We start from the raw sequence: 72,089 nt of genomic DNA, 5'->3' as shown, positions 1-72,089 counted from the left end.
TCACTGTTTCAGAGGTGCTCCAGCACTGTGCTTGTGTTTTGGCAGCTTAATTAGACAGATAATTATGTACTTGTTGCTCTCGCTTTCAAGCAAATACCATCAAACATTCAAAAAGATTAAATTGGCTCACATTGCTCTGAGCCTGTGTTGGTTTTCTATTTCCTGTTCTGTTGTAAATAGCCACGTTACACCAATGCTGTGAATTGTTAGCACCCCATTAAGCCTCTAATGTAAAGCAATGTTCTTTAATCAGCCTTATTTGAGGAAATAGGTGAAGATGCATTCAGTCAGTGGAGAAATAACCCACTTTTATAAACATTTTTAATGATTTGTAGTTATTTTTCATTCAACTCTTCAACCACAAATGTCTTTGCAGTTTGCTGTTGGCAGTTGACAGACCATCAAAAGACACCCAAATCTCTAATCCCTAACACTTCTTTATTGTTTCATTTTGGTTATCCAGCGATCATCTATAATTCTTTGTGTTGTTGCAGTTAAAAGAAAGAGTCCACTCTTAAGTTCTGCCTCAGCACTTTAGAAAGAATCTTAAAGTAAAGACCAAACACTATCTGATAACTGGGCTGAGCTTGTCTCCAGAGACTTCCTCCCCTGACTCTGTGTTGTGTCACCATGTAGAACATGTTGTAGGCATCGGTTGCAGGAGGGATAAAGGCAAAACAACACATTTTTATCCTGTTTAAAGTTGTGTTTTCTCTAAACATAAAGCAGCCTTTTGTAGATAATTACTACAGTTTGCAACTTTCCTTACATAAGGCCCAATTTGGAGCAGCTCAGTCTTTGCAGAATTCGCTCTGTGGTTTTGTTTTTCTATCTGATCTGTGCCGAATAAAAAAGTCAGTGGTAGTCTGTGGTGGTGAATCCTCTGGGAAAGCTGGCTATGAATATTTGATGTAAATCCTCCTTTTTATCACTGACACGGCTCAGAGCGGGAATCCTTATTGATCTGGTGTTATAATCAGAGATTAAAAAGAACTCTCCCCAAACAATTCAATGATTAAAGCCGTGTTTAGCTGCTCCGCTCGTGACCAAGTGAGATTCAGACAGGCATGGAGGAAAGCCCCCTGTAGGATACACGCGCTCTCTTTAATGTGGCTCCCAATGGTTATTGTGAACACCAAGACTCTGGATCTGTTTCAACTCATTAGCTGCGACACTTAGCCTGAATCTAACATGTCATGCTCAGGAATCTGATCCGCAGAAAGATGAAGGGGTACAAAAAAAGAAAAAGAAAAAGAAGGATTACTCAGGATCTCCTTCTCATTCAACGGATGCAACTAAACCTAAAGTTTTAGAATAGTGTGTATTACACCGTCTCTTTCACGTGTTAACTTTAGAAAAACAAAATCTTTCTTATGTCTGTTCTAACTGGGTTAATTTGTGATATCTTTCCTGCATCTAATTTAAAATTCAATTATAATGCACATGGTTTCTGCTTCCTCTGATATATTACCGTCTGGCCTTTTACTCAAAGGTTTGCCGGAATCCAAATCCTGAATGCTGATTGAAGGAACTTAAATACCGCCTCCTCCATTCTGCAGAGACAGATAAATACCTAAACTGCAAGCCAATGGTATTTCAATGGGCTCTTGGCCTCCTGTCAAACCTCCATTTGTGAGTTTAAACGATTGCTGAATTTCATCTTAATTACAACAAAGACGAGCCAAGCCCAGAGTTCATTCTCATCTTTGCCAATTATGGATGTGGCTGGCAACTCCGCAGCTTCCACCTCTCATTTCTCAAAGCCATTTTCGTCCCCCAGAGCCGGAGAAGATTGGTACGTGACCGGCGTCCCTCTGCTGTGCTAAAAATGAAGCAGATGAGATTACTCTGTGTGCATGAAGATGGTTTCACCTAATATCAACTTAGGGATGGCTCTGTGCATACTAATCATGCGGGTATGTTCTGTTATACCAACCAGCGCTCGCCTTCATTAGCGTTTAAAATGAAAAATTGTTTTTTTTAACTTGATTGATATTCAAGGGAAGTTTAGTTCAGACTTCTGAGACTGATAACTGTGACGAACTAGACTCACTGGCTTCCCCATCACTGTTCAATGAGAAAAGTGCTACTATTAAATGCATTAATGAAGGAACTCGGGGGAAAAAATAGGTGTATTTTCTTGCATTAAACCCCTCTAACAGCAACTGTTGATTCATGTTAGCCATATCAGATTAAATTTGCTTTCTTCATGCATGTGTTAAAGATAATCTGTTCCAGCGCTCAGAGTTGTGATTATCCTGATGGCAAGGACAGAAAGATAGAGAGGCTATAGCAGCCCCAAGTAATTAAATTAGCCCTGAATGGCTAATTGGATCAATTTGGGAGGCAGACACTGTCAAGGATAAGAGTAATCATCTATGCAGCAGCAATCTTTTATTGCTAAGACACGTCTTGTAGAAAGACAAGGTGTGATCCCGAAGGTTAATGTAATTACTGTCCAATTCTCTCACTCACTGTGCACAATAATGCTAATTAATCTAAGATTGCTGGACTATAATGAAGCGAGACAAGCCCAGGTAATGCTGATTATAGTATTTAGGACATGGCTGAGGATTCTGGGTTATTTCCTCATCTCAGGCTGAGGCGATGATGCTTCACTTAGCCCAATCTTTTCCTCACACTTTTACAAGCCTATTGGCTTCAAAGCATTTGATCCAAAGCAAAGTAAGTATATTTTGTTCCCGTCTGCCTGCGGTTTTAGAATTATTGTGGTGCATTTTAGTCCAATAAAGCAGTGATTTACATTTGATCCAAGGCGAGCTCTCTGAGCTCAGCGAGGTGTAAAGCAATGTAATGAGAGAGAGACTTGGCTTATGAGCAGAGCATTCATATTCATTAGCAGCAGGCATTAACATATGATGCCCATGACGGATCTCTGATGCATGTTTTATGAATGCAGTTAATGGCACGCTGACAGCACAGCGGGCCATAAAGGACCAGAGCAATCCGCAGAATGAAAGCCACAGAGTAGTGGGACGATTATTGATTCTCCCCTGTGTCCTATTGATCTCTGACGTTTTCATCTGGCACAGAGCTGCTAATCTGCTGTGTATCAGAGAGACACCCACAGTGCAGCCCATTGACTCTGCTATCAATAGCCACAAAGCTGGATATCATTAAATCCTCATCACTTTGTTTCCCCCAGCCAGCCGCCACAGACGACTGAGCACTCTGCGTGACCTCTGAATAACCACTGTCCACCGGCTTGTTTATGGCCCTGGCTCCTGGCGTGTGACATTTACTGCCTCTTTTTTAATAGGCCAGTGTAACAGCTCTGCTGTACACACAGCTGATATTGACCACTGCCTCAGAGTGTGTGGCTGGACACGGTTTTATCCCATCGAGTGAGCAGATATAGTAGGTCAACGGAAAGTACACTCAAGCTTTGTCAGCAAACACGGGCTGAATCTTTCGATTTGTCATCAGGGCAAATGTTAGAAACAGATTACAAGCTTTGAAAACCAGGGTACACCCACACCAGACAGAGGGGGGTGCATTTAAGGGTGTAGAGGATGGAAACTCTCAGTCAGTATAAAAATAGAAAATAATGTATATAATAATGTCCTCTGTGGATTTGGATGAGGCTCTACAGCATGCAAAGATAAAGATGACACCACAGTGATGTCATCAGTAACCCCACCCTGTGCTTGAAGACAGTCAAATGCAAAGTTAAGCTGCAATAACCATATTTTATTTTTTTACCTGAACAAAAACCAGTATTATCATATTACCAAGTATTTTTTTTATTTAAATGAAAATGTATCCTCAAAATGTAAACTCCTTTTATTGAAATACTAATTAATTGGGTAAAAAAATGCCAAAAATGGGCAGAAAAGTTGGTGAAATATGATTAAAAATGGGCAAATATGGGATTACAATGGAAAAAAGAGGGAAAAAGGGTAGTATAATGTGATCAAAGTGGCGAAAATGGGTAAACAGGGGCAAAAATGTATTTAAAGAGGCAAAAAGTAGCAAACAAAGACATAAAAGGTGGTGATATAGGATTTTGAAGTGGCATAAATGGATCAAAAGTGGCAAAAAAGGGCGGAAAAGGTGGTGAAATAACATTAAACAAAGGCAAAAGTTGGCAGTAAGAGACAAAAATGGGCAGAAAAGTTTGGAAAATAGTATTAAAAGGTGGCAAAATTGGGTCAAAAAAGGCAAAATGGGTTCAAAGAAATAAAACATTAGGCCAAACTGGCAAATATGGGCAGAAAAGGGGGTGAAATAGGATTTAAAAGTGTCAAAAATAGATCAAAAGAAGCAACAAAAATAGACAGAGAGTGTAACAAATTGGTTTACAGTGGTTTAAAAGCAGCAAAATGCTGTAAAAATTGGCAAAAATGTGCATAAAAAATGATGAGGGGTTAATAGTAGCAAAAACAGGTTAACAGGGGCACCAATCAGCAGATAGTGGCAAAGACGTGGTGAAAGAGAATTAAAAGTGGCAAAAATTGGTTGAAATTGGCAACAATAAACATAAAAATGTGCAAAATTGATGACAAGTGGCACCAATACTATCACCACTGCTTCTGATTCAACACATACACTTAATATTAATACTATCAATAAATCACAACTGGGGAGGGCCCATTCTCTGGGTTTGTCAGGGGCCCATTAAAATCTGTGGGCTGGCCTGAACGTAATCACCAGAGTGGTACACCTCAGCATTTAGAAAACCATTTAATATAATAAGTGAAAAATATGAGTCCTTCTTGCAGGATTACCTGCATCTCATAAGCTAAAATATTCAAGAGGTCAGTGCCTGATAATTTCTTGTCTCTGACTTGGAAATCAATGCTGCTTAAGGTGTAGGGGTGACAAGGACAGGTGCAGGGGAGCGCTGCGTGATGGTCCATTAGAGACGGAGGCTCCCTACTGAGAACAGACAGCATGATAAACAGCTTCAGCTCTGATAATAGTCCAGCTGATCAATAGCCTGTCCGCCCTCTGTGCCCAAGGGACGAGCAGGAGCAGCAGCCACGACAGCTGACCCCCAGGTCATGTGTCTGTGCGAGAGAGAGAAAGAGCGCGGGGGAGGGAGGTTCAGGAGAAAACTATCAGTGAATCAGATGGAACATCACATTGACCTGCTGACCTTTTTGCCTCAGCTTATCTTCATGCTGTAATAGAATCAACCAAGCATATCCAATTAGTATCTGCATGTCCTTCACTTAAGCTCTAATGGTTTATTCATAGTAAAACATTGAAGACATTTTCACATCCTTCCCTGTCATCCACACAGAGAAAACTTTCCTCCTGCTGCTTCTGCCCTGAACTCTTTCTCCCAGAGAAGTTTTTATCCCACAGAGCACAGACGGTGTACAGATGGGTGGTTAGCACTCTTACCTATTGATGAAACTGTAATCGACTGTAATCGACTTTAACTAGAAAATGTTAGTGGGCTCCCTTTTTTCCATTAGCAAGACTAGGCTAAGACTGGCTAAAAATAGGTCTTTGGTGATAAAAACTGCTGGACATCAATTAAATCAATCAAAATGTTGATAGTGCATTATTATAAGGGGTTTAAATTTATATAGACAACAGCCCTATGCACAGTTCTGTTCTTAATACCGCTCCTGCAGGATTTCTGACTATTACCGCCTACTCCAGCAGTGCATACCCTCTGCTCCTGCCAGCACCAACAACAGGTGTATCCAATCCCACCCACATCCCGCACAATCCGTGTTGAATATTCAGAATAACAGACAGCGCATTTCATTAAAGGAACAGCAATATTAGTGTGCTCACTTAAGCACCAACTTGACAAAGTTTAATTCCTGAATGAAGGAAAAGTTTAAGAAAGCAACCACAACAGTCACATCCTTGTCATGCGTAAAGGTAATATTAAAGTCAAAGTAATATTTACAGACCTGATTTATATATCATTTATTTCTAAGTCATACAGAGGTGGAATTGTTTCCCAATCTCTGGAAAGGTTGTGCGCCATAAAGACTGCATTGCACTTCCATCAGCTCTCACAGACAGTAGACTAATCTTTAGTCTATCAACTCCGTGCTGTTACTGACCACATCAGCATTACAGAAAGGACTGCTTTTTCCCAAGTAATGGCTCGGCGTCTCTGCACACTGGTGCGTTTTTGCTGTGATTGGCCTACAACATAATAAGGGGAGCATTAAAGCAGTGCCTTATTGCCACACTTTATTGTGGAGCCTTAACAAAACTGCACATAGACAGGCACATATTCAAACATGTTAACGCAGCACCGCCATATAACAACAACATGATTTCTAACACAAACATGTGACACATCTCCTATCTTCTCTTGTTTAAAATGAGCATGGAGAAGTGCTTTAAAGAGAGCTTACTCTAATCGGGAATTGTGGAGCAGGTGTATTATTACATCCAGGTGTGCCACACACGTTTCCTTGTGGGCATGTCTCAGCAAAGTCCAGTTGTTTTTCAGCTCAGTCCTGTTCTCTCTCAGTTATAATGAAAAAACAGAGTCATTAGCATGGTGTAGTTGCTTTCTGTTAGAGTGCTGAAGAGAAAAGGCCATCTCCTCTTTGGCATCAGGCTGCATATGGTCTTAGTGCAACCTGCATAGGGGAAGTGATGTAATGGCATGTAATAAGTGGAGGGAGGCGCAACAGTTTGGGATTTTATAGAAAGTCTGTATATATCTATGATTTTATTGGCACCAGTTTCAAACCAGTTCATCCAAGAAGTCTTCTGAGGGGTATCAAGGACAACTGGAGCAACGGTGTGGTGTGTAAATCAAGACAGACACACAGACACACCACCAATTATAGTCATAAAATTTTACAATTTGGCTGATTAAATTGGTGAAAAAAAGTAAACATTGTCACTGAAAGTCAAGACTTAAATGTAAGTCCTTCTTATCGAAAACTATAGATCTTATATGTGACTAAAATATGACTAAAACTAATAAACAGTTTAAAAAATAAGACTTAATTTAAAAAAAACTGGCCAAATTAATACTGTGGGAATTGGGGGGTGGTATTGGCTGGACTGTTGGATACAAAAGCCTTATTCGTTACTGGAAACAGTAAAAAGCAAACTGAAAATAAACAGATAATGACAAATTAATGTCAGCAGCAGAGGTCATTTGTTTGTTTACAGATTATTTCTGAGAGTTGTCTGTGACTGTGAGAGGATCAGAGATTATGTCTCACAGTAAACCAACAAAGGATTACAATAAAACCATCAGAGATGAGACACAGAGTGTCTGACAACCTTTGACTCATAATGGCTGAAATAATCACTGAATCACTGACAACATGTTCAATCATTATTGAATCTCAGAAATCAAAGCAGCTCTGAGGCTTAAAGGCCTTTAAGTGAATGTGAAATTGTCCCCATCTGTTGCACAAAGAAAGATGTGCATATTCATGTTTTATTCTTATTTATTGCATTTGTCTCAGGACTGATGTTGTTAGTTTTTCAGAGCTGCCAGAAAAATATAAAAGCCAGAGTACGAAATCTTATTTTGGAAGGAGAAATGGATGTGTTTGGATAGAAGTAAGTATTCGAAAGTAGAGAGAAGAGGAAGTAATAGTGTTTCAGCAAGTGGTTTGAGCATGCATCAGTAAGTCGATGTGGAAAAAAACATAAACTGACGCACACACACTTACTCATGTGTTGTCACTCACTGAGTTGAAACCACATGTCTGCTCTGAAGTCCTTTCTTCTCGACGTGCCTGCGTTATCTCACAGCTCCAGTTGTGGCTTCAATGGCGGTGAGACATCCTGACTTGGAAAGTGAGACTCCGTATCTCAAGCAACCCCACAAGCCATAAACCGCAGGCAGCAGCTTCAGCAGCCCAACTCTCTGCGACTTCAAACACTAACAAGCTGGAATAACATTTTGCTTGGGGTGGCTTCCCTTGACAGCTCCCAGCTGTTGGCAGGCTGATGGAAGGAAGACAAGATTTATTACAGGCCTTGTCGCATTTGGATAAAACCTAACCACATGGTATAGAAACTGTGGGATCACAAATGTGTCATTACTGCGTCTCTCTCTGCAAAGATCAGTGCAAGATCCTGGCTGGAATCAATCCTTTGGAAAATCAATTTCCATGTCTGAGAATGCATCCTGCTGTCAGTGGCTCTTGAAAGCTTTGTGTGGAATTAAATTGACATTTGAGGTTGAAAGTGAATTGCTTTAAAACCTGCTTCAATTCAAATGATACCGTAAAGCTGGAATAAAACACTGCTGCGTCAGGATATAAAACAGGGGGAAAAAAAGGACAATCTAATCTTCACTGTAGGATAAACATCCATCCTACATAGTTTCAGCTTCCATGGTTTGTTAAGAGGTGTTTTACAACATGTTAGGTGTCATCCTATTTCAAAACCGGAGTTGTGAGGTGATGATGAAGCAGCGATCTGACCCACAAACACCCTCTCTGAGGGACTACAGGAGTGCTGATGGGATGACAGAGAGCAGATATGTGGGAGTCTGGATTTGAAAGATTTATACATGTTGGCCCGAGGACAGCGCTGAATTGTCTCTGCTGAATCACCCTCTTAGGAATGAGCGTTAAGTACACAAAAAGGATACTTACCTTAACAAGTCTGAGCAGAGTGCTGTCACAGTTCATGGGGTTACTTCATACCTGTGAGACGAGGAAGTGAGAACTCAAGTGGAGGGAAAAAAAACAAGAAGTGGGTGGAGAGTATCTGAGGAGATTTTCAGTTGCAAGAGCAGATTTTGAGCTGTCATCACTTCTGTTGAAAGGTCGAGTAGTTTGTGTGCGTGTGAATGTTGCTGGAAAAAAACTCAGACAGAACAACTCTCACTGACACACCAAAGAGGTGACATGAGGCTGTAACGGTACAGCCCCACCAAAGGCCCCCCACTGAAGCTGTCCTAAATGCCAGAAGGTGTATAAATCTTAAAGATGTTCATTATGTTTTTATTTCCAGGGGATTGTTCGTCTTCAGAGAGTTTAATTTTTAAACTCAACTTTTTTATGTTTTGGTAAATTATAGAAAAAAAGGAATTTGTTTACAAAAAATTGTGAATGACGATGCGTTAGTTGTACATTCACATGTTTTTACATGTTGATATGTAAGGTAAGAGGTGGGGGGGGGGTTGAAAATATTTTCACCTGCCAAAGGGGGGCCTGATAGAAAAAAAGTTAGGGAACCACTGAGTTAAGCAGCTATGTGCTATGTAAGCTATATAGATACATTATCTAAATAGCTACATTAGCTTTAACTATGTTTACTAGAGCCTATGTTGCTAAAGCAAATGAAGCTATAGATAATGTAGCTACTTAACTTAACACAGCTATGGTGGTAACATAGCTAAAGCTAAGCTCACAAAGCAGCTATGTACGCCTTAAATATATGTTATCTGCATTGGAACAATAGCTTTAGCTACATTTGCTAAAGCTCACATTTCCAAAGCAGTAGATAACATAGCTACATAGCTAACATAGCTAAAGCTACTCTCACAAAGCAGCCATGTGCTATGTAAGCTATATAGATACATTATCTAAATAGCTACATTAGCTTTAGCTATGTTTACTAAAGCTTATGTTGCTAAAGCAAATGAAGCTATAGATAATGTAGCTATGAAACAAAAGCTAATTCCACAAAACAGCTATGTAAGCTATAAAGATACAGTATCTACAAGGCTAAGTTAGCTTTAACTTTGTTTGCTTCACATTGCACAGCTGGGGACAGTTTCTGCAGAGTTTGGACGGATTCAATTTAGCCGTACCATAACCTCACCTCCACATTGCCGTATCGTTCTCTGCACACAATCGTCTTTCACCCAGCTTTAACTGTGTAATGCAACACAGCAGTGGGTCGAATTTCATCACGTCTGCTTGAAACATCCCTTTCAATTTTAATCCAGTTATCATTTCCCGATTTGTTTAAAACACAACAACAGGAGTTGATTGCAGCAGGAAATGTCTGTGGATGTTTATCCTCCTGAGAAATAGAGATGAGAAGCTATGAGACCACCCAACTTGACTTACAGACTGCGGCTGCAAAGCCACAAGCCCCCCTCTCCAACCAGATAAATCTCTGCTTTCATGAACCACATGAGAGGAGCGTACATCTGCAGAACATTTCAGGCTGCGTATGGTCTTAGTGCAACTTACAATTTAAACATCAGAGAGCTGTGAAGTGGTGGAAATTAGGGATTTGGGATGTGGATGATGGAAAGTTTGTGTGGTTAGAGAAACAGGATGAGTGAAGGATGGTTATTCATCTGAGCGGGGTGGATTACACAGAACACCTGTCTGCTTCTGCATCCTGTCTGTGTCGCTAAAACAATCTTAACAAGTTTCAGTGCGTGGTTTCAGACAGAGCTTGTCTTTTTCCATCAATAACACACACCTGTTTAGGGTGTGTTCAGGTTGATTCATCATGCGTTCATCTCTCAGTCAGGCTAAATGAAGTTAAGAAGCAGAAGTTGATGTTTCGACTTTTTTTCTTTTCACATTAGTTTGATTTATAACTGCGAGTCAGGCTGCTCGCACTAAAAATAACAAAGCAGCCGAAGCAGCACTCTGTGATTGTATTGATTTTGATAGCCGGCCCCGGTGTTTGTGTGGCTCGGGGCGTATTTTATCGAGAGCAGTAAAATAACAAAGGAGATGGGCTGGAAGTTCTCTATGTATACCAATCAGAATTTATAAATTGCTCCATTACCTTTATTTCCCTTGGTTACTCTGGGAACATTAGCAATTATTCTCTCATGGGCTTGGCTCATAAAACTAATAATCTGGTGATTTAGTGCCTTGTGGCATGCTGCACCCAGCCTAGCCCACTCTAATCCATTCATCTTGCCACCTATTAGTTTTATTTTGGAGGGACAAATTGCTTTCCAAGAGAAAATGGGTCAATAGGTGTCCTCTATTAGAAATTGCTAACAATGTAACTGTGTTTTTCTTCTGTGTGTTTGGCAGAGTGGTGCAGGCTGATTATCATTCTATTTGCATACTGGGAGGTTGCTTCAATTATCTTTCTTGGGCTGCATGACAAATTGCAAATAGTCAAGGTTATATATGCAAACCTTAATTTATTCTGTGATTTCTTCTGTGCAAGTGCGTGTACTTGCTGTATGAGTCTCTGTGCGCGCTGATGTACACCTACGTGCTCTGCGAAATGAAGTCAACACTGTTCTGTGTCTTTTCCTTCTTTTTGTGCGTGATCATAGAGATGGATGTCAGGCCTGGTGAGCTGAGAGGACCTCCTCTGCTGCATGGTGGCTATGTCCTGCTGTACCATTAGCAGCAGCCCCCCCTCTGGGGATAGAAAGACCTGGAATCTGGAGAGACAGACTCAGATTAGATCATAAATCACCACCCTGGGGACCCAGGCAAAACAGTGACATCATCACTCTGAGACTCTGTGTCCCGCAATCCAGCTGATGGTGCAGTCCAGCAGCAGTCGCTTTCAGCTGATATGAGCTGGCAGCAGACTGTGGAGCAACACATTCCTCTAAAAATGCCAGGCTTATTCAACATCTGTATCGCTGTGACTGTTTATTTTGTCTAAGACGAAACAAACTTAGAGAAAAGAATTAAAACATTCTTGTTTTTGAAAACCCATACACCCATGCTGTCACAGCACACGTCTGGCAGTGTTTCTGCTGCTGGCTGTGAAGCAGTAATGTGTCAGGCCCACTGTGTAGTCAGGTCTGTAATAAGGCCTGTAGATCCCTCCCTCCCTCCCACATATACACACTCAGAGGTCTGTGGTAACACAGCTGGCCCTGTCTGGCCAACCACTCCAACCTCACCACTTCCCCTCTCTGGGTGGGATGACAGGCTCAGGGCAGGGAGGGAAGAAGGAAGGGGGCTGGCCTTCCATTGGTCGCATTCCAGATGTGGCCTGTCCTTCTGTGTGTCTGTCTGGAATGTGCTGTACGTACAGTAGACGGATCATGAGACGTTTCGACAAACAGGGAGGCTGTGTTTATGTATCCTAAAATGAACCTCTCACGGTCACATGGCATCTTCGTGGCCCCTGGACCACAGAGTCTGCATCCCTCATCAGCTGGTCAGTTCTTCTGCTGTCAGCACACACAACATCACACAGCTGTAACAGTTATCCAAAGTGAGGCATGATGTCTACTAATATCACTCTCATGGCGCACACAGTGTGCAGCTGACACTGGAAACAAATGCTATAGGGCTGAACAATCCGAATAAATAGAAGTTGACAGTTTTAATTCGGGTCCCTTTGGGGACTCACTTTAACTGGCTGAGAGGAGCCATCTCCCACAGTCCACTGCAGTCCTGCTTTGTTAGTCCATGAAGGATGGAGGGGATGCATTTGTCGCATGAGGGGAGTCATCACGGTCCCCCAGCGGGCGGCCTCTGTCCCCAACAGGCTCTGCTGATGTAATCTGCCAGACTTAAACTTACATTTACACAGGATCCACAGATGAGATAAGAGGCCCCAAGGCCGGCTTATCTGCAGCTATCAGAGGAGAGGAGCCGAGCCAACTTTCCCTCTCCTTCTCCCCCTGTGTCCTGCAGCCCTGCTGCTCTGTCAGACTGTTGCAGATTTGTGTAATGACATCAGAGGGAGACTGAGGCCTGGCGACAGTGGCCCAAAGGCGCCCGAATCGTAAACCTAATTGGTGGCTGTCGCAAGTTAACTACATAGCAAATTTCCACATTCTCCCTGTGCTGCTGTAGAATTTGAGTGGCTGTGGGAATAGCTATTTTAAACAGCTTGTATCATTTGTAAGCAGCTTCTGTATATGGCAGGGTTGCATGTTGCAGGGAGATATTCACGAACAAGCATGCTGCTTTATACCTGAATCTCTTCATCAGCACAGTCTCTAACCTTTGGTTATCTTATTGCATGTTAACTCTGCCTTGTACTGAGGTTCAGGGAATATGAGGAAAGGTAACAAGGACATAATGAGAGAAATGATGTGCACATTTATGAGGGATCTTTGGCTCCTCTGCCCGAGGAGCCATTATAATGATGTGTAGACTGCATTGGTTACACAGCTATAGTCACTGCACGCAACCACAGTACCTCTGCCGGAGGCTCCCACTACGCCACCACATTCAAAAATACTGCGCTTGGCTCGGCCAATCGGCCGGCTCCACAGCCCAGGGTTAAGCGGCTTCCCGACCTCAAAGCGAGGGGTCAGTGTGGAGGAAAAACATCACACAAGAGCCACAATTGCAGCCCTCAAACATGAAAAGTCTCTTTTTTATTTTTGACAGGCTTCCCACTTTTAATGGCTGGGTCTGTGTGCTGCATAAACAAACAGTGAGGCTCGGTCTGCGCAGGCAGCCAGCAGCGGTGGCTTTGGTGGTGAGCTGGATTACAGGCTGCTATGGAGCTGTGGTTAAGATGGCACACACTGAGCTCCACTCAGCCTCTGTGACAGTCAATCGAGCTCTTTCCCACTTTCTAACAGCTTGGTGGTGGCTGCAACATTTCCAGATGTCAGAGCCGTGGCTTCTACAGGAGCAGATCTCTGCTGTAGGCTCAGATATGACTAAAAGATTTCCTGCATCTGCTGTAAAATAAAGACTCTGTTGAATTTATTTCTATAGGCAGTTTATAGACATATAGACCTGTTTAAATCCTGCACCTCAGCAGAAAATACAGAGCTAATCTTTCCCTTCAGAAGAAAGCAGCCTTTGATTTTGAGTTAGTCATCTTTAAAAGATTTGTATCAGTGTACTAAGCTGAATGCACAGTCAGGAGTTTCCTGTATAGCCTACATTAAAGTCATATATTCTCCTCCTGTGTGTTTGTGTTAGCTGCTCTGTTGGATCAGCCTGTGTTTTCTCCTCCCACTCCTGCCTCAGCACCTCCTTTTTCCAACACTGCTTGTGACAGTCAGTTTAATTAGTGCCAGCAGGTCCTCCTACTAACTGTAACTTCATTAGCTGCTGTCAACAGGCCAAGCAAGGCTACACATAAACACAGCTCATTATGACTCTGCCCTATCTTTTGTCTCCTTCTTGCTCCAGTATCCAACACTATTTATCTTTTCTCCCTCCTTTCTCTCTCTGTATATGCATATATAAATCTCACACCATAATGAGGGTCCTCCAGTTGGGATGGATGAGAAGCTGTGCGGTCATTTTTCTCTAGCAGTAAGCAGCATGAAAAAGCCAGGCTTTGTTTTCTATTAAAGGTGGGAACATCTGCTGTAAACATGTGATGGTTCACATCACAGAAGTTTTAATCAGAAGACGGCAAATTGGGGTCAATTAGGTGAAAGGATACAGAGAGCAACCTATGCAAAATCCTATCTATTCTATCGATTTACTCCCTGACCCATAAATCTTAAGCACATCTCGTAGTAACTTTACAGTTAAGATCAAAATGTATTGATTAACCCCTGCACAATCTTTAGCATTAGGATCGATGTTCTCCAGTAAGGATCTGTGATGTTCAGAGGAGACTCATGCATCTCTAGGAGAGGATCTGGCAACATGTTAGCAACGCTGAGCCAGTAAATCCAATCTCAGCCCACAGAGAAGTGATTTATGACTGCAGAGGAAAAGCTTTCATGACTTCACTTTGAGAGCTGTGTAAACGACATGTAAATGCAATCATTTGCCTGGTCACTTATCCTCCATTGTTGCTCTATTTTGGCTGGCATTCTGCAGTTTTTCAGCACTGTTTGGCTGCTGATAGAGAGATAACCCCGAGCCTTGTTAGATTCCTGACAGGCGCGGCGTGTCAGCCTGTGGTTCTGAAACATCCCTAATCAAAAAATCTCTTGGAGCGAGCCGCTAGATTCTGCAGGGCTGAGCGTCATCAAAGCCTTTCATGTTCTTTGGCTGAAAGAGGAGATAGAGGGGAGGAGAGGGCTCTAGCACCGTGGTTTTTAGCTGGTGGGTCGTGACCCAAAGTCAGTCATGGTGCTGTTTTAAGTGATCGCAAAAGCGTGCCAAAAAATAAAAGAAAATATAAATATAAATATAAATATAAAAGAAATATATATGTATAAATATAATGATGTCTGTGATGTGCAGAGCCAAAATAAGATCTTTATTACTGGTTTTTAAGCATTGTTCCATAGTGCTTGTCTGAGTTGCTGCACCAGCACTGCAGTCAACACATCATACTCTCTCAGATGTTTCAAGGGGCGGGCTTTAAACCCAAGTTGTCAGAGTGTTTGCGGTGGCTGCTCAAAGACTGTGGAACAGTTTATCTGAATAAATTAGAAATGCTCTTGCTTGAGACTCATCTGTCTGTACTGGATTTTAATACAAGTTGAGCAATGACAACTTGACATTTTCTGCTCTTATTACCTCCGCCAAGGAGGTTATGTGATTGGGTGGGTTTGTTAGTTTGTTTGTTAGCAACATAACTCAAAAATCATGGACGGATTTTCATGAAATTTTGTGTCAGAAAAAAATGTCAGAAATGGCATAAGGATGAACTGATTCGATTTTGGAACTGATCCGGATCACCATCTGAATCCAGGAATTTTTGAAAGGATTCTTTACTATTGGGAGATAGGGCTAAGGGCGGAGGTCTGCGCTGTTACCACTTTACACCAGGAGATAGCAGACATGAGTAACTTCAATCCCAGCAGCATGTTTTGGGTGTGTTTCTATTCAAAGTTTTGGAGTTTATAGAGCTTGAAAGACACACGCCAGGTCGAGGAGAATAGAATAGCGAGAATACTCACAATGCTGGGAGGAATAGAGGAATATTCACCCTCTGCCATGACTTCCAGTCATCCAGTGAGACCATGGGTGCTTCAGCCATGACAGTCCACACATAGCGAAGCCAATGCTTTGCCTCACCGTGTCTCCACCCCACCGGGGAGGGAGTAATTGGTGAATTAGATTTTGGGAGTGATCCGGATAACCGTTTGGATCCAGGAATGTTTTTAAATGATTCTTCACTATTGGGAGATAGGGCTAATGGCGGAGGTCTGTGCTCTCTGAGTGCTTTTCTAGTTTATATTGTTTAATGTTGCTTTTTAATTTTTTTGTATTGTGTTTTATTGCCTTCTTAATCATTTTGGTATCAATATTGTCTCAAGCCTGTCCAGCCTGTGGTTGTTTTAAACGGATATGTACTAAATTTTGAAGTTAGCCTTGATTGAAAACAGGGTAAAAAAAATATATGCACATTTCCTTCCAGAGCTTCTGTAGTGGTGTTCTTTTTACACGTCTGTTTCATCCTGTCTCTTTGTTCAGTCGTTTTCCATCTAAAGTCTAAACTGTAACATTTTTAATAAATAATTCTGAGTGTCTGAACATTTCCAGAAATTTGGGTCACAATTTCTAATTAAGGGCATGGTGGTTGGTCCTGAAGCTACCATTTGAGAACCACTGCTTTAGCAGGTACACTGTGCTCTTTGTTTACCCTTTCTCTTAGCAATCTGGTGCACAGATGGCCAACAATTATTTCTCTGTGTGTGCATCGCTGCTGGCCAGCCACCAGCTTTTTCAGAGATTGGTGTAATCCTTTATTATTTATGATTGTCTGGGATTTTTGGATCAAGATTGAACACAATCTGTTGAATAACTGAGAGGAGTGGGAGGCAGCACAGTGAAATGAAATGCAAACAAAGAGAGTGGAAATGGAGAAGTCAGGGCATCCATAATGAAGATGTGATGCTCACTGTTAGGAGAGCTGCTCCTGAATCCAGCACACTTTAATCCCATTAACACTGACTAAATATACCATTTGTTTTAAGCTTGCCAGTGGTGGTGTTTATGCTAATAGCCTGGTCGCTGCAGGCGATTTTCTGAAGACTTTTGGAGGGCACCGGCTAATAATTAGATTTAATAAGGAAGTCAATTTCTATCCTCATTTGAAATAAAAATAAGAGGCTTATCCTCTCATAGGACAGGCATTAATTTGTTGATTTGGTCTCGCTTTCTCTCCCAGGGCTTCTGGCTCATAATTCTTTAACCCTTTTCTGTCCTTGTTTAGGGAAATACACTGATAGTAATAATCTATGGACAACTAACACACAAACCTATAAGATTATATGTGACTAGGCTTCCCATACAAAAGCTACATACTTAGATAAAGGCTTGTGCATACATTTGTGGTACTTTTACATTATCTAAGCTCCATTTTAGCTACTTTATACCTTTTATTCATCAAGATTTGTGCCAGCTGAAAAAAATTGACATGTATGTCACATGATCAGTGTACAAAATGTTATTCATTGGTCAAGATCAAACTACTCACCTTTATTTAAAATTGACACACTGTTAAAATGTCTTCAATGCAAAACAGTCATCAATGATTATACAATACAGTGACATGTTATAATACTTAAATGACTTTTTTTGTGCTTGTACATTTTCAAAGTGTGAGCATTGCTTCTTAGTAATGTGCATTGTAGATGCCATGCATACAGCTGTCTAGCCATGGCTATTTGAAGATATATAGAAACTGTAAAACAGTCATGCCAGTATTAAAATACTGCACTGCAACCAATACTCTCTTGTTATCATATTCTTTTAGCTTCTTAATCATCTGATTCTTTCCTATTTACTCCTTTGTTTTAGCTAAATTTTATGTATATTTTGATTTTTATTGACATTTGAAGTAACTTAATCATCTCACTGCTAAGATGTACCACATGAAACTTGCTTTGCCTTGTCAAATATGACTCAAAACTACCCTTCGTTTTGCATTAAGTATTTTTTTCCAGGGATGCATCGGTTTAACATCAGTATTGGCCAATATTAGCTCTCTGAACAAACATTTCTGTAACACATCCGCAAACGATGTGGGCATGAACAGATGTCAGTGGCAGACGCTTATCTGTTGTATTGTATCAATCTAACGCTGACTTTTAGCACTTCCAGCAGCAAATTCAGACAAGAGATTTATTATCAGGCAGATGATGAGACCTGTTGGGCAAACTCTGATCTGACATGACAGATGAATTAAAAAAAACATTACTATCAGCCATTGGCTGAAGTGTTATTTTTATCATTGATATTGGCATCAGCCATGATTTTCACAAACATGCTGATACCTTTGGTGAAACAAGTTCTTAATATCTTCATACTTTTGGCTCTTTTCAGTGTAAAAGTGCAGCCATAACTGAACATTTTCTGTGTAATATTAATACCTTTATTTTAATTCAGTCATAAAGGCTGAATGGTAATCTGGCATACACAGGATTTTTCTGCTGGGTCAGTGCACTTATATATATTTCGGTATATATATTTCTTTCAGACTATTTTTGAGGTGTTTTTGCCTGTATTATGACAGAACAGCTAAAGAGAGACAAGAAATATGGGGAGAGATAGTGACGGAAGGCATGCACCAGACAGATCCGAGACAGGGAACCAATCCTGTAACCAGTGCGTTGAGGACTACAGCCTCTGTATATGGATGCCTGTTTTACCAACTCAGCAAAAGCGCCACCCTAAATTTATTCTTCTAATTGCTTACTTTTTATATAATTCTACTTGAGTAAGGATATTGTGTCCACCAGTGTTAATTTCACTGACTAAAACTATGACTAAAAATTCTAGTCCTTTTTTTCATCAGGAAGATTAAACTTAGACTAACTAAAATAGATCTTTGGTGATTAAACTGATGAAAAGTAAGTTTAGTTATGATCAAGGAGACTAAAACAAGACTGAAATGTTAGTGGTGGATTTCTGGCCATTCAAAAACCATGACATTTCTCCAACGTGCGTATAATGTAAGTCAATATTTTATCAGTGCATTTTTAATCAGTATAACCAGCCTTTCCTAAACTCTAGTACACTGCAACCCAATTTGAGCCCTGAAAATCTTCACAACAACTACAACAGTAATTGTACTGTTATTATAGTACAACTATAACATGAAACTCAATTATTTACCTTTTATTTATCAGATTTTTTTCATTTATGGGGAATTTTAACACAAATGAATTGTTTTCAGATACATCAACATCACTCAGAAAGTGTTTGTGTGTTTTCACAAGTACAATTAATGAGCCACTGCCATTTCTTTTGTTTAAATCATGCATCTAGAAAGACACTTAAATTTTCTTTTCTTATAATTATCTCTGTTAGTATACTTATAGCCCAGCAAACCCTTTCAAAGTAGCATTAATGTCTCAGAAGATGCAGATAAATTCTTAAAATCACAAGAGGCTGAATGTTTAACAGAGTGTCATCACTTAATCCAACACCAGTTGTGACACTGGTTCCATACATCAGACATAATAATAGAAAAAGGTGACATGAGTTAAAATTTCTGGCAGTCCTGAGACTTAAAATGATAATATGTAATCACATATTTTATGGTCATTTAAGAGGTGTGGTTTATGTGATTTGTCTTAACATTCTAGAAATGTTGGAATATGGTTGCTGTAAACATGTGAAATCTCTGAGATCTACATGAGACTGAATTCTGGATTTAGGCCATTTCATCTCTTTCCTGGCTTGGTTTCATGTGGGTGGGGCCAAATGTGGGCTCACGATGTCATGAGCCCAAAGTAGAGAATGACCCCGCCCCTCTAACACTACAATATTGTGGAAGGAAGCAGTCACCTGGAGCAGGGACGTCTGGTTCATTTTGTGCAAAGGAATTCAGTCTTGTACTCTTGTACCGTTCTATAATGTTCATGTTTCATTGCAAAGTTATAGTTATGCGTGTTTTGTTTATTGGTTCATGTTTTTAGGAGAAAATATTTTTCCAAGTATGACTCCATGAGTGAGGGGGTTAATGCTGCAGACTACCCGTGTCCTGAGTGGGCGTGGTTTCAGCTCATTCAACAGACACGCCAAAACCATCCTAGAGCAGATTTCACTACCTCATTTTTCATGATTTGAAGCTTCAATTTATAAACTTGGAGATGCTTTATGTCACTGAAATTTGACCTGGGGGTTCATAACACAGTGATCTATCATACGACAAACCTAAATACAGACTTATTTTTACTTTACAGGGTCTTTAAAGTACTGATACATCATTAATGATTTTGTTTTACATTTAAATTATTTTTTTCAATTACAATTAAAGGATTTTAAAATTAGTTCAAAGAGAAACAAGCATTGTGACAAAAAGTAAAGACTCCAATGTAAGGAATTTTTTTTCTTGACTAAAACTATGGAGGTTAAAAATGACTAAATGTGACAAAAACTGGAGAACATTTTAATCTAAAAACAAAGAATAAGAATAAATTTAATATAACTGCCAAAAATAACACTGGTGTCCATCATGTACATCTCTGGTAACAAGAGAGTCAGTGAAAACAGAGTGAATACACATTATTTTATTTGTCTGTGGCACCTATTTCTCAGCTTTGTGATATTTTTTGTGGAAATAATTTGGTAGATCTATTAAAAGGGATGAAGGAACAGTGTAGTTATGTCTTGTTTAACTCGGGGTAAAGGGCCAGTTCGAACAAAAAAATGCAGGACAAAATTTTCTTCCCAGTCGAGTGCTGACAGAAGCTGAATGAGTAGAAGGAAAATTCAGAGCCTTTTAAACCTAACAGTAGCAGACCAAAGGAATAAAAATCTTCCATTACGAGAAAAATCCCTGTGATCAGTTCAATGCACACTTAAGTAGGAAATATACACATATATATGCCTGATAAACACATTATATGTTTTACATTATTGTCAGTGACAGAGTTGTATTTAGCTATTGTATCTCAACTGTTTTAAATAGTTTATGTTTAATAGTTCAATCTGGTGGTTTCTGACCAAAAGCATCAGTGATGGGTTATATGATAATTCTGAGGGGTCATAAGTTGATAAAAAGGAGAGATATAAAAAAGAAAAATGTTATGTTGCACATACAGTATGTTTGCAAATGATTGTACTGGATCGTTGTTTCGTGTAATATTATGATTGTATTTGTTGTATTAAATATTGTGTAATATTAAGATTGCACAACAAATACTTATTTATATGAAAGTATGAGGAGTTACAGGGTAAATGTGAAACTTGCAGACATCTGGAAACAGGAAACAGGCCAAAGAATTTGAAAAGGTTTTATCTCAACAGTGTATTGTGTTTATGATCACTCCCAAATGCTTCAAGTGCTTACCCTTTCCCTGAAATGTGGCTCCAGCTCACAGCTGATAGAACTCTGATATAACATATAGTGGATGCAGGCAGGTACTTTCAGCACTGCTTCGGTAAGGGATCTGAATACTTCTGTAGTGTGTTGTGATGTTACAGACATGTAGCTGATATATGCTGCAGCATATGGAGCTGCTGCTCCTCGCCCTGCTGGCCAGCCGGGCTCTGCTCTACCGGGCTCGTGAGCCAGAGTTCCAGCTGGAGGAGCTCTCTGATCTGCTGTCAGACAGCAGCAGGCTCACTCTCCCTTGGCCTGATAACTTCCTTAGCTCTCCATTCTTCTTCTCTTCCCAGTCAAGCCTCTTTTTTATACTCTCTCTCTCTCTCTCTCTTTTTCCCCTTGCTCTGTCTCTCTTTTCAACTTCATAATGGAATCGAGTGCCCCTCCAGAGCAAGCAGCAATGCTGGCTGCTGCTGGAGGAATCATTTTCAGCGAGCATGTGTCAGTCAGCAGGTATAGGAGCACTTGTGGAGTCAATTTGGCATGGAGGAGTGGAGCTATATTACTGTGTGCCAGGGAATATGAAATGTTCCTCAGTGGGGCAGGAGTGCTGATATACGGCATATGAGGACAGAAGATTGGAGATTTCTGATACTGCAGTGCTCATATCATCATTGTAGAGCTAGTTAAAGGGCTCTGCTTGCCATTCATTACTCTCCATTCATCTCAACACTGACTTCAACGCTCTTATTTCATCCCATTTCTCACTGTTAAGGTTTCACTCTCCTTTGCGTTTCTGTTTTATGTGGCTGAATATAATGTGAACCCTTGTAAAGCACTTAGCTAACAACCCACAGACTCTGACCTCGCTAACAGTTGCACTTTTCCTGGATATGGCTGTTACCTTGACAACATATTTTCTTTGGAGACAGTCATGTGAAGTCATTCCCCTGCCATGTGAATGTAATCAGCAACCATAACTGAATTACAGCCTAAAGAATCCTTTTAATCACATTAGCCATTTAGCAAAACTGGATTAGAGGAACAAAATCTTTGTTGAGCAGCTCAAGGTCTTCTCAATCAACTGGTACCGCTTGATCCTCTGATCAGTTTAATGTTGGATCGTTTCAGAGTATTTGTGTTCTGATTCATGGAGCACTTCCAAATGTGGGCGGGGGAGGTATTCAAAAATGGTCTCTTGCTGGTCTCTAGGTGGCTGGCTGCAACCTGCACTTTGTTGTCAAAATATGCGGTTATTTGTTTTTCTGAGCCGAGGGTCTGTGGAGAGAGCTGGGTATTTCTTACTCTTGATTATTCAGAGTGAAGAGTGTGACTGAAAATGAAGTTTAGAGGGGCTACTGCGCACCGCCGTCACCTCTCTGATAGGCTGCTGATTTTAAGAGGAGAAGAATATGACCGCCACACGATTCAGCGCTGAGTGTAGCATACAGGCCGATAACAACAACAGTACAACAAGTGTGCATATGAGATTGAGACAATGTGAGCAAGTGCTCTCAGAGTATCACGTGTATAAACGCCCAGAAACTGAAATTATGAATACTGGAAAGGATGGCCAAAAGGAGGAACAAAGCCATCTAGGGCCTAGCTCTACAAGAGGGGCCCATGAAGGTCAGCAAAAACATGCATCTCACTTTAAAGCAATAGCATAATCTATTTTCAAACTAAATGCCAAGCAATTATGAGAGCAGCAAAATGTTAGCTTAAAAGCTAAAAAACTATGATTATTTTTAATTGTGATTAAAATCCTAAACTAAGGGTAGTATGCTTCCTATTGGATACAGACCTGCTTTTATTCTGAAAGGAAATATGGAACTTTGGGTAGAACAAGGATTAAGAAATGAACTTAACCATGTAAAATGGAGCTTGTAATGGATTGAAAAGACATTAAGGGTACACTAAAAAGTGAAATGTTTGATAACATAAGGTGCAAAATCATGATCCATTGTTAACTTAAGTTGTGATTACCATATTTTCATTTTAAGCCTAAGTTATAATCACTCTTCTCAAAGCAGCAATAATGCTTTTTATTTATCAATAAAGCCTTTTTTGAAGATGTAGACCCCTTTCTTGAAACATTATTACCTTTAATAAGTAATGTTAAGGATATAAATGGGCACACTGAACTAAAGCATTTGGAAAGTAGGCTTATGTGAGAATGCCAGAAAAAATGGGAAGGAAATGAGAACAACTTCAGTGGAAAAATAATTAAGTGATGGCAAAAAGGGGCAGAAATGGGTTAAAGGTACTAAAAAGTGGCAAAAGAAGTTCAAAGTAGCAAAAAGTGTCAGAATTAGGCTAATAGTGACACAAAGGTGGCTAAAATGTGTTAAAAGTGGGGAAAAGTTGTTAAAGTGGCAAAAAAATGGTGAAAACCTGTTAAAAGTGGTGGTTAAAAAAAAAAGTGTTGAAATGGTTTTAAGCAGCAGAAATAGATGAAAATGGTTCAAATTGGCCAAAAATTGGTTAGAAGTAACAAAAATATGTCAGAAGTGGCAACAAAACATAGTGAAAATGGGTTTGAGTGGCAAAATGGGTGGAAAAAGTGGTGAAAAGTTGTTAAAAAGTGGCACGATTAAACAGTGTCCACAACAGACCCAATAACAGCTTCACACACTTTAAAGATCCAAAATGAAGTAACTGTTAGCCAGGACAGCCAGCTCCAATGTTATTGATCCAACACATATGTAACCTGACACGCCAGATGGGTGCATTTCACACATCCATCTGGAAAACCTTTGATATACAGCGTTTGGGAAAGGGCAGAGCCTTTGAAAAAAAACGCGGAGGGTGATTGGATGAAAGTTCTGTCTGTCACATCTTTATGGGCCAATCAGACAAAACATGTGACGTAGCCGCGACCAACGTGCGCATGCGCAGCTACCAAGGAATAACGCAAACCATGGTGGTGATAGACATGTCAGTACACTACTTTTGTCGTTTTTGAAAAAAAAAACATCTCAATGCTGTTCTTTGTTCTTATTTTAACAAAGAAATGTCGTCAAGTTCTGATAAAACTGGCGCTTTAGCAGCATCCACGCTAAGCTCTTCCGCCATAACGGCACCGGCCTCTGCCCTGGCCTGCTGTAGCTGCAGGGAGACATTGCAGTTGGGCATGTTAAAAAGCTTACTAACAGTGTAATATTTCTTCATTAACATTTAAAAGAGCTACACCATATTTTTATTTGTGTGCATTTATTTCATGCATAAATAAACTATTTTACTTACAGGTGCAGTGTGAAATATTTAGCCTAATAGCATTTAGCAGAACAAATGTTGTCAAATGAAACATAATACTTATAAGAAGTAGTACTATCTAAATTAGTATTAAATAATCTGATTATAGATTAAATTGTTTTATTTTTATGAACCTTGAAAAAGACTTGTATTCAGACATAGGGAGGGTCTTAGCCACAAACTCCTCCATATTGGATTTTAGCATCTTGCATGATTCTAAAGTACCTAAGAAGGGAGCAAATAACAGATACAAAAGTGCACAGAAATACAAAAACTCCCATGGTCCCATTTCTTAATAATACCAAAGTACGGATTATTTTAACCGTACAAAGAGACTTGGGGACTCTTCCAGTGAATGTCAGTGTGACAGAAGTCAAACAAGAAGCTAGCATCATATAGTGTCAGAAAAGAGAGTAATCCTTGAGGACACTCACATTAGAAACATTCCAGCTAATTTATAATACACAATGCATAATGTTATTATATTATACACTATGATCTAACTTTAAGAATGGCATAACCCTTTACGCTGTTATAGTAAAAGATGGATGATGTTGTGGATTTAAGCCTCTAATTGGAAACATTTTTGAGACATGAAACTTAAGCATATTAAATCTGATCCCTGTGAAAACAGTGGAATTGTAAGAGGTAATATTACCTGTATTAGCCACTGGAGAAGCAGGTCTGTTCCAACCCTTTATGGAGGAACTAGCTGGAGTGCCACTTCAGAAGCTTGGCTATACATAGCAGCAGCAGATAAATCCATTTTCATCATGTAATATTCCTACCTAGAAAAAAGACTGAATAAACATTGAAGGGATTGATGGACATTGTATATAGAAAATCCTCCATGCTCTATTTTCTTATCAGTAGATCCACTTTTGGTATCATTTTTCCTCAAGTGCAACACATACATGTTCCCTCACCTCAGTATATTGATCAGCTGCTTTAGTCTGTTGTCCTTGATAGAAATATATTCAACCTGGGGAAAAAAAAGTTGAGCTTTATAGTAAATATGAAATGACAAACCTGTATTTCAAATTGAAATTTCTTAAGAAAAACTGGGCAAAGGAGATCATTCAAATAGTATATGTACAAGTTACAGTTATTATTATGTTAGAAAGACTTTCTCGAAAATACTTTTGACTCTTTTATCCTAAGGGGCACAATAGAGTGAAATTCAAAATAAATCAGATCTCCTTCAGTTATGTGTAACCTCTACTTGAGGGTCAAATAGACTCACATAAAGTAAACTTTACCATTCACGTTAAATGGAAATGTTATTAATGTCTGCACTTGTATTTATCAGTGAGAGGCTGTTGAAAGCAGAGTATATTAGTTTCAGCAAAGCTATTGGCTCCATGTCCTCCTTAGCCAAGGGTTAAGTACAGCTGCAGATTCCTGCCAGCGACCTCCTCTTTTTTTATTTTGAGATACTTTTCATGTCTGCATTTTTCTCCTTTGATAAGGACTTTCATCCTGTTTTCATTGATTACCATCTGATGACTCGTCTTGATTATACTGTGCAGCCAATTCATCTCTCCACCACACACTGTGGGCCCTTTGTTGCCTGGAATGTGTGTGTGTGTTTGTGAGTTTCTGCCTCCTGCCTGTGAATGACGTTTTACCAGCGATACACAGTGCATGTGTGTGTTTGTTTGTGAATGTGCAGAATGTCGGCGTGCATCTCCATATAAACAGCACTCCACAGTACCCTGTAGTGTACGTTGCTGCAATACAAAGCCCGACCTCTGCAGTAACAGGGCCCTCATTTTCTGCCTCATGAACAGGAAAGTAAGCCTGCATGAGAGAGAAAAATGGTCGAGTCATTTATTAACTGTGAGTCATATTAATGAGCCAATACTGTATAATCTCCAAATACGTTCATGATAAATAGCTCCACCATGTCGTTGATCTTTGCCTTGTTCTGTGCCTGCAAAACCCTGATTTCAAAAAGTGCCTTAGTGCATTTTTTTCCTTGGAAGTACAGTGACAGTTACAGCCACCTCTGGACATAAAGTGAAACAGAAAATGTGATGTGAGGAAGAAATCCTAAAGCTTTATCTGATTAGGAGAGAGAGTTTCAGTTCAAAGTAGCAGGAGTGAGGACAATCCCTGCTCTGTCAAGAATTAGAGCTACCTCTGCAAATAGGCCAGTGTGTAGTGCCTGAGGGTGGGAGTTTCACCACGGCTGGGGTTTCCGTGTAAATAAACAGTGTGGGGGTCTCAGTAGGCGGAGGGCCCCCTCTCTCTCCCTGGGGTTTGGCCCGGCCTTTTGTTGCCTTTAATCCAAGCACTCTCTATTGAAAAGCATGGGGGGGGGGGGGGGGGGGTGGCTGAGATTAGCCCGCCGGCTCTAGTGTGTGCTTGATTTTTTTCTCACAGACTGCCTCCATACTTTTGGAAATAACAAAGTTAACCCACATCCTCAAGGTGGCTGACAAGATTGACAAGTAAGACGACTGCTGGGCAATCTCAGGCTTTAACATGACAATATAAGCTCAGCATTCCTGAAAAGCATGTGAAACATAGCTGATGGTTTACATTTAAGTCACTTTTAAAAAGACCTGAAAGCAGACACTTCAGACATTAAATTACATATCTCTATTGTACATGTAAAACTGCACATATTGTCTGCTGCTAATTTAGCAGCTCAAAGCATGTGTTACACATTAAGTCTTGAGATAATACAATTAGTCTGTTTTCTGCATCTGGTGTCGTTTTTTTTTTTATTTCACAGGCTTGTTATCACAGCTGAGAATTAACACACAACTGATTTGAGAAGCTTCATTGTATCCATCATTACTAGAACAAGATGAGAACTGTTTTTGTTTTTTGTGTCTTCTGGTTGGGAGCACTGCATCCATAAAAGGCATGGCATTAATATTAGGATGTCTCATTTCCAAATGACCTTTATGTTAAAGGTAAACAAAAGCCTTTTGCCTGCTCGCTACATAGGCCCATATGTAAAGGAAAACTACAGGTTGTAATGTTACAACTGTTTGCATGCTTCCTTTCTTCCTTTGTTTAATGTAGGCTCTCATTACCACGTGGTGGTAACAGATTGTTTGAACTGGAGAGAAAAGCCATTCGAAGCTAATTAAGCAGCCATTCCAGGCTCTATTCACAGGCAGAGGACCGAGGAGCACAGGCATTTGTCAGCGCTTGACCCCGCGTGGTATTGATTGACAACGCTGCCTCGTGAATGACAGGCTCGACGCGGCTCAGCCAATGGAAAGCCGGCAAGTAAGTGCGCCACTCTCTCATTGGTCGAGAGGCCTTAAAGCCGCAGAGGAGACCCCACGTGGGGCCAGAGTTGAACCTTCAAAACAAGGCTGCTCTCAGACATGGCTGATGTTCATATCAGACAAAGGCAATCATCTCGTCTCCCCCCGCAGTGCAACTATTACACAAATGCTGATAGGAAGAGGCGGACGGGTGTGTTGTGAAAGAAGCGCGAGATATTTAAGGCGAAAAATATGTATGCCGAGTTAGCTGCCTAGCTTCAGTTTGGAGTATCGTCGATAGATTGGTCATTATTGTGTCCTTCACGGTGTTAGAGGGAGTTTAATCGACACATTTATAGCAGCCTCGATACCTTTGATATTTTACAGCATATCATTTCAGATTTTATATCCGTGTTATACAAACAAGCTGCCGACTCCCTCTTTTTCCTCCTTGTATGGTGATAGAAAATCAAGGATTTTTGTTGCACCTCACACCTCCTTCCCTCCCCATCCCGTTAGTGGTGGTCTCACCCGAAAATTCATCAACTTTATTAGAGCAGCTAAAAAAAATAATGAGAGGCGGATGTGGAATTTGTGCCGTCTCTGTCAAATTTGGATATCATCGTCGGCACATCAATGCCTGCTGCTGCTGTTGTTGTTGTACATGGTGGGACGGACGGATGATGCCTTGTGGATCCGCGGGATGATGTCATGTATCGTTGCACCCCACGTGGGGGCCGTCGCTCTCCGATAGGCAGATGTGGCCGTATTCCTTCCGAGTAATCCGATTGGACAGATAGGCTCTTTCACGGCAGTTCAGTCCTGCTGCCTGTGTGTGGCAACCAGGGTAAGCTGGACAACTGGGGGAAATGCGAGATTGTGGAGAGTACCATGTTACGCTTTTAAAGAATCTCCAGCCTCTTCGAGTCGGAAGACAGATTTTTGGGAGCGTGTTTATACATTTTTCTCTCTTTTTTTGGGATTAACTAGCCACAAAAGGCGCACATTCCTCGGAGGGTTCGCGGCGGAGAATAAAGTGCTTTAATCGAGCCCGACCGCACCAAATTTCTCCCAACTGCTTCCTCAGTGTGGCTGGGTGCGCTCCGGAGAGTGAGAGGATGCTTGTCGAGATCTGCGTCCACCACGCTTACATTAGGAGGGATTAAACGCATGAATTATTGCCGAGTCTGTTTCTTCTCTAGGAACAAAAAGTCGCTGGGACGACAAGGACGCACGCACGGGTATGTATCTACCAGAGCTGTTAATTTTGTCTTTAGTTGTTTCTTATTTATTGGGCGTAAGCTCCAACAGCGAACCGTTTCCATCGCTCTCCGCGGAGTCGAGCAGGAGGTGAAGCCAGCTGCTCTCGGCGATGTCCTAGAGCGGAGCTTTATGTTCATTTGAGGAACATTGCTGAAAAAACATGCAACAAACTAGCGAATTTTATGCACGCATTTGCATTTTTACGCAGCTAAAGTGGAACCTTTATTTCTGTCGTGTTTCCATCCGTGTAAACATGGATTTTCTTTCAGTGTATCGCTGACCACTGACCGAATAAGGTCAACATGAAGACAGTAGTTCTGGGCATGTGTTGCTTTTTGACTTAAACTGCAATATCATGAACTAGTTTGGCTTCCAAATTGTTTGCAAACAACCTGCGAAAAAAATCAGTTTTTGTTTTACGCATATAGATTAAAACGCGTCATTTTTCAACACAGGATTTTTCTCGACCTCCCCCCTTTACCCCCACCCCCTGTCTGCCGAGACTGGTGTGGCTGTGAGCAGATATCAACCTTTTCTCCGAAGGACCTGCACACTGGAGACATAAACAAAGAATACATTACAAGATGTATCCACAAGGCCGACATCCGGTAAGAAGAAGCTTCCTCTACACTTCGAACAGCTTGCATATTTATCTGACAATGTTGACATGGATCCTGACTGTGCTGTTTCCCTTTGAAGTCTGCCACAAAAAGCGTTTTACACCCTTAATGTAGCTCGTCAAATTTCAATATTACAATGCATTTATGCTACATAGACTGTGCACTTAGTGGTAAATGGATGCAGATGGTTTGCATGCCTGGAGATATTCACTCAGCCATACTCTAACATATGACTGCTGAGTATGAGGACAGCAGTTCACTTCTGAAATTACATTTCATTTTCAGTGTGAAAACCTATTCATGTGGTGTTATTAGCTTCTGGAGGTGTGAAGCAGAGCCACCTCTTTGCTGTGGTAATGTCTTACTCACCAGTGCAGAGGAGATATTATTCTGAAAGTAGTCGATAATGTGAGAACTATTCAGCTCCTTTCAGCTGCATGGGACACACAATGCAGGGGAAATGATGAATAAAGTTTTTTTTGCTATGACTGGACTGATGTGATTTTTTTTTTTCTTTATAACCTTTCAGGCTCCACATCAGCCTGGCCAGCCTGGCTTCAAATTCACTGTAGCAGAGTCTTGTGACAGGATTAAAGATGAGTTTCAGTTCCTACAGGCCCAGTATCACAGGTAATGATTACCAAAGTATGTCAGAGACATTAACCTTCTATTTAAATGTAATGGTTTTGGCTAATATTTGGTTGTTGACTCCAGCTGGAATGCAAAAGGCACTGCTGCCAGTTGGTTAAGTGGGAAAGAGTTATTAAAGTTGTAGAAATGCCTGAAACTGACACCTTGTTTTCTATTTTAGTCTAAAGGTGGAGTACGACAAACTAGCCAATGAGAAGACAGAGATGCAGCGCCACTATGTCATGGTAAGATTATGTTACAATAGGGAGCAATTATGGCTCCAAATTGCAAGGCTTGTAGTAGATGTAGTTTGGGTGGAGTGAGAGGCACTATTGTGATCACCTGTGTGGTGGTTAAGGGCGGGTTGAGTGTCAGGTACAGGCCTGTGAAAGCCCCCAGGGGGGTTTGATGTAGCTGGTTGTTACAGCGAGCTCTTCCTGACAGGCGGGCGGTGGGCGGCGGTGGTGATGTGGCTCCATTATAGAGCGGCCCTGATCTCCAAGGGGTCGACCGCAGCGTTGCCCTCTGTGCGTGCTGATCTGATTATTCTCCTAGGAGACTCCATGCTCACACATATGCACGGCCATAAATTAGCTGTGAGGCTGATGGTGAAGGGCCGGAGAAGTCAGTGTGTGGGAAAATGCACCACAGCAAACAAAATGGTGGACGTGGAGAACATGCTGCAGCTTCTTTTGCTTTGCATCAGTGTTAGTTTCTGTTTGAACCTAAATTATTCTAGTGGTAGGAAAATATAGGTGTGCTGTGGTATGACGCAGGAATTTGGCTGAGACATGACGCAATCAGAAGGTTTCCTCTGTAGTGGTGTGCTCTGTTGTCCCAGGTAAACACACCCGGGATGACTTAAACCAATACATGCAAGCTTAAGTTAAACATTCTTCTCACAGGAAAAGAACATGTCAGCCTGACAGGGAGGAGGTTAGGTAAACACGTAGGGAAGTATCCCACAGCCAGCACAGGGTGTCAGGTTACGCTCCGGCTGTGGTGCTCTGATCCCAGACAGAATGGCTCTCTTGTTTGAGAGTAATTTTCGAAGAAGCTAATGGACTGAATAATGCATTGGCCTCATCAAATAGACACTGACTGGAAAGCCATTTCTGCCCTCGCTGCCACTTGTGGGCTCCATGGATTACATTTCAGCTAGACAGACCGACCTGGCCTGCAATGTCATGAGTGTTGAGCAATTGGGTTACGCTAAGTAAACAGACATCCTGGAGATCTGAGGGCTTAAGGTGGTGATCAATAAATCTAACCCTTTCTTTTCTGTGCTCACACTATAAACAACCAAATATCGATTTATTGGATATTCACTGCCAGCTGCTCAGTGAACTCCTTTTTTGTCTCCTTAGTTTATCACAGCAGAAACCTGATTGTATTTAAGTTGAACCAAAATGTTCAAATCCATTCAATGATATTATTAGTGTTATGATTAATAAAACTACTTAGTGTTAAAATAAGAACTAAAGCTACCTCTATGAGAGTCTTAAGGTACCTCAATTAATGAAGTAAATGTTAGCAGAACTTGATTGTAATTCTTAACGTCTTGTTATTCATCACTAATAAAAATGTTTTCTCTTCTTTTCAGTATTACGAGATGTCCTACGGGCTGAATATAGAGATGCACAAACAGGTAGGTACCATCGTGTTCATCATATTTTGCAGCTCAGTGGTTTCCCCCAGTGTCAGGGGATGTGAGACCCAGGGGGAGCTGCTCATAGACTGTGTACTGAGCAGCGCTAATAGGCTGTAAACACAGATCTACTGCACACAAACAGGGCACAACAATTGTAAACATGTACTACTACTTGTACAACTGCTGTGACTGGTGTAAACCAAGGATTTGTCTCAGCCTTGTGATAAGATTAAAGGTAGACTTTGGCAGGCTCGGCCTTTGACATAATGATTAAAGGGAGAGGATTCCTGATGGGTCAGTATTTCTCTCAAAGACGAACAGTAATTACAAGATGGGGGCAAAAGTCCTTTAGTCACTGATTGAGCCCTTATCTTCATCAAAAAGATCCTATCTGCTCTTGCTTTACATATCAATCACATTGATGCTTGCGAGATAAAGATTGTATGAATGAGTAACCCTGAGATTCCCTTACATGCTGCTTTAAAACAGTGCCCCCCTCTCCTGCCACTGCCCAGTTTGGTTAATGATGGCAGCATGGCGGATTGGTGCGATGGGGTGATCCATCAGCCTCCAGGGGCCGTGTGTCACACTGCCACATGTCTGTCAGGGCTCGAGCTGCTCTGATAGCTTCTGTCAGGCACTTATCGCCAACCAGAAGACAGGGGAGGGGGATGGGAGCTGGAGAGACACGTAGGAGTATGGAGCTGAGAGGGGGAGGGGCTCGACAGCCTGGCTCTGTGTAAACAGGTTAATCGACTGATCCATTTTAGCGCCTGACTTTTATCAGGAACCTCAACAGAGCTGATGGAAGCGCTTGAATTATTCATCAGTGGGGCCCTAACCTGCTGAACGGCGTGTTTGTGAGCAAACAGTGTGGGCCCCGTCCATGCAGCTCCCCCAGCTTACAGCTTGGACGGAGGAGGAGGAGAAGATGGGGAGTGGTTAACAGGCAGGGTTGGGATGGATTATTGGATGCACATAGGCATATTATTTTCCTGCCAGGAGATTTATTCCACAGTGAGGAAATCCATTCCTCTAACTGTGCCTTTTTTCATTACTGTGCAGGAGCATAATTCAGATTTCAGAATGCAAATACCAGCACAGCTAGGACTGATGTGGCAGCATTATATCTGATCCCACTCTTTCTGCGTCACTGCATGTAGATTTAAAGCTAATTTCTGTTGCATGATGTCAGCCTGAAAATAGATTTTTTTTCTGAAGTAAATCACGTTTTTTGCTACCTGTAGTCTGAACACAAAAAAACTAGCCCTATGGCTGTGAGAGTTGCTAAGTAGTAAGCTATCTGCCAAACACAGAGCCAAAGGAAACTTTGTCAGCCAGCAGATCACAGTACTCATACAACAGGGGTGTGTATTGAAATGTGGTTGGAGAATGTGGCTCTCAAAGCCATCAGTGCTCCCACATCATCTGTTTGTCATGCTGGACAGGACTGGAGGGTAATGATTACAGGTTGTCAGCTCCTGGGTGTCAGGTTCACTTATAAAACCAGACAGTTATTGTATTTAATCACTGAGAAGGCTTTGGATTTTGTGTTGTTTCTGTTTGAGTGAGTTTATTGTTTTAAGATCTCAAAAAGAATCACCTGACTGACCGTGCGGCTTACAAAGTTAATCACAGTCATGACTCATACATCTATTTAGACAGACTTTTGGCCCTGCTTAGATCAATACAGACAATTTAAAATGTCAATTAGAAATGTGTTCTGAACTTTCCTCCCATTAACAAGAGCTCTGGGGCTTGAGCAACATCTCAGTGAAAATGTGCCTCATTTTAAAGGCTTAAATGAGCCTTGAGGTAAGTGCTGGTCTAATTTTCTTGCACTACAAAAATTGGGAAATGAGCGATTCTGCAATCTTGGACAAATTGGAGGTTCTCCAAATCTGACAAGTCAAGTATTGTTTATAGATGGATCATGTGACCAGCTCTGCCAGTGGTTTCTGCCTCTGTATTCAATACTCATCAGTATCTCGACTCCATTTTCCCACTGCTGATAGCAACAGGCAAGTGAATACCTTTCTGCACGCCATTGACAAGCCAGCCTGAGAGTGCTCTTAAAGTGGTGCTACACAGGTCCGAGTACCTGTAATTGTGTAGCAGCAGCGCAAAGCTGGCCTCTCAAGGGCCAAGCTGTCATCTACTTAAAGTGACAACAGCCCCATTTTTATCTGCCGGCAGAACAAAAAAAAAAAATCCTGCCAGCACTGCACTGTATCTATTTTGACAGCGGCAGAGAGCTGAGCTGATGCCTTTTCCGTGTATTTGCATGTTGTGTGGTGAGAGTGTAGAGGCTGCCAGTTGTTTAGGGCACAGCGGATCAGCCACCTCCTGACCTCTCTCAGCCAGCTGTCACCATGACACTAAGCTACAGAGGAATGGACTGTGCGCTCAAGGCCTTTTCACAAATCCTGTCAAATGTTCGACTGCTATTGACATGGCTTATCTCGACAAACATGGATTATACAGGCTCTGTAGCTTTTCAACCATTTCTGAAGGCGTTCTTGAGCTCTTGCCAGAGCATTTACTACATTGTATTAATACTAATGCCCATAAAACCTTTATCTAACCCCCTAGTGCTTTATTGGTTGTAGGTCACATTCATAGTGTGTGAGAGGGGACTGGGGTTCATTGTCTGCAGACGGTAATCAAGTTATAATAAGCGTTATCTCATGGACTGTTGTGCTTCGTATTACACACATTGCTGTATATTTGTTTCACATCATTGCCTCTGATCCTGAGATTTGTTTCATGTCATATTTCATCTTTGGCTTGTTGTTTGTTCTGCTGGCTCGACCAGCTAAGTGGCTATCCATGTTGCAGCTTGGGTCAGCAGGTCTCGTTCTGTTGGACATTACTCTCCAATCTCTCTGGCTCTGCTCAGAGGTAATACGTCTGGCTGCCAAACTGCCTGGCATTTCTGCCATGTGTAATAAATAAGCTGGCGGTCTGCAAAGTACATTGTGTGTGCTGCTCCAAATGAAAAATCGGGAGAAAATCCCTGTGATGTGTTTGTGTTCCGCAGTGGCCTTGAGTTGAACTGCAGCTCATAAATTCCATAGATGATGGAGCTTTGGCACTGTTATTTTTCTGCTCCCAGTACAGAGCTTCAACCTGAGAGTCTCATCTTCCATCTCTAGAAGAAGAAGGGGGCAGAACAAGCCGGCTGTGCAGTGTTTTTACAGGGGGAGGCGGCACTCACACCTCTTCCCATTTGCTCTTTTTTTATATCCACCATTCATTTGCTTCGTTCATGTGATCGACAGGCTGAAAATTCAATTTAATGACCTGCCTCCTAGCACATAATATGATTTTAAAGCCTGTTACGGTCAAGCAAAGGTGCCATTTGCATAATGATCCTGGCAAGATAGGGCTGCAGCCGTGGTCGTGGCAGTTTGTTGAGACACAGAAGAATGAAGGCAGGGCTATGTGGATGGAGGAGAGGCTGGGAGAGCTGGGCTTCTTAAGAAATGGACGAGGCTTGTCTTGGAAAGGCAAGGCAAAAACACTGAAGGCTAGTAGCTTTCTCGTAATGGTATTGGTCAGAGATTTAAAATGCTTTGGAGGTCATTATGGTCTGTAAACTTTGCTCACTCTGCAGTTCTTCTCACCCTTAATGTAAACTGCCTGCACTGTCACATATAAGTAAACAGTGCTGTCTGGTTAGCAGGCCTCACTTCCTGGGGTGTGGTTGTGTGGTTTAGCTCTGAGGTTAACTGCAGGACAGCACAGTAGCAGATGAGGGGAAGGAGGGCAGAGTGAGAGAGGATCCTCTCAGCACAGCAGCACTCTGCCTGCTCATATCCGTTTAGCATGGAGTGCACTCTCAGCACAGCTGTACTCCATCCCCCTGGGCTCTCCTAATGTTTTAAATATTTCAAATGTCAATATCACGCTGTTTAGAGGATGTTGAGTCAAGCAGTTCTGATTGCCGCAGTAATTGACTTAATCGGTGTAAACATTAAAGGCGGGGTTAGCTGAAGTCACACTGTCTGTTTCATACTTTATTGTCTCATTTCGCTCCTCTTTTGTTTTCCAGACGGAAATTGCCAAGCGGCTCAACGCAATTTTAGCTCAAATTATGCCTTTCCTGTCTCAAGAGGTGAGTTTTGAATGAAGCTGAAAGTGTCACTAAAAATAAGTCACTTATTGTTTGCTGATCTTAAGGCACATCTTAGGAGAGTGTCAGGTTGACTAATAGTTTGTGGTCCTCACTTTTAAAAGTGGAGTAGCATTAGTAAAATAAGGTGTGAAATTCAATCATATGAGTGTTGATGTGGGATAGATGTTGGCATGCCTCAATCATTTTCTGTGAATGTCTTCCTACAGCACCAACAGCAGGTTGCTCAGGCAGTGGAGCGGGCTAAGCAGGTGACTATGACCGAGCTCAATGCCATCATCGGGGTACGTGGACTTCCCAATCTGCCTCTCACCGTGTGTATACCCCTTTTATTCCTTTATTTGACCTAGGTTAGGGGCAAACTTGCACATAACATGATCACTAGCTAGAAATCATCCTTTTTTGTGTCTTATTCTTGCATCCATTGGTTTGAACTGCTAACTGAGTAGAGTTTAATACACCACTAATTAAAGTTAAATTGCAGATTTGCATTCTCTTGAATGAAATATCTTTCTTCCAATACCAAATTCTGTTCTCTTTACTATATCCAAACTATATGCACAACAAATGTGGCTCTAGAGAGCCGGTCTTTTGCTCCGGCTTTGGTCTCTATGGCATCTTCACTGTCTTGTTGTGTGTTTATAAATGTGAGCCTGAGAGCTCTTGAGATCCCCTTTGCAGCCTGTATTGCTTTAATTGGCTAAGGTTTTAACGAGGAGCCTCATCCCTCATGCTGACCTGGATAGCTGTGGGAATTAAAAGGCTGAGGGTGTGCAGAAGGCATCCTGCCTGCGCTGCAAGCTATCTGATACAGTATGGCCAGCAGACAGCCATCAGATCTCTGCAGCAGTTTCTCTTTGCTCTCCACAGCACTGAGCTTTAATGTATGGTGTTCATCCCTGCTTCAAAACACCATCTGCTCCTCATTGATCAGCTATACTCACCCTGCCCTCGTAAAACTGGAGTGATATGGTGTCACCTTTGATGCAAAGCTGGGGCTACTGGTGATCTTATTACTACAGTTGAATCTTGCAGAGTCTTTAGCATGCATAAGAGGAAAGACCAAGAGGTTGACTTTATTGGAATTCAATTAATGCCCCCTTGGAGACCTTTTGTTCCCAGATAATTGCTGAAAATTTTCCAGTAGGTGTTTTACAAGGTGATGGAGAGTTGTTTGTTTTTTATACATTAAGCTGATTTAATTTGTTGTTTCTTTAGATGATGCATGTATTTTCACAGTATAATATTTGGTACTTCTAAAATCTGTTGTACTACTGTCATTATTGCGCTTTGATTTTCTAGGGCTGTAATTACAAATAAGAGGCACTCTGTTGCATAAATCTTAGTGGGACAAAACCAACACCCAAGATAAGTCCAAACTAGCATTATGACAGCCAGAGAAGTGCTTATAAGTGGGGCTGTCAGCCTGAAGTGGACTGTTGAGATATGAAAAGGGTAGCATCAATGCTTTTTGGTTAAAATTTACTTTGTATTTGGAAAGAAATTATTGCAGAACCTTTCAGAGGGCTCTTGACACATCTTTGTTTTTGATTTAGTATTTATTTGTATATAGTAGGCGCAGACCAATTATCAGGCTGACCGATTATTGAGGCCAATATTTGGCATTTAGTTGGTCATTGGTATCAGCATTTTATTTTAACAAGGATCGATAAAGTTAATTTATCAAAAAAGTGCACTACTTTGGTTTCACTGCAAATTGTGTCCTCCTCTCTGGCTTTATTTTCACTCTCACCAAATTTCCTGTATACAACACAATCTGATTGTCCGGATGTCACATCAGTATCTGCCAATCAATACTTTAGCTTAGGTACAACTGACACAGTGATTGTATGGCATCACTTCCTTTTTTCCTGTTGCTACTGTGGTGCTCAGTGCTAAAATGTTTATTTTCCTTTATTACCTCCGCCAAGGAGGTTATGTGATCGGGTGGGTTTGTTTGTTCGTTTGTTTGTTTGTTAGCAACATAACTCAGAAAGTTGTGGACGGATTTCATGAAGTTTTCAGGAAATGTTAGAAATGGCATAAGGAAGAACTGATTAGATTTTGGGACTAATCCGGATAACCTTCTGGATCCAGGACTTTTTTAAACGATTCTGTACTATTGGGAGATAGGGCTGCACTATTACCACTTTCCACCAGGAGATGGTGGACATGAGTAACTTATCCAAAGTTTTGGAGTTTATAGAGTTTAAGAGATGCACGCCTGGTCGAGGAGACGAGTCGGAGCATAACAGAGAGAAAGACAGTGAACTGTAGCGAGAATAGTCACAATGCTGGGAGGAATAGAGGAATATTCACCCTCTGCCATGACTTTCACACGTAGCGAAGCCACTGCTTTGCCTCACCGTGTCTCCACCCCACTGGGGAGGGAGTAATCGGCTTCACTATTGGGAGATAGGGCTAATGGCAGAGGTCTGTGCTCTCTGAGTGCTTTTCTAGTTTTTGATCATGTTATTTTACTTTGGCCACATTAAGTACATTTTAAATGTCATCATAAATGCGTATCAGCTCCAAATATTGGGCTCATGAATGACTAATAATTTGGTATTGGTATCGGCCCTGGAAAAAACCAATATCGGTTGACCCTAAGTATATGGTGTTAATTTTTGTGTTAAGTTTTGTCTTTCAACAGTTTCACAGAAACTTTAATCTGATAACCAAGTTAAATAAACTGCCCTGGTGATGCAAGTTGTAGTATTAGAGTGAGGGGTTTGTAAGGACATTTAGCAATGCAGATTAATATATATTGTTCTTAAAAAACAATAAAAAGCTTGATCTGCATAAATTGATCAGTTTAAGATATATCAAATAAGCCATTCATGACTTAAGAATATGGTCTTTTTGGAATCAGCTGTTAGACTATTAGGCCTCCACCCAAGTCACTCTGGGTGCTCATGTCAGAGGAGGTGGAAATGTAGCTACTCTATGTTTTACGAATGCCTGTCCATTAGTTATTCATCGAGGAGAAGCTCAGTAGGCATGCCAAAATCCTCATGCATATTGTAAAGCAAGGTGGGGTGAAAGAGCGTGCCAGGCAGACAGACAGCATCCAGGAGCCAGCTGCATGCCTTATTGATGGGGCTGAGGGCCATTAATAGGATGCAACTAGGGCAGCTGCTTGTGTGGAGAGGAACCTGACAGGTGGTGCTTCCTGTTTGATTAGAAAACGCACAAAAATATTGAAGTCAGCCAAAGTGCAGGTCAGATAATGCCACCTTTATCCCTATGAATGTAAAAGAGCTTTCTTTGTCTGTAACACCATCATTAATGGTATAAAGTGATGGAGCGAGCACAGCTGTAGCTCTGACCATTTTCTGTCCTTTTTTAGCAGCAGCAGGCTGCCTACCCTGCTCTCATGGTCAGTGTCATCTATAAATACTTGTGTGCGTGTGCTGATGTTAATGCACTTGGTGTGTGCACACATCTGGGCTTGAAGGGCTTGTGCATGTTACATGGCCCTTTTCTTGTTCAAGTGCCATGGGTTTTATGTCTACTAAGTACACTTGAGACTACACTTATACATTTGCTCGATTTTGCCCGCCTGTGTTTTTTTAAGTACATCTACTCTAAAAAGAAGGAGCAAAGAGTAGGTCTTTATCTTAGAATATTAAATTAGAGGAAATAGGCCAGACTCCTTTCTTTATTTATTATTGTCTTCATTTATGGCTCTCTAATGAGGGCTCTTGCTGATCAACCATGCATATTACCCATCAGTGCCTCATTAAACACAATGAGCAAGGCTGGTTCTCCCCTGCCAATGAACTGGCTCCTTAATTTCCCTCATGGACACAATATTATAACACTCTCTCTCCCCCTCTCTGTCTGTGTCCTGGGTATGTTTTGAAATTGGATTGACATCTGCCTTATAGAGCAAAGGACAGGGCTGCAAGTTAGAAACCTCAGATTTATCCAATCTCATGTTCTCTACCTTCAGGGGAGATATACATCAGAGGGCAGTGAGCAATTAAAAAGGACCTCCAGGTATGATTTCTAAGGACGTATTTTAGTAGTATTTGCCCTTTGAAAAATCTGTTTAGACAGGGAGAGAAGGAATTTAAAAGTCAGTTTCTGCTGGGTTAATGTATTTTTCTGTGTAAGTCTGGCTCACTTCATTGTTCAATGTGTCATCCCATCTACCCAGTCGTTACAAAGTGCCTGATACTCCTGAAATGACCATAAATGGTCTCTGATTGAAGTGGGCCTTGTAAAAGAGAGGAGGTGCATGCTGTAACAGCAGCTGAATTATTCAGCTGGCTCGTACGCGGGTAATAAATTGCTGATGTTTTTATTGGTGTCTCAGCTAAGTATTATTTAACCTTGCTTTAAACTGCTTACTTCCATGCTGAGTGCCTTTTAACTCCCATCCGTTTCCCTGTGCCTTTCAAATATTGATGGTGAATATTGGAGGGTTGACTGAGTGCCAGCATGGGACCCCTGGTCCTGGCTCCCGGAGCAGCCTTGCAGACATACACACACTCTCTCAAATGCTCTGAGTGAGAGGGAAAGAGTGCCAGCTCTTGGCACTTAGAGTTCCCTTGGTCTCTTAAAGTTTGGGTGTGCAAATGATTCATGTTCTGTTAATCCAGGAACATGAATATGAGAGTAGTAAATAGATGCTGGTTGTGTTTTTGAAGTGTTTAAAAAGCAGGTAGTTGTTTAGCCCACAGGCTCTCATATTCCTGCTCAGCTTCATGTTCCTTAAGAGGATTGCTAAACTCGCTCGTGGCAGCAGTGCTGTAGTGCTGCAGTATGAAATGTGCTAGTTTACCTGATGTAAAATGATTTCTTGTGGTTTATGTCAAACTATGTTTTGCTGTTTTTTATTGAAACACATGTCTTTTACATACATTTTCAGACTAATCATGCAATACTAATGCTAATGCCTTGAGGCCCTGCATCTTCTGCATCAGACGTGTTGAGCACTTGATCGTTAGTCATAACTTCTGCTCTCTTCAGCACAGATCTAGGGCTTATGCCACTCTGGCCTGGCATGGAAATAGCACGGTGGGAGGATTGCTGTCCTATCCTGACAGTAATAGATGTGTGAATGTGCTAATATAATCCAGGGTTTAACTGATCAGCCTCATGTTTAGTGTGGTTTCTACTTGCCCTTTCCCTCCGACCCACTTGGTGTCTGTCTGTCTTTCTCCCTGTCTACTTACAGCAGCAGCAGCTTCAGGCGCAGCACCTCTCCCACGCTGCTCATGGCCCTCCGGTCCAGCTTCCACCTCATCCCTCAGGTCTGCAGCCGCCTGGCATCCCCCCTGTGACTGGCTCTGGATCAGGCCTGCTAGCACTAGGGGCCCTGGGCAGCCAAGCCCACCTACCAGTGAAGGATGAGAAAAACCACCACGATCTAGAACACAGAGGTGAGGAGATAGGTTCAGGCTTATGCTACTTAACAAGTTTATTTAGAAGAACTCACACATTTTAATTGAACATTATTGCATAGAGGTAAAACAAGGAAAAAACAGTTTAGTGCAGCTTACTCGTCACTCTCTAGAGCAGGGCCCTTAGGTGAGAAGCTCATCCTGTCTGTTCACATTCTGTCTGGGTAATGAGCTGGTACATTCCCAACCCATGACTGCATAAGCTATTCAACAGCTCCAACACACGACGATAAGAGGGGCCTTGTGCCTTGTAGTTGATTCTCACACGTTCAGCCAGAAGCATGTTATGATATGCTAACTGACTTGTTTTTCCCTTTGCTCCACTTGCTTTCATCATCACCTCTGCTACCACTGTGACGTCTGCCAGAGAGCACGGTGAGTGTCCAAACCTTTAAACTGTTGGTTGCAATGCTATGTTGGTTACATAAATCATTTTTGTCTCTGCTGCTAAAGTCAAGGAAAAGTTCCTGCTAAACAGCATGCCACTTCTGATTTCATGCACTGTTGTAATCTGCTTTCAATAAAATGATTAATTGGAAATGAGGTTTGGAATATAAGTCCTGTGCTTTTAATCCAGAAGGGAAATGACTGGTATCATGCTGGAGAGATTAGAAGCCTTGTAATTTCATCACAATTAAAGAAAGACTTGGACTTCCCCTTCTTAAAGGATTTATTTGATCCCTTCTACTGTCTCCCCTATTTACCAGCTCACTCTTTCTCCTCCTTGGCATGTGATGAATATTTATGAACACAAATGGAGAATTGTTTTGTTTTCTTTCTCTCCACCCTGTCTGGCTGGAGCTGCTAAAGCATTTTATTTGAATGGCTGCGATCTCTGATGGCTTGTGATGGGCCTGTGAGATTGTGTTTCTGCAGGCCAGGCCAGCTGAATGGGTGCAGTCATGTCTGAAGAAATGGAACTCCTGGGGCGATTAGCAGGCCTGTTTTGTTTCTGTGCTCTTGTCCCAGGTCATCTGATAGCAGAGTGGTGACTTTGGTTAATGAGTCACGCTAAGCATCTCTTTAAAGGTCAGCCATTATGCAGACAGTGGCCTTTTGCCCAGACTGCTAGTCCATCGGCCATTGTTCGCTTCCCTGGGCTGCTACCGACTTAGTCCATGTTGTTGCTTTGGTCTTTAGAGGAAGGGACAGAGGGAATCAGAGGAACTTGGCAGTTTATAAGCTGATGGCAAACTCCTGTGAAAGCAGCTGGACACCTGCCTAGTTCCTCCCATTCTGTTGGTGTTTGGAGTGAGCTGTCCCAGCTTGTGTGGGCAGGCGGGCTCCATGAAGAAGCACCAGTCAGTCCCACGCTGCTGTGCCCACTGGCGGGATATAGATTCTCTTTCTTTATCAAAGCTCATGGTGCCCAAATGCTCTGCGCTGCAGCAATCAATGCCCGATGCCTACAAAATACAGTCTCTCTTTCCCTCTCTCTCTGGATCTCTCCTCCTCTCTTGCGCGCTTAGCCTGACTGGCTCTGGAGAAAAGGCCCTCTGTTCAGCCACAACACGCTGCTCATGTCCCTGTGAGGCTGTTTGTTATCCAGTTATGAGGAAGAGGGAGACCAGCACAGAAAACAAGCCCTCCTCCTTTCAGTTCAGATAACGGCCCATTCTGTTGTTTGGCCAGGGACAAGCCTGTGTGTGAGATTGAGCTTGGCTGGTGTCATGGTACTGCTTGGAGCTGGCCTGCAGCTGCGTTTTAAGAGGGTACAGCATCCATGATGTGAATGAGGCATTTTCAGTGTTTGGATTGGCTCAGTGTGTTCTCTGTGAATTTCTAACTGATGAATGACTCAGTGCGCTTTGTTTTATTGGGTGAGACAAAACGGTGATAATAGTGTGTTTGGTTTTTCTCTTTCAGAACAACTCTATATCCCCATCAGAAAGCTTACGCACAGCCAGTGAGAAGCACCGCAGCTCCTCTGACTACAGCTTGGAGTCTAAGAAACGCAAAGTGGAGGAGAAGGACAGCATGAGCAGATATGTAAGACTAAAAACGAGTTTTTGATGAATACACTTTTTCACTTTCTTGCTGAGATTAAGATTGGAGGGTAGAAATCATTCTTGTCTGTCAATTACACTGGATCAATTGCTAAAGCTGTGCTCAGACCAGACGCGAACAAACGCCTTATTCGTGCATATTATGAACATGTCACTATAGAGCGTTTACTTGCTTAATTATTTTTTCAATTTGTGCAAAAAGCTTGCAAAAAGCACGTCAAGCGGTGAAGGAAAAATATGCTTGCCAGACGGGGTTATGCTAACTCAAGCAGTGCTAACCATGGTGCTAACTTGGTAGTAGATGGCTGAAATCAAGTGACAGGTAAATGTTTTCACAACTTGTCAGGCAATCTGAGCTCCCCACTCACTTTCCTGCGAGCGGGCTCCTTTATGTGCTGGTAGAATCTACTCGTTGTGTCCCATAGCTCGGGGTAGCCACAGACAGACACCACAAATTTCTCCATTTCGAATTTGAATTACCCCCCCCCCCCCCCGGGCTGGTCCTTTGGAGATCCTCTGGCGGAGAGATTCTAATGATATGAAATCAACACTAGAGGTTCTCAATGCTGATTAGCCATTTCAGCAAGAGAGATTAGCTTGGGTTCAAATTTTTCAACTCTTGCTAATAAGCAGACAGCATGTTGGACATGGCATGACAGTTACTCGCTCAATTTGCTGATTTGTGCAGCACATTCACGGTGTTCACGCTGCCCGAGGCAAATTTGTGTCTGCTTGTGTCTTTACATTGACTTTACATGTAATTAACTCACGCAAATGATTTTTACTTGCATCTGGTGTGAACACAGCATAAGCACCAACATAAGAATGGGTTATCATAACTTACATGCGTAAAAAAGAGAACTTGGTGAAATAGTGGGCCAGGTTCTCTAGAGGTTTAGAACAGCACTAGTTATGCATTTTATCTTCCACACTGGTTGCCAGAGATGTGTTTTACAAGGTGTAGCTAAAAGAAACAGTCAAAAATTTGCCAATTATCTTTACAGGACAGTGATGGAGAGAAAAGTGATGACCTAGTGGTAGACGTGTCTAATGAGGTGAGCAGCATTTACAAGTAAATGGCTCATTGAAATGAACAAAGATTAAGCTTTACTTAAACATTGATCTTTTTTATGTTTCTCCAGGATCCTGCCACACCACGTGCAAGTCCTGCACACTCTCCCCCTGAAAATGGCATTGATAAGCCTCGCCCTCCAAAGAAGGACACGCCCAACAGCCCTGCATCAGTGGCATCCTCCGGAAGCACCCCATCCTCCAAAACCAAGGATCTCAGTCATGTAAGACACAGAGAGTTCACAACAAACTAGGACAGAAAGGGTTTAAATGAGAATTGCAGAGAGAGCAAAGGGATATGTGCAAATAAATCTGGGACGTTTTCTGCAGTGGATTAGGAATGGCTGTCGGTGCTTTAAGTGCATGACTAAACGTCAGGGATAATATTGTCCCGCATCAGGATCAGTCAGGTCTTCTCTGTTAATAGCTCAATGTATTTAACTATTCCAGGATTTTTCTCCCTCTGCCTCACTAAAAGATTAAAGCCAGAGCAGTAAGGGGATAAAAAAGGCCCCATCTCCATTGTGGCCGTAATAGGTTTTAGAATAAATAGCAGTTTATGGCTCTGCAGGACTATGAGGGTTGTCAGAATTAGATTGGATTAAGTTCAGTTTGCTCTCAAATTGTCAGTGTGCACAGTGCCTGCTTTCTGGGATTGTGATTGTGCTTGCTTTCTCGTTCCCTCGACAGAATGACAAATCCTCTACGCCTGGCCTCAAGTCCAACACCCCCACACCTCGCAATGATGCCCCCACCCCTGGCACCAGCTCCACTCCCGGGCTCAGACCCATCCTGGGCAAACCACCAGGCATGGAGGCTCTTGGTTGGTACCAGTGTTTTTTCCCTCTCTAGGAACTGAGATAATCTTTTTCCTATCCTCTCCATTGTCTTCATCATATTGCATATCAGTTCCTCTCTTCTGTGTTTCTCTGTAGCAGCCCCAGCTTTGCGTACCCCTCTGTCCATCGCAGGCTCCTACCCTACCCCCTTTGCTATGATGGGCCATCATGAAATGAATGGAGGCCTGACTAGTCCTGGTGTGTATGCTGGTCTGCACATCTCCCCTCAGATGAGCGCTGCAGCAGCAGCAGCCTATGGACGATCCCCAATGGTAAAATTATATTCTGTAATTTCATTTAAGTGTGTTTTGCATCTCTTAAAAGCACTGCTAAAAAAATTGAAGAATAATCAGGTTTTTCACCTGACAACCTCTCTCATATCTGTCCATCATAGTTCAGTCAGGACCACTTTGTCAATTTGCTGATAGTGTGCTTAGAGTGAATCTCTTGGCCATCAGCTGAGGACTTGCGTGGATCAGCTGATCTCAAATATATGCAGTGCTCGACTCTGTGGCCTGTCTGAACAAATGCTATACGCTCAATTTTTACAGTTGAATTTAAGGCCAAGTCCACAGGTAGGCTGGTATTTTTGTAAAATGGAGGTTTTTGTAAAAAAAATAATTGCATCCATACCCAAGATTTCCAAAAACGTCTTTGTCGAAATTAAATGCAAAAACGCACTGTTAAGAGCATCTTGTAGTCTTCCCTTCACTGTGTCGGCGAAGCAGCTTACTCAGACAGGCATCAACAATGTCCTTGATCTGTGAAAAATACTACTGCTGTTCTCTGTAATGATCATTTCATTTTCAAAGTTGCCCCATCAGCCTGAACCAGGGTTTCTCTCTTCATCATCATATCAAGATAGCAACTGGACAAGGCCTAAGACCTCCAGTAATGCTAAAGACTTTATTTCATGTGAGAGTTGATGTTATGTTTGGACAGTTCTTTATCTATCTTTGGAAAAGAAAGATAACATGTATGTTTATAAATAAAATGGAGATTTGGCTGTCAGTGTCCATAAAATGATCTGTTTCCTCATTTTCTAGGGGTTTGATCCTCACACCCACATGAGAGCACCAGGCCTTCCAGCTAGCCTCACATCTATTTCTGGTGGAAAACCGTAAGCAAGACAAAAAAAACTGTGCTTCATAGTCATACATTTTTAAAAACCCCAGAGATATAAAACACTTACATGGCTGTACATGGCTGTTTTTTTTCCACCAGAGCCTACTCCTTTCATGTCAGTGCAGACGGTCAGATGCAGCCCGTGCCCTTCCCACCTGATGCCCTTATAGGTCCCGGTATCCCACGCCATGCCCGTCAGATCAACACACTGAGTCACGGCGAGGTGGTGTGCGCCGTTACCATTAGCAACCCCACACGTCATGTCTACACTGGTGGAAAAGGCTGTGTCAAAATCTGGGACATTAGCCAACCGGGCAGCAAGAGCCCCGTGTCACAACTAGACTGTCTGGTGAGAACTGATGTGCTTCATCTTTTGCATATAACTATTTATGTAGAGTAGGGATGTACAATGTAGGATTTTTGATATGCCAATATGCTGTTATTTACATATTTGTTTAAGACTTTAAACATCAGTCCTGAAAACACAGTTTATAAGTTAAAAGAAATGAGAATGAACAAGTAAAAATAATTTAGCTGATGTGGGTCTGTTGGTCCTCAAAGACTCCACAAAACTGTTCATACATACAGCTGATATTTACAGCCAATATACTGCTTGCAGATATCAGCAGAAAGGTTCATATCTGCCGATATAATAATCAACTTTTTAAGCTTAAATCTGGAAATACTGATGTCATGCCAATAATACTGTGCACCCATTATATGCAGTTGGGTTTAAAGGAAATTAACCTTTAAACAACCCATTCTGGTAAATATCTGATAATCTTCAGTTTTATCATACCAAAGCATTTTCTGGTCAGTTTGTTTGCTTAAACGTGAACTTCACTGAAAAATGTGAATGCATAAAGCTCGAAGTATTGCATAGTCAGTAAATATTTGAGAAGACCCTTAATTTGGTTTTATAATAACAAGATTTTTCATCTTTTTTGCCACTGACTTCTTCCAAAACTCTTTCTAGGTCTAAAGTCCTAAACATGTATTGATTGGCTTTGCCCTCTGTGCAACAGAACAGGGATAACTACATCCGCTCCTGTAAGCTGCTGCCTGATGGCCGCACATTGATCGTTGGAGGCGAGGCCAGCACATTGACCATCTGGGATTTGGCCTCTCAGACACCCCGCATCAAGGCTGAACTCACCTCCTCAGCCCCTGCATGCTACGCCTTGGCCATCAGTCCCGATGCCAAAGTCTGCTTCTCCTGCTGCAGTGATGGAAACATTGCCGTTTGGGACCTGCACAACCAGACTCTCGTCAGGTTGGAAGAAAAACTCATATTCACTCTGTGTGAGCTTTGCCTTCATGACAGAATCGCTGCTGTGTGAGTTGTTTGAAAAGATTAAGTCAATAAATGTTTGCTTGCCTTCTGACTTTGATTGTAGGCAGTTCCAGGGTCACACAGATGGTGCTAGCTGTATTGACATATCTCATGATGGCACTAAGCTGTGGACAGGCGGTCTTGACAACACTGTTCGCTCTTGGGATCTGAGGGAGGGTCGGCAACTGCAGCAACACGACTTCACCTCACAGGTATGATCCTGTAACTCAAAAGACATGAATAAAATATTTAGTAAACCCAATTCAAGCAGGAGGGAGGATTCCCTTTAAGGCCCAGAACTGTCAGTTAACACTGTTTGTCCCTTTTCCAGATCTTCTCCTTGGGCTACTGTCCGACTGGGGAGTGGCTCGCTGTGGGTATGGAGAGCAGTAATGTGGAGGTGCTCCACCACTCAAAGCCTGACAAGTATCAGCTCCACCTGCACGAGAGCTGTGTCCTCTCCCTCAAGTTCGCTTACTGTGGTATGAAAATACACACAATATAATGCTTACAATGCCTTCTTACATGGCCTTTGCCTGAGTTGTCTACACCTGTAATGGATCTAAACTGTTCTTTCTGTAGTCTGAATGACTGTTTTGCTTTCAAGGTTTCAGACTTCTTTTTTTTCATTTGAAGATGTTTTGAGAACCTGATTGCACTGTTTCTTTCTTCACAGGTAAATGGTTTGTGAGCACAGGGAAGGACAATCTGTTGAATGCTTGGAGGACTCCTTACGGCGCCAGCATATTCCAGGTATGCCGATCAATACACTCTGTCTGCAGTCAGTCCAAAAGTATGCACAGTTGTCTCTGAGAGAAAGGGCACAGCGACCGCTGCCTGACAGGACTCTCCTATCAGTGAAAATTGAACCTGAATTATTGAACTTACAAAGAAGTCTCTTTGAGGGGCATCAGGCCAAAACTTGATGTCATCGTAATCCAATCTTACTCTTTAGTCAGCTTATTATCTCCTCTTAACTTCAAATGTGGTTGAAAATGTTAACTGCTCCAAGACTAAAATGTTTTTTTCTTCCGCAGTCAAAGGAATCCTCGTCTGTCCTGAGCTGTGACATCTCAACAGACGACAAGTATATTGTGACAGGCTCTGGTGACAAGAAGGCCACAGTATATGAAGTGATCTATTAGAAGAGACTGCTTTGGATCAGAGCATGCTCATGCTCAGGAACAGTAGACTCTACTTCCATCTACCTTTCCTCACACAGACAGCATGGATGTGCCTGCAGCCCCGGGATGGATGGGCAGGAAGTTTAGCAGTGCCAGACTGAACTGGACGATGGTGCTGTTGTGGCCCTGGACGGTGTGACCTCTTGGCTCTGCCCTCATACAACTAACACTTGTACAGCAAGTGCAGTTTGCCGAGGCACTTAGAAGAAATTAATGTCTTGCTGTTTTTTTTTTCTTTTTTGTTCGTTGGATATTTCTTTTTTATTCGTCCTTTTTAAAGTGGAGATAAAGCCCCATGACACAACTTGAAGCAGTGCTTCGCTCTGGAGCTTCTCCTCGGAGGTCCTGTGAAAAGTGTACATAATGGAGTAATAAAAGGCCTTTTATAGATTTATATTTTGGTGTCCAGTTACACTTGTGATGGTTCTTTCTTGTTCACTCCGTGATTTTCTGTCCCTTATGGGGATGGAAATTAGATTAGGATTTTGTAAAAGGATATTCTATTTCAGCTCTCACTCCCCTCTGCTTTTTTTCATGTTTGTTGTCCACAATGACCTTTTCGGAAATCTAATTTGGATTTTTTTTCTTCCTGACAACAGCATTTTTTCTTTGCAATTTGCTGTAATGCAGAACACAACCGTTCATCCAATGGATTTTAACAATGGAGAATTCTTGAAAGGACCTTTTTTTCCCAGACTGGCACGGGAGAGAATTACAGTTTTAAGCTATTACCATCCTTTGGCCCTTTTCATCAGAAATCCATCTTTGAAAAAGACCTATGACAGAACACTGGCTACTTTCATTGACATTAAAATGGATGCCTATCAACTGGAGGACTAATGGGCTTAATGGAAAAGCAGCTGTGACCTGAGATCAGTCTGTTGTCTCAACTGTTGTTTGAATCTTCAGCAACGTTTATGCATCAGTCCAGTGGTTAATTATTTCCTCTGTGACTGACATGCAAGCTTCTCATGGTTACGTATTAATGTGGCAGAAAAAGCCATCACCACCTTAGACATTTCGGGTATGCTCAGTTGCTTTCTCCAGTATTACATAATACTCAACAACAAACTTCTCATCGACAGGAATGGTCTCTGCGTAAACACACGCTAGCCTGTGTAGCATACACGTTTCATCATCCCTAAAGATTGTACAGTTGACAGTTGTTGATGAATCAATAAACTGTTTTTGATATAAAATCATTTTGACTGAATTCCTATCATGCTAATGCCTTGCTGCTGTTGCAGATTTAAAGGAATTATTTGATACTTAGGTATAAGCTTGCTCACTCCCCTGCCAAGAGGTAGATGAGAAGATTGACACAAATCCTGCGGCTCATGTGCTGTAAATATGAGGCTACAGTCAGCAGTCAGTGAATTTAGCTCCACAGCAGGATGGAAAACAGGGAAACGGCTAGCCATGCTAGGATTAAAAGTGAAAATGACTCCAAATTAATAACTTGATTCTGTAATTTCATGAAATCTTCCCTGGTCACCTGGCAACATGCCATGGTTGCTAAACACCAGAAAGTGCTTGATCCTAGAAACAGAAGGCCACAGGGCTTTTTTTAATGGACAACATGGATGTTAGCATTCCCCTTCAGAAAACTGAAGCAAAATATATTTGCTTGATTTAAGATGCAGCTGAAAAACATATAGCCCTTATCATTTTTCTGGATTAAAATTGATTTGTAAGCTTTATATATTCATACAAAGCCTGGCTGGCAGTTTCCTCCTGTTTCTCTACATTATGCTGAGCAAAGTGCATAAGTGTCTGCCTGTAGCTTCATATTCAATGTAAAGAAAGTAGTGTTAATCTTTCATTGAACACACAGCAAAAAAAAATCTCCATACTAACCGAAATGTTCAACTTTTGCTGTCTAAGTAAAGCAGTTTAAAATGTATTCATGCATATTAATAGTTGATTTTGTGCACAGTGGTGCAGGGTTGAATCCTAATGTTTCAGAAATGAACTGATGTTGAGTTGACTGCTGCAGAATCTGAGGAAAACACAGCAGAGCTGTTGATGTGATGTGTGTTTAGGCACAAATTGGCACCAGAAATGTGTTTTCTGTGTTGTGCACTGCTAGCAAGGGCTCTCTTCTGCTCTAGGTTGGTACATACTTACATCCATGTGCTTCTTAGCAGTGAATTTAAGTACATATGTGAATAGCTTAAACTGTGTTGAGACAGGAGCTTAAAACTACCTCAGGAGACATGCTTGTTTCTAGTAGAGGCTGCTTTGGGACTTTTAGCTTCAACTTGAATGTTTTTCATTAATATTTACAAGATGAACTTGGAACTCTATAACTAATAGAGGTCTTTGAGAGCTATGGCTTCCTCATATGGATGTATCCATGTATGTTGGCAGCACTGAAACACAGAGCCATCTCATAATCTCAAAGTGATACAATGTGACAGAGTTTTTATGCGCCACCACTTCAGAAATATGACGCAAACACTGCTCTTGAGCTCACTTGAGTGGTCTTTTGCTAGTTGAGTACTTTTGGGCAGGATGAGGTGAATGGCCCAGTCCTTCCACTCCAGAACGAGGCTCTTGTAGGACTCAGTGCGTGAAGCAGTGAGCCCCTCATATGGCTGCCTCTTCAGAGATGTTATTGTTAGATTTTAAAAGCGGGGCCGGATGCTTTCAGCATGGAGCCAGCCGCCATGCTCTGCTCTCACGGGCTCATTTGTTAAAGGCTATAGTCTTCCTTTTCCCACATTGCTCAAGTGTGTACTTCCTGTGTGCATTTGTAGCTTAAGCTCCTTGCTCAAGTAGAATTTTCTTCCTCACTTAATCAAACAGTGGAATATCTGCAGATGAAAGGTTGTAGCTCCTGAGTGCCTATTGCTGGACACTGAGGGGGTCATTGTCTCGCCTTCCGCTGATCTACCTCTCAATGGAGGGCTTTCAGCAAGTTCTCATGCAAAAGCCCATGCTGCCCTGTTCTATTTAGAGTGGCTACCGTGTAGACTAAAGCTTGGGTGCCCTATGTATTTTACAGCAGCTTTTTAAATAAGAGCATTTTCCAGCTCTCCATTGTTAAATTGAGGATTAGAGACCCTACAGACCAGAATATGGCCTTGCACATGCAAACCACTGTGATTTTTTAATTTCTATTTTAGTTGCCAGGAATTGATCACAGTCCACCACAGTTCTGGCTGGCTCTTTTGGCTGGCATTTTGTTTTTTGCCTTCCCCCATCCATCACACTGAGAATCAGGTTTTTTTCTTTTTTCCCCAACAGCGAGGGACTGGCACCGTGCTGAAATGCAGAATAATAATCCCCTAATCACCTGAGTATTGCCAGTCCTGGGTTTTATCTGCAATTGATGTGAAAGCCCCCAGTGCCTAGTGATTACAGCATTTGATCTGGGTAATAATGTCTTCACTGCTGCCCTGCTTAGGGCCCGAAGGCAGTGGCGCTCTAATCCACAGTGCATTCTAGTGGAATCGCATTACACAAAGACCACCAGGGTTCTTCTCTAGAGGGGAGGGGTAGGGGTAGGGGGGGTTAAAGGAGGAGGTTGCCATGGAAACAAGGTTCTCTCTCTCACTGGTACAGACATTCATGCACTCGTACACACATAATACACACTCTCTCCTGGGATAGATAAGCAAAGGACAGGTTTTATGTTTACTTTCCATGGGCCCTCCAATCCCTGAGCAGGCTGAGCCCTGATAACACGAGGCCTGTACAGCCAGCGACCACTGTCAGCAGATAAGTACCCCAGCAGAGCAGAGCAGTCATCGCCCTCCAACCAGGATGAGCAAACCTGGGAGACCCGGATTCATTTGGATTAGACTGGATTGCAGCTGCCTTCTGCCGCTGCTGCTGCTTTTGCTGCTGTGTTCAGACTACTGATGTTCAAAAGACTTTCTACATGAGAACCTGATGTTACACCTCACCCTGTCGAGTCTCTGGGCTTAGAGAGAGGACACAGACACAGTAATAGACTAGATGCTATTTTAGATACTGAGGTCACAGGGAACTGTTGGCACAGAGGCAGGTTTGTGTCGCCACAGCTGGAGAGCCATGAAGCTAGAAAAACTCTGATTCCTCCTGATGTGTCCCGAGGAACCGATAACCATTTATTGTCAGTATGTTGTTTCTCCATCTTCTGATGCCTGCTCTATTTGTAATGGCCGTTTTGCACTGCAGTAATGTCAGGATATTCCTTTGTAATTGTTCCAAGTATCTACTTAAACCCAGTAATTCAATAGCCAGAGTAATTCGATTTGTATGATACTAATGCCATAAGAAAGAACCAACAGGCTCTTTGATGTTGAGATCAAGACAACAACAAGTACTTCTTTATTATGTGTATTATGCTAACATGCAAATTATATTTCCACACACATTCTTTGATTAAGGCACAGCTGGAGGTGCATTAGCAACATGACTAATTACAGAGGAAATGGTGGTATTGAGCTAAAGTGAGCTGAGCTTCCCTTTGGCCCATTCTTCTGTGTTTGTGTTTGCTTCTAACATGCCTTTATTTTTCATATAAATCAGATTAACAGCTTGATCACACAATCAGGAAAAAAAAGAAAGGGAATTTCCTTAATGGTTTACACGGATGTATCTCAGTGTATGCCAATAATTAGTGTTTGAGTTTATCAAAACACCCTGCAATGAAAATGAAATGGTTACTCACAGCACACTTTTTAAACTGCATTGGGCCTCCCTCTGTTGTTCTCTGTGAGAGGTAAAATGAGGTTAACACTGTTTTGTCAAAAAAAAACATCAGTGTAATAAAAGAACCAAATAAAAACGGCCTACTGAAAAATGTAAGTGAAGCAATGCAAAACATACAGTATCTATGTAAACCATGTGATAGTTATTTATTTATGGGTTGATTAAAACACATGACCATGTTTAGGCTGGCTACAAGTTAAGTATGACTTTGTTGACTTCTGATTTTTAATTTATCAGTTGATTACAGATAGGGGTCCTCACCTCAGATTATCGGCCTTACCAATTATTGAGGTTGATGCATTTTCCTGATTATCACATCAGCATTTTTTTCTTACCAGTAATCGATAAAGTTAATTAACCAAAAGGTGAGCTACTTTGATCTCTTTGCAAAATGTGTCTTCCCTCTGGCTTTAGTTTCACTCTCTGCATTCTCAAGATGTCCTATATACTACACAATCTAATTGGCTAAATGTCACATGAGTACTAGCCAATCAACACTTCAGCCAGGGCACCACTGACACAGTGAGCATATGGTATCACTTCCTGTTTTCCTGCTTCTGTTTTTACTTTGTGCCGTTTCTCATGCTGATAGAGCTAGGGCAAATTTTTATTTTCCTTCATTATTTTGATCATGCAATTTTACTTTTCCCACATTAAGTGCATTATAATAAAGGCATATGGGCTCCACATATCAGTTATCAGTATTTAAACCACTAATAATCTGAAATGCTTCTGAATGGCATCAAAACTTTCAACTTGCATTTGAAACAGGAGAAGTTGAGATCAAGGACAGATTCCATACTTACCATTGAATCTATGACGGTGTTAATCTGTAGAATATTACTAAAATTATAAAAATTTAAAGCTTGTTATGCCAGTTGTGTGATGGCATCAGTCCAATTAATTTGCATACATTTCTAAGTGGATTTTTTTACCCCTGTGATTCATTAATTGCTGCAAAGGCAGTAGGGCCAGCTAGCTAATATAATAAAATATGCAAGGGCGAAAAAAGTACTAGACTATTTTACTCAAATAAAAGTGCAGTGACTCTTTTTAAAGTTTACTGAAGTAGTAAAAGTTCAGTAGATTCTTCAACCAGTAAAAGTTCTGGTCTAGAATCCACTAAAGTAAAAGTAAAAATTATTTGATATAAATTTTACTCCAACTGAGTAGCTACTGCCACGTTGTAGGATAAAGTATGATCTTTCCTTATTTACTGGCAATAAAAACATTAGATGACTGATCCCTAACCAAGTTGTTCAGGTAAAGTCACATTTTTATGACAAGTTGAAAAATGAAAGCTGTTTAGGGATGTGATGTGGAGTTATACTCTCGATATCTCTCTGAGTAGTCAACACAGGAGGAGTTCATTCAAGTTGCATTATCAGTATTTAGCAGAGGTGGAAAAAACTGGAATATTTGACTCAAGTAAAAGTTATTATGGTTTAAACTTACGTAGAAAAAATTATTGTTTTGAATAAATGTAATTACTTACTACCCACTGAAAATAATTTTGAAATCTTGGGTAATACCCGTGCTATTCCCTAGCATATATAGTGCACCTACCACCTCTATTTGGCAAATTTTTAACAGCCTTTATTTCCTGCTTTGAAAATTTTGGCAGGTAAACCACAGCTGAAGATTGGCATTTTTGTGTGTTACTTAAAGTTATTTACCACATCTTTCTTGTAAAGGGGCTCAAACTGCTAAAGATAAGGGTTAGCCGTGAAGCGCTAGCTTCTTAAAGAGCTATCTCTCCCCAGAATTTTTGCATCAACGATGGAAGTAACAGCTGGAAATGACTGTTTAGCTTGGAGAAGAGGTTTTTGTAAAAGACTTATTTTTGGCTGACCACTGAGGCCAGCCCTACACATGGCAATGACTGTTTCTGAGTAAGCAAGTAAGTAAGTCGGTAAGTAACTGACTGAGTGACGCTAATTTATAAGCCTTACAATACAGAGTTGCATTTGCTTGTACTGAATGCTGGCAGTGATGGCTGCCTCGACTGTGTTAATTAGAGTCATACATACAGAGTTGCTCTATGGGCAGGGTTTACTTGTGCTGAAAGCCCTCTAATGGCTGCCTCCACTGCTCTAAATACTCAGAAATAGCTTAAGCATGGCCGTTGTTTAACCAGAACTAGGCCACATTTCTGTATGACAAAGAATAAAAACAACCCTATAAGCTTTTCATGTTGGGAAAGATGTTTTTACTCTTCTGTATACCTGCTTTGGCATGACTATGTGATAGTTGAGGGGGAAAAGGTAACTTCTTGTGTGAATGCTTGTGGACAACAGCTGCTGGTGTAGTGATTAGCTCTGACTAAGTCACAGCACCACTTTGTCAAAACTGGACATTTCTTTATTTAAACGCGCGAAGACAGCAACACTAAAAGCTTTCTGTAACAGAAAGGGTGTTTTCCTACCAACCTGCTTCAGCCTGAGTGTGTGATAGTTAAAGGGAAAGGGTTACTTTTCATGCTTTTATTTATGGCTGCTAGCTGAACGTTAGCTCTGCCTTAGCCAGACCAACACACTTCTTCATCACAGTTAGCGCTGAGAGCAACACGGAAAGCTTTCTGTGACAGAAAACAATGTTGTCGCTCTTCTGCTGCCCTGCTTTGGCATGATTATGTGATAGTTGTGGGGAAAGGGTTAGTTGTTGTATACAGCTAATGAGTTGGTGTGTCCCAGTGCTGTCATTAGCTGGGACTGTGCCGCAGCAGAAACACGACATGCCAGATGGATTTGTTTAACACATCCACCTGGAAAACCTTCAATATTAACAGTTTGGGAAAGGGCAAAAGATTTGAAAAAACTCGGAGTGTGATTGGATGAACATTCTGTCACATCTTTACAGGCCAATCAGAGCAACAAAACGACATACAGTTGCAAGAAAAAGTATGTGAACGCTTTGGGATTTCTTGGATTTCTGCATAAATTGGTCATAAAATGTGTTCTGATCTTCATCTAAGTCACAACTAGAAAAGCATTCAGAGAGCACAGACCTCCGCCATTAGACCTATCTCCCAATAGTGAAGAATCCTTTAAAAAAAATCCTGGATCCAGATGGTGATCTGGATCACCCCCAAAATCTAATTCACCAATTACTCCCTCCCTGGTGGGGTGGATACACAGTTAGGCAAAGCATTGGCTTCGCTACATGTGAAAGTCATGGCAGAGGGTGAATATTCTTCTATTCCTCCCAGCATTGTGAGTATTCTTTCTACAATTCACTGTCTTTCCCTCTGTTACGCTCCGACTTGTCTCCTTTACTAGGCGTGCATCTTTCAAGCTCTATAAACTCCAAAACTTTGGATAAGTTACTCATGTCCACCATCGAAAGTGATAACAGCACAGCCCTTTCTCCCAATAGTGAAGAATCCTTAAAAAATTCCTTGATCCAGATGGTGATCAGTCCCAAAATCTAATCAGTTCTTCCTTATGCCATTTCTGAAATTTCCTGAAAATTTCCTGGAAATCGGTCCATGACTTTTAGAGTTATGTTGCTTACAATTGAACAAACAAACCCACCCGATCACATAACCTCCTTGGCGGAGGTAACAATAGACAAACACAGTCTGCTTAAACTAATACCGCACAAAAAATTATATGTTTTTATGTTTTTATTGAATGAAACATGTAAACATTCACAGTGCAGGGTGGAAAAAGTATGTGAATGCAGCAGTAACCTCAACCAAATGTTTCCTGTAGTTACAGATCAGACCTGCACAACGTTCAGGAGGAATTTTGGATTATTCCTCTTTACAAAACTGTTTCAGTTCGGCAATATTCTTGGGATGTCTGGTGTGAATCACTCTCTTGAGGTCATGCCACAGCATCTCAATCGGGTTAAGGTCAGGACTCTGACCGGGCCACTCCAGAAGGTGTATTTTCTTCTGTTGAAGCCATTCTGTTGTTGATTTACTTCTATGCTTTGAGGCGTTGTCCTGTTGCATCACCCATCCTCCTCATGGTCCTAAGTTTTCCTGCAAAATGTCTTGATAAACTTGGGAATTCATTTTTCCGTCAATGACAGCAATCCATCCAGGCCCTGAGGCAGCAAAGCAGCCCCAAACCATGATACCCCTCTACCATATTTCACAGTTGGGATGAGGTTTTGATGTCGGTGTGCTGAGCCTTTTTTTCTCCACACATAGCATTGTGTGTTCCTTCCAAACAACTCAATCTTGGTTTCATCTGCCCACAGAATATTTTGCCAGTAGTGCTGTGGAACATCCAGGAGCTCTTTTGCAAACTTCAAACATACAGCAGTGGTTTTTTTTGTTTTGTTTTTTGGGTTTTTTGGACAGCAGTGGCTTCCTCTGTGGTGTCCTCCCATAAACTCCATTCTTGTTTAATGTTTTACTTTTTGTAGATTTGTCAACACAAATGTTAGCATGTGCCAGAGATTTCTGTAAGTCTTTAGCTGAGACTCTAGGATTCTTCTTCACCTCATTGAGCATTCTGCGCTGTGCTCTTGCAGTCATCTTTACAGGATGACCATGCCTGAGGAGAGTAGCAACAGTGCTGAACTTTCTCCATTTGTAGACAGTCTGTCTTACCGTGGACACATGAACATCAAGGCTTTTAGAGATACTTTTGTAACCCTTTCCAGCTTCATGCAAGTCAACAATTCTTGATTGCAGGTCTTCTGATAGCTCTTTTGTGCAAGGCATGGTCCACATCAGGCAATGCTTCTTGAGAGCAGCAAACTCAAAACTGGTGTGTGTTTTTTATAGAGCAGGGCAGCTTTAACCAACGCAACCAATCTCATAACATTGATTGGACTTCAGGTTGGCTGACTCCTGGCTCCAATTAGCTCTTGGAGAAGTCATTAGCCTAGGGGTTCACATACTTTTTCCACCCTGCACTGTGAATGTTTACATGTTTTGTTCAATAAAAACATGAAAACATATAATTTTTTGCGCGGTATTAGTTTAAGCAGACTGTGTTTGTCTGTTGTTGTGACTTAGATGAAGATCAGAACACATTTTATGACCAATTTATGCAGAAATCCAAGAAATCCGAAAGGGTTCACATACTTTTTCTCGCAACTGTAATTCCGACATAATTGCACCGGCCTCTTGTCGCTGCTTGTTTATGTCACGACTTCGCTGCGCCTGAAAGTACTGCCCCTCGTTGCTGATTGGTCCTGTCACTTTCTAACCGGGCCCAAACTTTGCAAGATGGATTCGCCAGTGAGAAACACGGAAACGGGCGTATCCATCTGCTTTGCAAGGTTACCACAAAGTCTTAGAATACTGGAGGATAAACACCTGAACTTTCTTCTTTTAAATTCTCCGCTCTGACCATGGATGACCAGTGCGTCAGTGCTGTGTGTGTGCACTCCAGCTGTGTGTCTCTGTGTCACCCACGTGAGCCAGGAATGTGTGCTGTGTTAAAAAAAGAGGTAATTATTTCATCAATACTGTATGATTATGAGGAACAAATAAATGTTAAAACCTTTGCATTTGTGTTGTTAAGAGACCATTAAAGTCTTATATCTGCTAAAAAGAAAAACAATCTCCAGTAACTCAGTGTCTATCTCTATCAGTGAAGTCTAACACATGTCTCTGTAGGGTTTCATAAGTACACAGAGAAGAGCTTTATTAAGAGGACAGACAGAGAGAGAGAGAGGACAGCATGTAGTGAGACATTTAAGTTGCCACAATAAATTTGTCTTCAAAAACATAGTAATAGTGACAAAATCACTCTGCCAGGCATTTCAACAGGCACCCCAGATAGTTGCGGTCAGCCATATACTAGGTTTTAATCTAGTCTTGATGGATATTTATATGTCATTTTGAATACTTTCATCCATTTAAGAAGAATGGTCACTGCTGAAAGCTGAATGACTACAAGCTAGCTAACCACAGGAGCTCTAGAGGAAGGAAACACGCAGCAGCCTCCTTTGATGCCTCAGCTGGTAAGTGTCTGATTGATTTAATGTGGCATGGCTTCAGTTCACTTTAATCTAACTCTGAAGAACTTACATATGACGAAGCAAAAATCAATCAAGTAAATTAAGTTAGCTAATTCTGCTTTATTTGAGTGGAGAGAAACAGCTCTGAATGTTAACACTCATGGCAGATTATATTGAATTAAAAAGGTGATGGGGGGTTATTCATTGTTGATTGGTGTTCGTCCTTAACTTATTTCTACATTTACATGGTTCAAGGTGACAGCTTTTTACTGCTATTCTTCTACCTTGTCAAAAAGAAACGAGTTTAAATGTATTTACGGTTCATTTTGTGTTAAAATGGATTGTTAAATTGTCACAGAAATAATGCATATTTGGTTTTAACCAAAGATATAGATTTTCTAAGTAGAGATCAGAGGGGGAAAAAAAACACATTTGTGTTCAAGTTAACACTGTTACCCAAAAATATAGCAAGATGAATTTTTAGCCAATAATCGCAAAGCGGCAGCCTGTTCTATGAAATATTAAACTGATGCTGGAGTAATAAAGTAATATACATCTATTTTTTTTTCTTTTTTTTTCGGGTTGGTTTTAACTGAGAGTTGGTTTGACACCTGCATTTTTTATATGGCATCTGCTGCAGGTTGGACGGTGGCCTGGAAGTGTAACACAAAATTAAAAAGTCTGAAACACTTTTACAAAGCTTGAAACAAATTTACACTGACTGAAACATTTCAACATTTCATAAAAACAAATTTATATTAGCAAAACAAAGTAAAAAAAAAAAAATTAAAAAGGAAAGTACAAAAAGTCCATTACAAAATTACAAAGTCTGAAACACTTTTACAAAACTTGACACTTGGGTCACTTCATAAAATGTAAATTTTTATTTCAGTCTTTTTGAAATTATTTTTGTATTTCAGACATGTAACTTCTTTTATCTGACTTTGTACATTTGCTTCAAGTTTCATAAAAGGGTTTCACACTTTAATAGTAAATTTGTTTTGTAAAATGAATAACGTTGGAATAAAGATTACAAACTTTTTTTTTACATTACTGTAAACAAAATTTAAAATAAAAATACTTTTACAAAGGATGAAACAAATTTACATTTTCCAAAAGAGAAAAGAGACAAATTCCAGGAGAGACCGATGTAAGTTTTGTGTTTCAGACTTTGTAATTTTTTATTGCACTTCCAGGCCACCATGAGATTGACTTCAAAAGACCCATTCAGTAACCAAATGGCTGAGGTCATTCAGGCTCCAATATTTTCTACAGTGTGTGACTACAGCATACTGTTCACATGTTAAATGGGCCTTTATTGTCTACCGTCAGATAATGATGATAGATGCTAGCTTTGGCAAATTGATGATCTGATTAAAACTACACCAGCCATACTCATTCCTGCTGGTCATTTAGTGGAAACAAATCTGAACAGTTTGAATAAAGGAATCAATTCACAGCTTCACATGACCTTAGCTTGACTGGAATTTTTGACCCTAAATTCTGGCCATGTTATGTTACACCAGTGTTCTGAGTCTTCATCAGAGTAATGTAACTGTCTCATATGCAGCACCTCACAGACTATTAAGGAACACTGGACCTTTTGCTTCTCTCACAGTGTATGCTCTCAATTTTGTGTTGTTGTAGTGACTATAGTCATCAGTGGAGAGGTGCAGAGAGCAGCCTACACTCTAAAAAAGGGGTGTACTTTGATCACAAGATTGCCTGCCCTTGTCTCTTAGCTTTTTGGAAAGCTCTTACTCATATAAGCAGTGAAGTGGCTGCATGATCTCTGTGCTGAAGAGCTCAGCCTGTCCAATACTCTGTTGTGAGGCTCAAGTGTTATTCTCTGCTGCAAAGTGATATGTTTGCTGTCATTTAGTGGACTTGACAGACATAGGGCCTCGGGAGTAGCACAGCATGTTTTAACTGGACTATTGTTATATAAAATCCAACTATCTGGTATAATTAAGGGCTATCATGTGTCTATTGGTAGTCTTTGAATAATTTGTGGGATGCTATGGTTTTATATTTTTCATAGCCCGAGGAGATGAATTCTGATGTTTAACTTCTTTGACCAGTGGTACAGAACAGAGGGGTTCAGTGTGCTCAGTTCAGTGGCATAAACAATTATTCCATATCTTTTAGATATTTTCTCTGTTGTCCAACTTTTACACATTTATAATTAGCAGTTTAGCACCAACTTTTCCAAAATATACTCTACAGCTTTCATGTGCTTGGGACATTTTATGCATATAACTTAAGCATTAATGTCAGCTTCTCTACAGTTTAGCACTCTTTCCAAAATATATTCATATTTTTGATACCTGACTTAAATTATTAAACTTTTTCATTTGCAGTATTAGCAGTAAAGCATGATGTGCATGCTTTAAGCTCATACGCTTGTTCCCAGTCACAGAATGACTGGACCAAGTGTCATTTGAAGAGAAAGAGCTGCTCGCTACATGTACCACTGAAGGGACTGAAAGAACTGCCTACATAAATGGGGTGCAACCGAACCACTAGGCCATCTGTGACCCCATAGTGATAGTTTTATCAGACCTGGACATGGTTTCTTTATTAAAAGAAGAGCATAAAAACTGCACTGAAAGTTTTTCTTGGTGGAAAATATTTCTTTGGTCTTCTCCTGACTGCCTTCGACAAGAGTTTAGTCCTCCACTGATAGTGAAGAACTGCATGTTGACATGACAACTGTTGCCCTTTGACCTCGCCTTATGTAGTTTACCCCTCAGTGGTGGCGCATGGAATAAACCTAGCACAAAAAGTGTGTCAACATGTTTGGTAGATTATTTTTTTGTTGTAACAATGCTTCTTGGCAATAAATCATACATCGTTGGAAAACGTGTTTATTTCCCTTTCAAATGGTGCCACATTTGTAAGAAACATGCATTTGTGGAATGAGCAGCAGAGCTGATTATATGGGTTGTGCCATGAGATATCTGCCATATCTTCTCAGCTAAACATCTTATTCTGCCATTGACTCTTGTTTGTTGCTGTTTGGTTGATTGGATGATTAAAGTCTGAAGAAACAAGACATTCATTTAACAAACAGGAGCCTCAGTAGCGTGTGGAAGAACCATACACAGCCACAACAGCCTGGCACCTCCTCCTTATTCTAGTCAACAGCCTGGTCACACACTGCTGTGGGATGGCATCCCATTCTTCAAACAGCATTTGTCTCAAGTCAGCCAGTGTGGTTGTTTTGGTCACTCTGGCACAAACAGCACGCTCAAGCTGATCCAACAAGTGTTCAAGGGGGTTGAGATCAGGCCTTTTTGCAAGCCACTCCATCTTCTCCACTCCCAAATTTTGGAAGGAATTTTGTGGGGGCATTGTCATCTTGGACGCTAGTGTTCGGTCCCAGACTGTGGAGTTACGTTTTCTCCACACTTTGACCCTACGATCCAACGGCCACTGGCATCTCTGAATGTAACATTCCTCCACATGTTCAGGTTCCAGTGCATGTGCTGCAGACACCAGCCCACACAGGACTAATGGTGAAGAGCAGTCGCGGCAAACCTCCTGGCAGCCCTTTGAGACCAGAGATTGGCTGTGTGTAGTCTGTTCTGGATTGTTTGGGCAGAGAGTTAAATTGTTAAATTGTCACAGAAATAATGTATATTTGGTTTGAACCAAAGATATAGATTTTTTAAGTAGAGATCAAAAGAAAAAAAAAAACAAAGGCAGTGAAATATTTACTGTACGTTCAAGTTAACACTGTAAACCAAAAATATAGCATTATGGATTTTTAGCCTATAACAGCAAAGCAGCAACCTGTTCTATGAAATATTTAACTGATGCAGAAGTAGTAGGGTAATATATATCTAGTGATTTTTTTCTTTTCTTCGGGTTGGCTTTAACTGAAAGTTGGTTTGACACCTGCATTTTTTATATGGCAGCTGCTGCAGGTTGGATGGTGGCCTGGAAGTGCAACACAAAACTAAAAAGTCTGAAACACTTTTACAAAGCTTGGAACAAATTTACACTAACTGAAACATTTCAACATTTCATAAAAACAAATTTATATTAGCAAAAAAAAAAAAAAAAGTTTACAAAAAAAATGTACAGAAAGTCCATTACAGAATTACAACGTCTGAAACACTTTTACAAAACTTGACACTTGGGTCACTTGGGAATTTTTATTTCAGCCTTTTTGAAATTTTTTTTTGTAACTTTATTTTTTAATCTGACTATTTACGTTTGTTTTTAGAATTTTGTAAAAGGGTTTTACACTTTAATAGTAAATTTGTTTTGTAAAATGAATAACGTTGGAAAAAAGATTACAAACATTTCTTTTACATTACTGTAAACAAAATTTAAAATAAAAATATTTTTACAAAGGATGAAACAAATTTACATTTTCCAAAAGAAAAAAGAGACAAATTCCAGGGGTGTAAGTTTTGTGTTTCAGACTTTGTAATTTTGTATTGCACTTCCAGGCCGCCATGAGATTGACTTCAAAAGACCCATTCAGTAACCAAATGGCTGAGGTCATTCAGGCTCCAATATTTTCTACAGTGTGTGACTACAGCATACTGTTCACATGTTAAATGGGCCTTTATTGTGTACCCAGAGCCAGAGAGCCGTATCCGCCATATCGGCCATATCGTCAAGCAAACCTTGACTGCAAATCTGTACGCCCACTTTACTGGCTTTCTCTGACATCCTTGTTAAATGGAACTTGGCCTTTAGTTTGGAGACGGTACCAGGGCTTACACAAAAAAAGGCTGCAACTTGGTTTTGCAGAACACCACCTTGAAGTTGCACAATCACACGGACCCAGTCCAGATCAATCAAATGTGGCATGCTTATTCTTGGAGCAGACACCTAGTGACCAATGTAGCAGGGCCCATGCTCACCAGAAGCTTGAAACAAGACTCAATCAACAGCAAAATAATCTGTTTGGCACTTGCAGAGAAGATTTGGCAAACTTTTCATGGGTGCAACCCACATACTCAGCTCTGCTGCTCATCCCACAAATGCATGCTTCTTACAAATGTGGCACCATTTGAAAAAGAAATAAACAGGCTTTGAGACAGTGTAAGATTTTTGGCCAAGAAGCATTGTTACAACAAAGAAATAATCTACCAAACACATTTCCTTTGCTTTTTGTACTAGTTTTATATCCTGTGCCATGGGTGGATGATGCATAGAAAATATTTGGATGAAGTGTCAATTTATCAAAAGTTGGTTATTGTTTTTCGTTCAATCTACATATCAGATTATTTTGCCGAAATGTAAATAAGAAAATATTTGAATCAAACAGGTTTTTTAAATCTGAATAACCATAAAGGACATATGACTTTAAAAACACATTCAAGGAAACTCAGGAACAGTTTGATGTCAAGCTCATGACATAGTTTTGATATAACTGTTAAGAAAAATGGATTTCTTCCCCCTTCTTCTGTTCTCTGGTGATAATTTTTTCTTGCTGGTAAACACTTTATTTCTATCCCTGTTTGATTCATTAAAGCATCTGTCATTCCCAGTGCTCCCACTGAGCCCGACAAAGGCAGAGCCATGTTAGATTGAAAAGACAGAGGGGCAATCTTTCAAATGGATCTCTTTTCGAAAATATATTATGACATAATCATGTTTTCTCCCTAAAAGCCCAGGGGAGGTCTGTCTGTCAGACTGCAGTCCTCTCTTGGCTGCGTGGCCTGAACAGAAACAGCAGTTGTGTGTTAATAGAACCCAGAGGCACTCTGAAACCGTACCCATTCTGCTTTACGCTCTCAGCCAGGAGATTAAAGTCAGGGAAACATTACAGGAGGCTGGATAATTGCCCCTGTGTCTCCAGCAGACAAAAGGCAATGCTCCGGCAATTCCCTCGGTAAATTGTCAAGAGAGGCTCAAGGATCCTTCAAGGCTGCAGCAAATTGTACAGTGCTGTCTAACAAACTACCAATCTCTGGATATTATGAGGCTTCCATATATCCTTGGCCATAATGACAGCTTGCAGCGCCATAATGGAGTGCAGGCACAAGATAGCTTTGCGCGCACGCTTTCAATAGAAAAATTACTATCTTGTTTCCAAGTCTGCTTTTTCCCTTTTTCCTTTTGTTCCCATTTGTATTTTGATTTATTCTGCTAGCATTTTTATTTTGCTTTTTATTCAGTGCAGAGTGCTGGCTGCTGCCATCAACACATGATTGCAACCTTTACTCCTGAGGGCCACTTGATCCCTCGGCAGGAAGGAAAAAAATCTGCAAGCAGTTAATGAGTTGCCATCTATGCCTAGTGTTAAGGGCGTCTACAAATTAACAGAGGCTTTTGTCAGGGCTCTCCTTCGCTCCCTCACTCTCTCCTGCTCTTGCCACCACTTTCTCTCCCATCCACCCTCCCCTCCCTCCCACTCTTCAATTTTCTCCCTCTACCTGCCTGCTTCATGCTCCAGTGGCTCTGTGGCGGGAGCAGCACTGTCTGGCTTTGGCTCTGAGCTGCTCTTATTGTCAGTGCACGGTTCATGTTTAGAATTAGCCATTTAATGAGAACAAAAGAAATTAATTGGTGGTTTAAGCCTAATGAGACGTCTGCGAAATTAACGGGCCTTGTCAATAGAAACAAATAAAATCCTTCAGCTTGTTGTTGTGGCGCATTATTGTGACAAAGCTTTTGACACAATGATGAATAGCAGGTCAGGAGAGACCATCTGTGCTTTTTTAAACCCCTGCAGGAGGGAGATGGAATGTGGGCTGGCTTGGAAAGAGATGGTGATAAAGAAGGGGGGGGGGGGCTGATGGGAGAAAAAAGGAGAGAGAGTGCGAGAGAGGGAAAAAAACAAATTCACCGGCTTTATTCATCGCCCTTTAGCATGATACCGCTGTCTAACCATGGTTACAAAGGAAATAAAAAACACGGGCATTAGCATGTGAAAGGCACCGGGTCTCTGACTATGCGTCCAGAAAGCCAAAGAGCTCTGATTTCGAGGGATATTTAACCTCCATTCAGACGGCAACAAAGGCCTGGCTGTCGCGCTGAGAGCAGCGGTTCAGCCTGATTGGGGCTCAGAGGGGGAGTGAGGGAGGAGAGGAGGGGGACAGGCAGGATCACAGACCTCATTTGTTCCCCCTCTTTACTTTAGCCTGTCTCTATTCCCACTGAAGAGCAGCATTTCCTCTCCGCACCCCTCCTCCGCCTCTTCGCCCCCTCTCAAAGTTGTAAATGTATGACCTGAGGAATAAATTGGATGGGAAGGAGGCGAGGAGAGAGAAGTAATACATCTCTATCTTGTCCACTGACCTTTATTTACCATGCAACATCGTTGTCTATGTTATGTGTCTGACTCGCTTCCTTTGCTTTTAGTGCCCCAGTATGGAAGTGGTGTACGTGATGGAGGCGGTTATCTCCAGCACTTCCCTGGCCACCCAGCAGGGCCGGGCCCAGCCCTGGCTGTTTGTGTATCATGGAGACACTGTTTGCGTTCCTGCTCTGATCAAATAAACAGGCCATGTCTTTGGGGGCCGGGAGGCTGGAGGAGTGGTGTCTGTGTGTTGTTTAGCTCTCTGGGTGTAGATAAGGAATTGTTTGATGGGGTAGAGAGAAACGAGAGCGATTTAGGTCAGCTAATCTGATTTACACAGAGATGGTCTGGCCATTGCAGGGAGCAGTAATTACATAGAGGGATTAGAAGCCCCCCAACATACAGAGAGGAGAGAGGGGTGGAGGCTAGAGGCCTGAGAACTGCTCGAGTGTGTTGCTGCAACAATAACAGCTTGAGCAGTTCTTGGTGCAGATTAAAAATGGCTGCTCAAAACAAAGGGGGCATTTGGCTAAAGAAGAATTACTTAGCTTATTTACACGCGTTTACATCTGCTGCTTTGATCCTACAATTATCAGAATTTGTTTTCTGCCGCCAAAAATCACAGATTTGTCTTGTGGGGAATCCAGCCGATGTCATTCATCAGATCCTTGGATACAGAACAAAATCACATGTTATGTTTGTGGATTAGTTTCTGTCTGTTCTGTGTGATTTGGCTTTGTGTGAAACATTGATCACTTTCAGCTCTGACATTCTGTTCATGATTATTTCTTCTAGGTACACAGAGCAAATATTTAACGCTTTCTCTCATCGCCGTTTGTCTGTATATTTAAAATGCACGACAGAACAATTGCCCTGCCAGAGTCATTACTTCATCCACAGGAATGACTTGCACGCTTGGCTGCTGTTTCTCGAGTGTGCTCGGCTAATCCACTCATTGCTTTGTGCATTCAGTGCTGTGAACCATAGGGCACCCGCTTGGATGCCCGTGCATAAATTACTGCCACGGAACATAAAGTGCTGGGAGGATTTTCCTTAACGATCGCCAACGCTTTAAACGCTTCTGCTTCAACAGTCGATACTGCTCAGCCCATTCAATTATTCAGCGGCCCGTCCCTCATTAACAAAATCCTGACCTTGACATGTCTGCCCTATTTCTCTCCCTTGACAGACTCGGCTCTCTCAACAACTCTGTTTGCTCTGATATTGGCTGGGAAATCCATGCATATTGATAAGTTGTTTGCAGTGTAATTGAAAATGTCAGTTATGAGGCGCATGCTGACAAAGGTCAGTCCCAAGAACAAAAGCTGACAGGCTGTTATGTATGGAGCATATACTATAGGAAAGGAAAACTAGTGGAATATATTTATAAGTTTACTTTGTGCTTGTGAACTAGTAAAAGCCCAGAGAGGGCATTTTTAAATGATTTGAGTGTTCTGCGATTACATGACTACTTTCTCCATTGTAATAGAGTTTTATAGATTGGTTTGTGGTCACTTAATTGGAATTCTAATCAGTTTCCAAAGGTCAGATTGTTCATCATTCATATCTCATAGTCTGGGTAAACAGCCACGTCTCAAACATTCAATAAAACTTATGAATATGCACATCAAGAAAGGAACCCAACATCTCTGGAGGAGTCACAGGTGTCCTATGGGTGACGTTTTATCTCTACGATGTGATGTGTCAATCAAAGCAACCAGGAACTCACAGTCGTACCGTCTTAATCTGCTCCACAGGGGTGGGATCTGAGGTTAAAGTGCTCACCACTATTTCTACATAAACAAAGATTTGAACCTCAATCCCCTTCAGCCCCCCCCCAACACCACTACTACCGGCCCCCTTCCTTCCCGCAGGCAGAGCGGTGACTGCCTGCTGGTTCTTTAATCGATTGCTAATGGGTTCAATTCCATCGTTGAGAAGCTGCTTGGAACCTGGCCTTGAGACTGAATGAAGTGGAAATACCATTTGCGGCTTTATGAGGCATTATACTGCAGCGAGAGACCTCTATTCGGCATGCTTCACAGCGCTGCAGAGAGTTTTGCACCACTGCTTGATGGTTTTTCTTATGCCGGCTCCTACTGCTCTCGTCTCAGTGCTCTCCATTTACACTGTGCCCTAAAGCATTTACATCCATTCAATCTACAACAAAATTGCTTTGCTTTTCTGCATTTTTCACAAGTCATGATGTGTCTGGTAATTACCAGTATATCTCCTTGTACAGGAGGGCACAGCTGTTTCCTTCCATCTTTAATGTGGCATTATTCATCCGTTTTTAGCATGTAGCCTCTGCCCTGTTACTCAGAGGCCTCTGGGATCACAGTGTTTTATTACGCACAGAAGAGAGCATGCAGTTCAGACTTTATGAAAGATGTGAGCTCTGGATAAGTTGATTTTTTATTGTACTAACATGTTTCCATCTTCTGTTGCTGTTGCAGAGCAAAGAGGTTGCACCTCATACTACGCTCATCCTGGTTTACAGATCTGCCCAGATTTCTGCAGTGCTCTTATGAGCTTGCTCTGGCTGAAATGCAAAGCTAAGCAGCCAACACTGCTCTACATTTCACAGCCAGTCCCAACAGACATGTGCTCTTTGAAGCATTTCTGGGCCAGGGATACAAGTCTTGTTTGTTCAGTACTTCTGGAGGGGAAAAAAAGGAGAAGAAAAAATGCAAGCTATTTTTTTTTCTTTCACTACAGCAGAGAGTAACATTCTTTGACGTCTCAACAGAAAGCCTTGTATTACAGCACTTGCTGCCAGATGCCTTGATAGAATCACCCATGTCAAACAGGAAGAGAAATAAATGCTTCATTGAACGAGAGCTTAGCGGGGTGATGGTAGGATGGAGGAATGGTGAGAAAGGGAGGGCTGAGCAGGGTGCTGTGTGGGTGTCTGTGGGTGTCAGCTCACTAGAGAAGGGTTATTCTCAATCCTCTATATAAGCACTTTCTTAGATGTGTTGTGCATAATTAGTGTTCCTGGCCTACATAGTCTCATCAATGGATATCTAATCTTCTGAAGAATTGGAAAAAAAGAAAGCGGTAATCAAGGAAATTCTGGTAGGCGACCTCTTGCCAGCAGCTTCGGCGGGGTACAAAGCGCATGTTTGTGTTTGTTCTTTCTGGCTCATCTTCCAGAGCCAAGTAGAGTATGACAGGATTTACATGCAGGTTCCTAATCTCTGTAAGCGAACCTGTTTCGGGATGTAATTCACATGGTATGTCTTTTGATTCGGATTAGTCTGGGCAATCCTCTTACCCGCGGCTCAGTATAACTTATCACTGACAAGGCCGTCTCGTGGAGCAGTGCAAATCCTCATATCCACCCCTCCCAGACTTCCAACTCTTAATTCTAATCTGTCCAAATCTGATCTGAGACTTTAACTTCCAAATACCTCTTGAAAGCCAGAGCTCAAGCTGAAGTTCATGCAAGGGCTTTGGATTACATAAATTGAGGTTAGGGATTTCCAATATGGCCTTATGTTTGAGAATAGAGCAGGATTTGGATGTAGGTTGTGGCGGTAAATCTTGTACATGTTGTCATGTTTTCACTTTAATGTAGAATCTTGAATAAAGGGATTATGACTCATTTTCTACCATGTATCTTTAAGTAATTGATATTGTACATTAAGATAAAATTTTCTATACCAAAAAACATTCCTCATTTGGTCCTTCCTTTGTGAACTTGTTTGTGCTTGGAAATTAAACTGCTCTTGGATGGAAAAGTTTTCTGAGCACAGCTTACTTAACTTGATGATTTGCTTTGACGTGGAAAAACCTTAAAATATTTCAATGTATGAGTCACATTTCTGATCCTCTAAGGTTCTTTATAATTCAATAAACAGGATTTAAAGTAGAGCAGGCATGCTCCACTTTTTCTGCCTCAGCCGGAAGGCCACAAACGGGCTCTTATTAAACGTTGTAAGATTATGCCTTAATCTCTCTGAACACATGTTGGGTGGAATAAAAGCAATTTTATTTCTGAAACAGTGCTCCACACAGCTCCCGCTCTCTATAATCTTATCCCGGCTTCTGCTACAAAATGAAAAGTCTTGTCTGCGTGCCAAAGCTGCTGTGTGTTTTTTAGGAGGCTGAGAGATCAAGGTCCTAATTGAGAGTTAAAACACATTAATGTACCTGAGCTCCACTTGGACTGCACCTACAGCCCAAAGACAAACTTGCTTCCCAGTCAGAGAGGATTTGGGGGCCATGTTCTCTGCTCTGGGTGAGACAGTGGTGTGAAGATGACGATAAGCCAAAGCTCCAAATCCCAGACTCAGCTGTCTTATCTCGAGCTGCTGGGCCGTGTGGCATGCTTTAATAGAGGCGGCTCACTGTCTGAGCTTCAGCTACAATCGCATTAAGATTCCCCTTCACCTCAACTGGGCTTGTTTGTTGTCAGTTTTTGATTGAATCTTGTGAATTAAGGTTTCATCTCGGTTAAAGTCACCCCCATGGTTTAATTCTTCCATCGGTTGTGTTCCCAGGAAGGAGCAGTCTAATTTAATCTCTTATTACGTGAGAGAACGGCAATAATACTACAACTATTAACACTCTTATGTGCCAGAAATGATCAAGCTCCTTCTTTACAACTGAAGGTTTGCCTTTTGACCTTTTTGGCGTTACAAATGAAAAAAACATTAAGTACAAAGAGAAGAAAAAAGTTCTACTTTCAACTAAAGACTGCTTCTTTTAGCATCCAGTGACAGAAAAAACAGGCTGGTTAACAAAGCTCTTTGAAAACAACCCTGTGCAGTGAATAAAACCTGAAATGGTTCTTTGCTGGTATTTTTATGCCTTTCATTCAAAGTGAGAAATTCTTTTCTGAAGAAAAAAAAAAAAGCCTCACACAGGCTAGGGTGCAGATACAGCCAGCTCAGAATTAATTCATGTCACATATAGCCCTAAAACACACCGTATGCTGTTATTAAAAAGGTTTGAGGAGTCAGGATAATGATGTCTGGAGGAAAACTCTGTTAATATGAGAAACCAACCTAAAACAGACACAGCATAACCTTGCAAAGCAAATGGATACACCCATTTCCTTGTTTTTCACCGGCGAATCCATCTTGCAAAGCTCCCATCTGAACCGTTTGGGCCCGGTCAGAAAGTGACAGGACCAATCAGCAACACGGGGCAGTACTTTCAGGCGCAGCAGAGTCGTGATGTAAACAAGCAGCAGCAAGAGTTGGTGCAGTTATGGAGGAAGAGATTAGCGTGGATGCTGCTAAAGCAGCAATTTTATCAGAACTTGATGACATTTCTTTGTTAAAAGAAGAAGAAAGAACAGCAGTGGGTTGTTTTCTTTTCAAAAACGACAAAAGTCGAGTACTTACATGTCGTTAGTCGCCATGTTTCGTGTTATTCCTCAGTAGCTGCGCACACGCAGCTCAATAGTGGCTACCTAATGTGTTTTGTTGCTCTGATTGGCCCGTAGAGATGTGACAGAACGTTCACCCAA

General features: G+C 41.4%; 1 protein-coding gene across 3 annotated transcripts; it reads left to right on the top strand.

Annotated features, from left to right (window-relative positions):
* Positions 1-27,959: 27,959 nt before the first annotated feature.
* On the top strand, positions 27,960-49,873 carry tle3a (TLE family member 3, transcriptional corepressor a). Of its 3 annotated transcripts, XM_041795222.1 has the most exons (22): positions 27,960-28,693; positions 29,171-29,323; positions 29,865-29,965; positions 30,147-30,210; positions 31,569-31,613; positions 35,671-35,733; positions 35,961-36,065; positions 39,101-39,130; positions 40,937-41,141; positions 41,530-41,537; positions 43,029-43,151; positions 44,173-44,223; positions 44,311-44,463; positions 44,930-45,062; positions 45,175-45,350; positions 46,125-46,198; positions 46,303-46,552; positions 47,229-47,476; positions 47,601-47,748; positions 47,868-48,018; positions 48,213-48,289; positions 48,574-49,873. In XM_041795222.1, exons 2-22 carry the CDS (start codon positions 29,300-29,302, stop codon positions 48,679-48,681), a joined length of 2,337 nt encoding a protein of 778 aa, XP_041651156.1. In that variant the 5' UTR covers positions 27,960-28,693; positions 29,171-29,299; the 3' UTR covers positions 48,682-49,873. The 3 variants fall into 3 exon arrangements, with proteins under 3 accessions (XP_041651156.1, XP_041651158.1, XP_041651157.1); XM_041795224.1 differs by lacking the exon at positions 39,101-39,130 and having other exon boundaries at positions 27,961-28,693; positions 35,961-36,035; XM_041795223.1 differs by lacking the exon at positions 39,101-39,130 and having other exon boundaries at positions 27,961-28,693.
* Positions 49,874-72,089: the final 22,216 nt, after the last annotated feature.

Source organism: Cheilinus undulatus, linkage group 9, assembly GCF_018320785.1.
Source record: "Cheilinus undulatus linkage group 9, ASM1832078v1, whole genome shotgun sequence".
Taxonomy (NCBI): domain Eukaryota; kingdom Metazoa; phylum Chordata; class Actinopteri; order Labriformes; family Labridae; genus Cheilinus; species Cheilinus undulatus.
The sequence above is the reverse complement of the archived record's forward strand: the minus strand, read 5'-3'. Positions and strand labels throughout refer to the sequence as shown.

Excerpts from the sequence above, each read along its gene's own strand:
- tle3a (XM_041795222.1), top strand. The coding sequence starts at position 29,300 with ATGTATCCACAAGGCCGACATCCG. Across the intron at positions 45,351-46,124 it reads CCTATGGACGATCCCCAATG|GGGTTTGATCCTCACACCCA; the intron begins GTAAAATTATAT and ends CTCATTTTCTAG. Across the intron at positions 47,749-47,867 it reads AACACGACTTCACCTCACAG|ATCTTCTCCTTGGGCTACTG; the intron begins GTATGATCCTGT and ends TCCCTTTTCCAG.